General features: G+C 39.8%; 8 protein-coding genes across 10 annotated transcripts in view; 4 read left to right on the top strand and 4 right to left on the bottom strand.

The window, feature by feature from the left end:
* Positions 1-2,655: 2,655 nt before the first annotated feature.
* Positions 2,656-3,774, top strand: LOC108598177 (protein terminus). Its single transcript, XM_017984793.1, has one exon. The coding sequence runs from the start codon at positions 2,674-2,676 to the stop codon at positions 3,772-3,774; it is 1,101 nt and encodes a 366-aa protein (XP_017840282.1). The 5' UTR covers positions 2,656-2,673.
* Positions 3,775-4,252: 478 nt separating this feature from the next.
* On the top strand, positions 4,253-4,944 carry LOC108598767 (mediator of RNA polymerase II transcription subunit 11). The gene is made up of 2 exons (XM_017985573.1): positions 4,253-4,362; positions 4,425-4,944. Exons 1-2 carry the CDS (start codon positions 4,290-4,292, stop codon positions 4,901-4,903), a joined length of 552 nt encoding a protein of 183 aa, XP_017841062.1. The 5' UTR covers positions 4,253-4,289; the 3' UTR covers positions 4,904-4,944.
* On the bottom strand, positions 4,919-6,335 carry LOC108598766 (nuclear fragile X mental retardation-interacting protein 1). The gene is made up of 3 exons (XM_033293704.1): positions 6,258-6,335; positions 5,875-6,158; positions 4,919-5,817 (listed from the first exon to the last, which is right to left on the bottom strand). The coding sequence occupies exons 1-3, from the start codon at positions 6,333-6,335 to the stop codon at positions 4,956-4,958; spliced, it is 1,224 nt and encodes a 407-aa protein (XP_033149595.1). The 3' UTR covers positions 4,919-4,955.
* Positions 6,336-8,027: 1,692 nt separating this feature from the next.
* Positions 8,028-9,101, top strand: LOC108598508 (ubiquitin-like-conjugating enzyme ATG3). The gene has a single exon (XM_033293625.1). It carries the CDS (start codon positions 8,046-8,048, stop codon positions 8,634-8,636), a length of 591 nt encoding a protein of 196 aa, XP_033149516.1. The 5' UTR covers positions 8,028-8,045; the 3' UTR covers positions 8,637-9,101.
* Positions 9,102-11,030: 1,929 nt separating this feature from the next.
* Positions 11,031-45,901, bottom strand: LOC108601013 (nuclear hormone receptor FTZ-F1). Of its 2 annotated transcripts, XM_017987640.2 has the most exons (10): positions 44,166-45,899; positions 42,329-43,481; positions 21,371-21,895; positions 14,190-14,407; positions 13,776-14,134; positions 13,145-13,201; positions 12,859-13,057; positions 11,802-12,060; positions 11,632-11,732; positions 11,033-11,565 (listed from the first exon to the last, which is right to left on the bottom strand). In XM_017987640.2, the coding sequence occupies exons 2-10, from the start codon at positions 43,332-43,334 to the stop codon at positions 11,416-11,418; spliced, it is 2,874 nt and encodes a 957-aa protein (XP_017843129.2). In that variant the 5' UTR covers positions 43,335-43,481; positions 44,166-45,899; the 3' UTR covers positions 11,033-11,415. The 2 variants fall into 2 exon arrangements, with proteins under 2 accessions (XP_033149737.1, XP_017843129.2); XM_033293846.1 differs by having other exon boundaries at positions 11,031-11,565; positions 11,632-12,060; positions 44,166-45,901.
* A 713-nt stretch (positions 45,902-46,614) lies between these two features.
* Positions 46,615-52,590, bottom strand: LOC108600504 (serine/arginine repetitive matrix protein 2). Its single transcript, XM_033293705.1, has 9 exons — positions 52,559-52,590; positions 52,154-52,505; positions 50,161-52,083; positions 49,582-50,092; positions 48,353-49,390; positions 48,159-48,287; positions 47,826-48,101; positions 47,411-47,787; positions 46,615-47,344 (listed from the first exon to the last, which is right to left on the bottom strand). Exons 1-9 carry the CDS (start codon positions 52,588-52,590, stop codon positions 47,132-47,134), a joined length of 4,851 nt encoding a protein of 1,616 aa, XP_033149596.1. The 3' UTR covers positions 46,615-47,131.
* Positions 52,591-61,545: 8,955 nt separating this feature from the next.
* On the top strand, positions 61,546-65,476 carry LOC108600202 (catalase). The gene is made up of 2 exons (XM_017987618.2): positions 61,546-61,712; positions 63,944-65,476. The coding sequence occupies exons 1-2, from the start codon at positions 61,656-61,658 to the stop codon at positions 65,405-65,407; spliced, it is 1,521 nt and encodes a 506-aa protein (XP_017843107.1). The 5' UTR covers positions 61,546-61,655; the 3' UTR covers positions 65,408-65,476.
* Positions 65,477-66,850: 1,374 nt separating this feature from the next.
* Positions 66,851-70,487, bottom strand: part of LOC108600201 (protein I'm not dead yet) — an 11,744-nt gene continuing 8,107 nt past the window's right edge. Inside the window, exons 2-10 of one of the 2 annotated variants that reach the window (XM_017987615.2) lie at positions 69,670-69,695; positions 69,477-69,603; positions 69,292-69,408; positions 69,088-69,236; positions 68,917-69,031; positions 68,782-68,858; positions 68,264-68,722; positions 67,834-68,209; positions 66,851-67,770 (exon numbers count right to left, since the gene is read on the bottom strand). In XM_017987615.2, the coding sequence (XP_017843104.1) occupies positions 67,303-67,770; positions 67,834-68,209; positions 68,264-68,722; positions 68,782-68,858; positions 68,917-69,031; positions 69,088-69,236; positions 69,292-69,408; positions 69,477-69,603; positions 69,670-69,695 (1,914 nt within the window). In that variant the 3' untranslated portion in view covers positions 66,851-67,302. The remainder of the gene's footprint in view (positions 67,771-67,833; positions 68,210-68,263; positions 68,723-68,781; positions 68,859-68,916; positions 69,032-69,087; positions 69,237-69,291; positions 69,409-69,476; positions 69,604-69,669; positions 69,696-70,487) is intronic. The other variant, XM_017987616.2, reaches the window with a different exon arrangement.

A 70,487-nucleotide genomic window follows, 5' to 3' on the forward strand; every position in this document is an offset into this window, starting at 1 on the left:
ACCAAATCCTCCACGGTCATATTGCCACAACTAGAAAAGCATAATATTATTTACTTGGTGGCATGCAAAACCTCTTTTTCAGATAAACTACATCTACAATATACTTACATTTTGCTTTCTATCGATGCCATTATTTATAAAGTAAACTGTCAAGTTACTGAAGCACAATATTATTATTAACCATTTAAACACAAAGTTTGCCAAATTGCCAAAACTTGAAGAGTGAGATAGAGATAGCCTCATTTTCAATTCATATCGATTAGTATGTACATTAAAAGCTGAGTTTTTAATTAATCGCATCACTATTTTATTATGTTTAAATGTTTGCTATAAATTAATGATTTGATTTGATGCCTTCAAATAAAGACTGTCAGACGACCTAATTTGATTTTTAATTATGATTTTAACATCATCAGTCTTATGTACGGTGGCCAAATGCAGATAGTTCAGAGTAGCAGTAGCTTAAAGTAACGACGATCGTCGACGCATCATTATCCACTAGTGATGGAGGAAAATAATAACAATCGTTAGTAATCGATTTGTTGAGACAATATTCTGATATTTTGACACATTGTGAAATAGCTATCAAGTGTACTGAATTTTACGGAAATGGAAAAATAAATTACAAAAACTAAAAGACGAAAATGAAAAAGCTGCGTGCTATTTTGCAACAGCAAAATATGCAGCACCAATTGGAGCTGGAGCGGTTTGAACACAAATTGCAATTAGAACAACTCAACAATCAGTTGGTACAAGAGCAGCTTCGGCACGCCGCTGCAGCAGTAACAACATCAGCATCAATGGCTGCAACAGCCACAACAACAACAGCTACCGGAGCATACGGAGGTCATTAAACAGCTGCATCGGCAGGAGGAGCTGCTGTTAAACCTGCAGCGAGGCCAACAGCAGCTGCCTTTGCAGCAACTGCCCGTGGAGGAGTCAGACCAGGAAGGTGGGAGCTGGAGAGAGAAAGAGAAGCTACCTGTGGAGGAGTCGGACCAGGAGCCTGAAGATTTTGATTCCGATCCAATGCCAGATGCGCCTGGCGTAAATTATGATTGGGATTTGCCATTGGCGGAGGATCCCGGTGAAGATGCAGACCTACAGAATGAGATCGAACACATTCTCCAGCAGCAGCATGGGGAGGATAGTTATTTAGAGAGTATGAATATGGAGGAGGATATGGAGAACGAAAAGGCGCTGGGTTCGACGGAAGGTGAGGTCGAAAATAATTCAAAAATGATTATTCTTGGGTGCAAAAAAAAGCGCCAGTGCCTGCGGTGCCACCGCTTTTTTAATCCAAGCATAATTGTTAACCAACCCACGTGCTAAAGATAGAAAAATGCAAAACAAAAAGTTTTGTTAGAAACTAAAAAAAAAGAAATTGAGGCTGCTCGAGAAAAATTACAAATTAACAAAATTTTCAATAAGCCAAAAAAAAAAAAGAAATAAAAAACAGCAGCAGGTGATGCAAAAAAAAAATAAAAAAACAATTTGTGCTGGTGTCCGGCGACAAATACATACATGTTTTACTAAATCAGTTAATAAAATTTGTAAGTTAAACAGAAAAAAAATGGCGGCGATATGGCGTTTGCACTGAGACGTGTTTTGCTGGAAGGCCTCCGCAGCACAAGTGGAGTAAATTTGGACTTGCGGGAAAAAAATATATGTTAATCGAGATAAGTAAAGCTATAGAATGAAAATATTGTAGCACAAATTAGCAGTTTGGTGGGCCCACAAGATCTTTGGCGGGTCCAAAGATACGCTTCTGTTGGCCGAGCGGAGGCAATCTTTTGGTCAGTTTGGCGGTAGGCGGTTGAGCGAGAGAGCGGGTTAGATTTCCTCCAACGTGAGGCACAGTTGTAAAATAAACCACCAACACAATTTAAATGTTTAGTTTAATTGACATTTATTTTTAAGATGATTCCAAGTTTAGAAGATTTAAGTGTTGCTGATTAATTCTAATACGCGTCTGTTCGGCGCGATGCCCGGAAGGAAAGAGAGTTGAGCCAGGGACAGGAAGCGCCCAGGACGAAAAAGAACTCAGGGCTGGTCCTCTAAGTGCCGATCGATACAGGAGCTTTCGGTGGTTGTAGGCTGATCCCACCGAAAGCTCAGCTTACCGGCCCAGCTGATCTGTGGGTCCAGCTGATTTCGTTACAATATTCAGTTTTGTACTTTTAACGACTTTTTTACAGCAAAAAGTCAAAATTAGGGTAGTTTTCGTCAATTAAAAATCAACCAATTAGGTTATCAAAAAATCAGTACGACATTCTCTGCGTATTTACGTTCTTAACATGTGGTCAACATTTTAAACGAAAATATTGAAAATTGTTCGAGATATGCTGCGTGCCAATTTCAAAAACCGTGTTTTGGAATAAAACGCGTTCAAAGTTTGGCGGTCCCTCTGGGCTGGCCTGACGCTCCCTCATTAAAATCGTAATGAGGGTCAACAAAAACTTTTTTTGCCCAAATTTTTTTTCCCGTATTTTTTTGATTTTTTGAAAATCCAGGAGTCTTGTTATCCCTTAAGCGCTCCCAGGTAAGTGTGTTCAAATGACAGCTGCTTAATCCTTTACTACCTGCAGGTCAGCTTACAATGGTTTTACCTACATGGATTTCATATATAAATCCAAATTCTCTCAACAACTGCAACAGTAGACTTTCATCATCATGCCACGCCGCCCGAAATCTCGCTACGTTTTTGATATAGCAGCTTATCAAAGGATCTTTCGCCATCAGCGCCTAACCAACGATCTGAGTGTGGAATGCCTGACTTGCCGCAGCCCTGTTGGCGTACATGAGCCTTATAGTCATCATTGGTTGGAGGGAGTGGATGCGCAGCATCTGAAACTGGGTCTGCAGGAGAAGCTGTTACTCAAGCGCATTGAACGCGAGGGAATTGACACCTTCATCTTATGCGATGAGAGCGCTGTGAGCCGCACAAAAGATTTTCTTCTGGAGGCGGGCATGCACGCTGTGCCTCGGCTACTGCGATTTCTCAACTATGAGGCCAACCGACTGCAGGTGACAATTGGTTTCTATGTGAACGTCACCAAGCAACGCATGTACTATGAAAGTAGTCCCATTGCCATTGCGCATCATTTGGATATAGAGGAGACAGTGGATATGGTATTTTCCCTTTTGCTAGAGAAGATTAGCAGCTATGTGTTGATGCATCAGCGTGTGCCCCTCGAGGCATGCACAATCAAGCGCTTGAAGGTGATTGTAAAGCGTGAGTGGAATGGAAAATTGTCACTACCCTTGCAATATCGGGTCAAGTGCGACGGACCTGCTCCAGGCAGCATAAAAGAATCTGTTGATTTGGCACTGCTTACCCAAAGTTTTATAAATTATCATGGGCAGCGTTTTGGTCATTTTCCCATTTCCCTTCGGGTGAATTTGTTTAGCCTGCGCGTCTGTGCCACTACAAAGGAACTCTATGTAGTGCCATATCTGCTCAGAAGTGAGGACTGGACCAATACGCCCACATTTCTTATACAAACCAATGTGACTGGAGAGTTTCAGGGCCTGCACGAAATACACAATGTACACAAATTTCTGAAGGAAGATTCGAGAGATCATGTCTTTGAATGTCGTCTGTGTAAATCACATTTTGCAGATCGCACTCAGTTTGCGCTGCACAAGCAAATAAGTTGTGGGAGTGGCTTTGGGGTCTGGCATATGGATGGAGATTCTATAGAATTGTATGAAAATTGTATGCAGTTGTCACGCGATTTTTTACACTTTCCCTGGGTTGGCATAAGGATTTAAATTATTGTATGTATGTACATGTTTTTTAATATTAAGAAAAAATTAAAGTAAATTTGTGAAATTTAAAAAAATAAATATATGCAATAATAAACAAATACAAAAACAATAATAACCAAATACTGAGTTACGGAGTTCTTTTTACTTGGTATTCTTAACAAACTTATAATAATTTATATAGCGCGCCTCAGCAGACAGTGTTGCTATTTTAGCAGTATTATAGCTATACTTAGCTATTTTTTAATTACAAAAACTAATTTCTGCCCAAATTGTGGTGGCTGAGCGATACGCATACGTAACTTAACTAAGTTTGTTTACGCTTCGTCCTGTTTGTACATATATAATGTAAGTTAAAAGTAAGTAAAATAAATCCAATCCGGGTATTTTCATTTTTTTTTTTGACCACAACGATTAACGATTGTAATTTAAAACTAAACATCGATATTAACAAAACATCTGAAAATATCGGTGGTTTTTTACAAGCCGCAATCGGTGAATAAACTATTTTTGTTTACAAAATGAATCCATTAGACAAGATACAAGCTTTAGAAGCTATTGAGAAAGAAATAATACTTTGTATGCAAAGTGCAGGTAAGCAGCAACTTCTATAAACTAATTTGTACTTAATTAAAATTCGTTTATTTCCCACAAAGGGCAAGCACTGCAAGAGCTCGGTCGAGAAAAATCATCACAGAAGAGCGCGGAAACGCAGTCTCAGCAATTCCTAAAGAGTTTGAACATAGTCGAAACGAAACTCTCAGAACAAATCAACTACCTGACGCAAGTGTCCACCGGACAGCCACATGAAGGCTCTGGTTATGCGTCAGCCAAAGTGCTTCAAATGGCCTGGCATCGCATACAACACGCGCGCTCAAGAGTACGTGAACTGGAAGAGACCAAAGCGAAACACTCGCATGCGGCTAGGCAGCAACAGAAGCGACAGGCAGAACATGCTGCTGCACAACAACAACAAGCACAAGCTGCTGCGGCGGCAGCCCAACAACAACAACAGCAGCAACAGACCGCTGGTGGAGGAACTAATACCGGAGAAGCCAGCTCTACAGCGGGTAATGCGGCAGCAGGCGGTGCTCCCATGGGTGGGGATGGCGGTGGTGGTATGTCCACCAATTAAAAGCTTAGGTTGCAAAATAAACAAACATTTTTATTTTAAGTAGTCAAAAAAGCTATATTGTTTCCTTAACACTAGTAGTACCAATACCAAAAAAGTTCTGCTCACATACATAGCGCACACACTGCAAGAGTACATTCCGTTCATGGCGTATATCCTTTTCAAGCAGCTTTGACAGCATGGTGGTTTGTTTGCTAATTTGTCGCGCTCGCTTAAAGTTCAGGCCATAATGACGTTTTTTAACTGCAGGACGCTGAGCAATTTTGCTGGACGTGGGCTTATCAGCAATATGAGTACTTGATGTGGGTGTGTCTGTAGTTACTATTGGTGTGTCTGTAGTTGCTGCAGTTTTCTCCGCTGGAGAATGATTAGCAGAAGAAGCTACATCTTTAATTCGAACAATGGGCTGTTCGTCGGGCGCTTCATCTGACGAACTGGATACTTTTGATTGCTCCATAGCTTCCAGTATATTTGTAGGTTGATCCTCACAATCCTTATTACTAGCATCGTCATCCATTGATTCGTCCTGTTCCTCTTCTTCGCTATCTGTACCGTACATGCCCAACATGTTGCTTAGCGCATTTGAATCTGCCTTCGATTTTATATGCTTGTAGTTACTCATTTGGCTTGTGCCCCTAAACATAGGCACGCCTGTGGAACTAACTTTTATTTCTTCTTCTTGTTTCGTCGCTTCAGTCTCCACTTTTTTAGTATGTTTAGTTGCTGGCGTTTGTTTAGTATTATTTCTTCGCTTTTTGGTTTGCTTGCTTCGCTCTTTGCTGTTAGTCTGTGGTCGCGTTCGTTGCCGATCCTCACGCTTACCAAAACGTTCCCTAGAGGCCTCCAAGCGTTCACCACGCTTTTGACGCTGCTCCTTAGCGCGCTTGGCTGTCTCCACATTAGCAGCTGTTGGAAACCTAAATAGTATAAATTGCTATTAGCCTGCAAGTCACACAATTAATTTGTTTAATTACTTCTTGCGACGTTCAGCACGCCAGGCAGCAATATCTTCTGGCGTCCATACTTTCTTTACTTTTGTATATATCCCCGTTATGTGATTTGCTTCAACATGCCGCTCTAAGATATTTGCGAGGGCAGCAAAATTACACCCTTCCGAAGGACACGTTTCATGCTGCTCCAAATGTCGCTTCATGTCCTGTGCAGTTGCTAGTCCCATTCCACAGTTGGAACAATATTCGGGACGTGCAGGTTCATTATATATTGGTGTGGTATTCGTCACTGTTCTTGGGATGTTGTCCTGCATTTAAGGCTATAATAGGTTATTCTTTATCTCGCGCTTAGCAAATTCTACTTTCTTTCACTATCAGTGGACTTCTCCGTGCCTTATCTGTATTACTTTCTGCTCGTCTGTCTGTGATATATTCTCAAGATTATTTTCGCGAGCAACAGTGTGCCCTCGATCTACGGTCTCCATAGTCGAGTGTGTATCTGCAGAGCGCACACCTGAACGTTGGCTCACAAATTTAACCCGGGCAGCCAATTGCTCCTCCAGTCGCGATGCGCTCCGGCTCAAGCTATAGTGAGCCAAAAATAGCGTGATTTGCTTACGTCGCTGTTGCAATATGAGCGTGCTTGAATTCTCATAGATTTAATTGAATTTGGGAGACGAGGGCAACAAAACAAGCTCTTGGACTCCATAATATCTGTGTGAGATAACAAACTTCGTCATCAGACATGTGCTAGTATGTGTAATATAATTCGTAAGAGTGTCGGGGCTCGGGAGCCCCAACGCTATTGTTTTATACTAACGGATGTGATTTTGAGTCAACTAATTGAAGTTCGTTATGTCGTCTTAAGTTAAATCGACTGCTCTTTGAAGACAGGATATATTTTGAAAAGTCCCACTAGATTGGGCGATCAGCAAGATAAAATTATAGTGTGCTGATGATGTTGTTATGGATATGAATAGAAGTATATCTTATATGTAGTCAGTACCTTAGAATTTAGATGTTGGTATAATAAAGAAGGTATGGACAGTTTGTCACAGTCTCGTTTATTGCTTCTCTCGAAAGCAAAATAATACATATGCTTCCTCCTGACTCACCACGAAATTGCGTAAACAACCTCGATGGTTTAAAACTATTCTGATAGTTGATCCAGCCCTATCAGTGCACACCAATAACGCAGCAAGTACCTGATAATAGTTATGATTATAAGCAAGAAATAATATAAGTGAGCTTACAATAGACGTCATATTGATCAGAGCTATATTTAATAAACATTGTGTGGTTGCTATAGAACAAAGATTAAATTTAATACGTCACATGTGAGTGCACACATATCGTGCACTGATCTCGTCCTTAATTGTCAATACAGTGAGTTAATGCACTTGCACAACTTTTCCTCTTATTAATAATGTGTATGGTGTTTCTACAACTATATACCTCTCAGCGTGCGTATGGCTCCGCTCTCACTTCTGCTGATGTGATATATAAATAATAATTATAAAATCTGATTGTATTAAGGAATTCCATAATCTTCAGAACTGGGTATCCTCGTAGGACGAGCTCTGGATATAAAATTTTGTGTTTGGCGTGAAATTCACAGGATCATATATATAGGGGTGATTCCAACTTATGAGTCATAGCTGCTAATCCATAGCAAGTATATGAGGACTCGTGGCTCGGAGTCGATACGACATAAGTTATCTCACCATATCACAGTTGCCAATAAGTTGGTAAAACAATCTTATTTATAAAATAACTCTCTAACAGAAAAGTGTTGTCTAGTGAACTAAATACGCGATCTCATAAACAAGGTATACACACAGCTCTCTCTGAAAGTGAGCGCATATACTGTTTGCAAGCACATAGGATCATATCCTTATGTTTCATCGTGTCGTCTGCACAGATGCTGTGTGATTAGCTGTCACTGTGCACACAGCCAAAAACGTTGTGGTGCTGAGAGAATGTGTATATTTTCTGGTGATGCGTGGGTGGCGTGGAGACACACCAGATTCAAACATGACGCTCACTTAGACACATCAACGTCTGTATGAGAGAAAATCGATGCGATATAATATGAACGTCTAAGAACACGAAAGCGTGGTGGTCGTGTCAGAATTTTAACACACCAACCCTTATTAAATTTCATTAATTAACTGAAATTGTTTGCCTAGGATGAAATGCATACACCCGAAAGCGACAAGTCGTCGCCAATTGTCGTAGCAACTGAAGAGGATGAAGACGATGACGAAGCCATTGATATGGACGATTTTGAGGAGAGTGGTATGCTGGAGCTCGTTGACCCCGCTGTGGCAACAACAACACGCAAACTAGATGCAGATCCACAGCCAGCAGCAGCAACTAATGCGGGTGACGAAGGTGCCAGTGCCAGCGGAGATTCAGTATTGCACACGCGCACTTATGATCTCCACATCACATACGATAAGTACTATCAAACGCCACGACTCTGGGTTGTGGGCTATGACGAGCAACGCAAGCCATTGACTGTGGAGCAAATGTATGAAGATGTTTCACAAGATCATGCCAAAAAGACTGTTACGATGGAATCGCATCCGCATTTGCCAGGCCCAAACATGGCATCTGTGCATCCATGCCGTCATGCTGATATTATGAAGAAGATCATACAAACAGTGGAAGAGGGAGGCGGGCAACTGGGCGTGCATTTATATTTAATCATATTCTTAAAGTTTGTGCAGACAGTTATTCCCACGATAGAGTACGATTTTACCCAAAACTTTAACATGTCCTAAGCAAACGGAGCTAACAAAAGACAAGGACCCGTCTCACACTTTGTCGGCAATTAACGTAAAATAATTAATGCATTATTTATACAATTATAAAGCGTAAATTTAAATTATATAAAATAAAAGCTAATTGCAGACATCACAAGAAGCAACGCAATTTTTAAACTGCTTAAAAATATACAATACTCGATGGGTTATTTTTTCTGATTATAATTACTTTTTATTACATTGTTGGTTGGTTTGCTTGTTTTGAAACATCTCTGAGATGACATTTATATGTTAACGTAATAATAAACAATAAATCAATTATTAATTACTCGTAATTATGCATGTGGTTTTTGTTGTTTTTAGGTAGTTTTGTTTTTATGTTTGTTGCTAGTTAAATCATTTTTCTTATACTCTTGTTGCTTTTCAACAATTTCAAAACGTAAAGTGTGTGTCTGTGTGTGTATGTGTTGTTTGCATTTGCATTATACTCTTTAAACTTTAATGTATATATAACTTGGATGTACTTTTTTTGTTGTTTTTAAATTTTTATATATATAGATTTTTCCTTAAAAATTAAAATCACTTTTCATTTGCAATAACAGGTTCACATCGTAATCAATTTTACAATAAACATACCTAACGCCTTGCCCTATACATATATTTGTATATGGATATTAAACCCATACACAATTTACTTTTTACTTCCTGCAGAACCACACATTATGCTCTATACTTTATACGCATTAAGATGTGTATATATATATAATTTTTTTTTAACGTGTTTTGAACAACATGTCGCCCGTGAAGACGCTAAACAGCATATATGTATATATACATATATGTTAGCATATATATATATATATAACGTATCGTTAATGCTGTTTATAACCCTGATCTATGCCTAACTCTTCGGCTTACTTTGCTGTTTGCCATACATTTTAAATCCATTTTGAATGATTCCATTTAGTTAATTTTATATTTTACAATACATACAGAAGTTATACCATCTAGAAATCTAAATAAATTGATACATACATATATTATACATAAACCTAGGCAACCTACAAGGATGTTTTAGTTTCTGTTTCTGTTGTTTTTGTTGCTGTTGCTGTTGTTTTTATCGCTCGGTATCTGCCACAATTCTTGCGTCTAACAATAATTTCAGAGCACTTTTAACTTTACATATTTCAAAACGAATTTCTGAACGAATTCTTGCTGCATTTTAAGTATTTGTATGTGTGTTGCTTGTGTTTATTTAGATATTTAATTTTATAAGGTACATTTTGTTTAAGCGCAATGCAAAGCCAAATATTGAGGGCTTCATAAAAAGTTTAAGTAGACAATGCATTAAAATATTAATTTTCGTAAACAATTTGATGATTAATTTACAGCAACTTTAAAGCCAAACACAAGTAGTCGATTCAATTTAATTTAAGGCAGTTATTATTTTAATTGTCCCCCAATTTTTGGCTGCGCATCCAGTTTAAGTTTGAATATTATTTCGATTTTTTATTAATTTGGTATTTTTTTGACCATCAACTGTTTTTTGCACTTTGAATTTTGTAAATTGGAAAAAATATGTTGTGTTTATGAATTTGACAAATTAGAAGCTTTACAAGTTTAAAATTTAAACAATATAATTACAAACATTTTGAAACTTTTGCAGCTAAGTATAATTAAATACATATGCATATGTATATTTAAATGTGTATTTAAGTCTAAGCTATTTATAATATTTCAACATTGTTTTCTTTTTTTATTTATATTTTTTTTGTAAGAGAAAAGTTTACTCTTGTTTTCGTTTAGTTTTTCTTGATGTTGTTATTGTAGGTAGTTGTTTGCATTGTTTTTTAAACGCTACACTTAAACACAAAAATTAAAATAATTATTTTACAATACAGGCGTACACGTTAAAATTTTATTTTATGCATTTCTATATAATGAACACCTAAAATTTGCTTTGTTTTTTATATTCTTTGTATGCAACTTGTTGCTGTTGTTGTTTTAGTTTAAAGTAGACGCAAATACTATGCAAGACACTTGGCGCATGAAATTTACAGTTAACACAATTCAGACGAAAACAATAAAATATGTAGTTGGAAATATATAAAACAAATTTTTGAAGACAATTACTAGATTATTCAAATTGTCGGAGTGAGGGTTGGACGCTTATAATTACGCCAATTTAGTTACGTAAAAATATATATATATATATATACATATATATATAGTATATACTATGTGTGTGTATATATAGATTTATATAAAAATAAAATTTGTTATTTTCTTTGTTATATTCTAAATGAAAGTTGGGCTACCACTTTCCATATTTACGCTTGGATAGTTTAGTGTTGTTTTTTGTTTGTTTTTTTTTTAGGTTTTTCCTCATTTTTTGTTGTTGTTTAAATTGCTTTATCCGAGGACACGACTAAAAATTAACACAATTTAATTTAAGACAAATTAATTAATTAGTTAAACATAGGCTAAACTCTAGGCTTTAACATAATAATAATTAACATTGAATCAACAAATGTGTGTGTATGTGTGTGTTGTGTGTGTATACGTGAGAGTGAAGTAGTAGTATGTTTTGTTGGTGGTAGTGATGATCTTTCTTGCTTATACATATACATATATGTATAACAATATTATATTCTTCGCATAGCAATTAAAACTTATGTTGCTTTCCACTCCTTTCCGTTTCCTCCTTTTCCATCGGCTATTTACACATATTGTAATGAGTTTTAAGTATTATGTTGTTGTTGTTGCTGCTGCTGCTGCTGCCACCTTTTGGCGCTCCTTACACCTTCCGCTTGGCATGCAGCATCTCCATGAGCAGCGTCTGTGTGGGCGCACTGCCGGCACAGTGCTTTGAATACAGATGCTCCTCGCCGCGAGCGGCCATGGCGTGAATTTCTGGTAGTATGTTCAATAGCCTCCTGAACTTCTCCTGTTCAACAAAAAAATACACAGCTTAGTAGAGTTCATTTAAGGTTTGTTTAGTCTCTCGACTTACATTAACTGAGGGATAACACGTCAGCGTATAATCTAGCAGCGCTGCCTGCACATTCTCATGGCCCTCCAGCACGGTCTTCTTGTTGACAATGCCGCGCACATCTGCAATAATTTGAAAAACAGCCCGATTGGCGGCGCAACTTCTGACTGGTATATACACTCGATACTCACCTGGATTAAGCAGTATTAGGAATTTCATGCACACATAGTCGCCCATGTCGAACTTCAGATCTTGCAGCTTATTCTGCAGCTCGTTGAAATAGTCGCCCAGCTGAGGCACGCCCAACAGGCCCAGGCTCATCAGATTGAATACTTGGCCGTTGTTTAGCTGCGTCTCATCGGGCAGACCGTTGTGTATGCGATGATGCAGATGATCCAGCACCAGCATGTCGGACCATGAGTGCTGCAGCAGTTTCATCTGATCGTCAACCTGAAAATTGTATTAGAAAATCAATGGATTAGCGAAAGTTCCAGCTGCGATATTCGCCTTTTGAGAGCTTAATGAATGATGCTAACTGCACTGAGAAAAATCTTTGAAAAAAGCAAAGTTAACTCGTTTAATTTTAAATTAAAATCAAGCGTAGAGTTAAATTTTTTCTCAATGCATTTTGTACGCTTACAAATATGAATTGCTTCGCTCTCTCTCTCTCTCTCTCTCTCTCTCTTTAGATGATTTTCTCTGAGTGTAACACAGGTTTGTTTCAAGCCTAGCTTTGATTACAACATGGCGCGCTCTCGCTCTCCAACGCCGCAAAGTAACGCCGCGCGCTCTCTCTCTTTAAGCTTACTCTCCGCTCTAACTGTGTGTGCTTTTTCGTTAATGTGTGCGACATTGTCGCTCAGTTGCGTCACTGACAAACGACGCATCGTCGTCTCGCTGTCAGCGTCAGCGCCAGCGTCGGCGTCGTCATCAGCGTAGTCGCAGTTGTTGTTGGTTTTGCTGTTGCTGGCTTGGCTGACTGGTTCAGCTTTGCTTGGTAAGTAGGTCAGACGCCAAATGAAATCGAAATTCAATGCAGATTTAAGTAGCCGTCATTGGCGTCGCCGTTGCAGCGCTGCCAGCGTTTGCTTGTTTTGTGCGTTGCTTTTGCTTTTGCATTTGTTGTTGTACTTAGTTTGGTTTGGATTTTTACATAACACAACGCAGACTTGGCCCCTAGCTTGAAAACTGGTTGCTTTTGGTTTTTATTTTTTTTGTTTTTAAATGGTTTTTATACATGTGGCATACCTTCAAATCCTTAAAGAAGACCGTGTTTCTTGCCCAATCCACTTGCGAGAACAAATTCTGATCGAGCACTTTGCACATTAACTCAAAGAGATCCACTTCAACCTGGTTGTACGTCTGCTTCTGCAGCAGCGCAAACAGCTGCGTCTGCCATTCCCGATCGTCAATAGATTGCACAAATTCGCGTATCATTGGAGATACTCTAAAGAAGAAGAGGAATAAAAAAGAAATACAAAACAGTTAGTTAGTAGAGTTGTCTAGCTTGGCAAAGTTGACATTTAATGCTCACCTCAGTGGCTCGATGAGCGCATCGGCTGTGCTTGATGGATGCGTACCAGAATCGAAGCTTTAATGTGAGAATAAGAGGAAAAGAGAATAGAATAATGTTGCATTGTTGGCTACGTTGTTGTTGTTGTTGTTGTAGCAGTCGGACTAACTTGCGAAATTTGAAATACTTGGAAAAGGTTTCTGCTTCAATTAGTTGAAAAGCTTATACAATAAACAAATGCTAAAGTTTCTCGAATAGTAGTTCATATTACATTTTCTATTCAAATTTGAAAGAAGCCTCACAATATTTTATCAATTTAGTTATTATAAACCAATTCATCCAGCTCTATGCTATACAATATACAATTTAATAAATTAAATTAATAGTTTGTAATAGTAATTTCTCAATCTGTTCTCTTCTATAAATATTTGATGCCTCCGCAATTTAGTTAATATAAAATTAGATTCTTCTAGCTATGCAATATTTTATAGAACAAGCGATCTCTTCGCTTTGCCTACACTTAAAACAAAGGCTTGAGATTCAACCAATTACTCCCATTAACATATAGATAACCCTCCACCTCCACCAGCGTCTATTGCGATATTGCAGCTGTAATTCGGTTCGATTTGATTCTTTTGTTTGGGCTAAATACCACAATTTCGATTCGGCTGTGTTCTGCAGAGATCCGTTGCCGCTTTCATGGCAGCTGCTGTTGCTGTTGCCATTGCTGCCGTTGCGTTGCAGGCCGTCAGCGCTGTTGTTGTGTCCGCCGCCGCCGCCACCGGCGTTGTTGCCACCGCCTCCGCCTACGCCGCTGCCCGTACTGCTGCTGTTGTTGCTATTGCTGTTGCTGCTGCTGTTGTTGCCCAGCGAGGAGCTGCCGTTGCCGCCGCTGACATTGCCCGCATTCATGGGCGTGGCTATCACACCGCCGCCGCTGGCATTCACCTGACCCAAGGCAATGGCAATGGGGCTGGGCGACGAGTCGGGCGATTGCGTGAGTGAGGATACCTAAAGAATAAAAGTTGCATTAGCTCGAGAGCTTCGTTCTGTTGGTTGGACTTACCTGAGGTATTTGTATTTCTTGCTTAATGTTCATATTTGGATATGCTTGCTGATAGCCCGGCGAGAGCGGCGTCGGCTTAATATCGGAGCCCATTGAAGTGCGCAGCGCCTGCAGCGCCAATTGCCGCTGGCGCATCACCTGCAGCTTTCGCGCCCGATCCCGCTTGTACATGGGACCGAACTTGTTGCGACCACCGCGCATGCGATCCGCACGAACCGCTGCAAGGAAGAAGAAGCATTCAATAAGCGATGCTCAGACTGTATATAAGACTTAAAGTAAAAGTAAAAATATCTAGCAGAGTAGCTGCGATGTTATTGACAGTTGCTAACGCTATTTATGTATAAATTTCAAGAGAACTCTGCTGTTGACATGGAAGGACGTTGAAAGTTTAATATAGATACGAGGGACCTCGAGTAATCCTGCCATGCATAATGCAAACAAGGCAATAACAAAGCGCAGCTAACACACAAAAATAAAACTTTAGCACAGAACCCAACACAACGCAGAATATGTTTGTATATAAAACTAGAATACAGTGGTAAACTATAACACAAACTGAAACGCAATAAAAAATGCGAGTCTTATGGCAAATGCAGAAATGTTAATGCGGGCAGGGGGAGGAGGCTTGCATACATATATGCGTGTGTATATGTGTGTGTGTGTGTGTGTGTGTGGGGGTTGCGGTTGTTTTTATGGGTTAAACCAAAAGTATGACACACATACAGAGGCAGACACCGGCAGCGGCAGCGGCAGCGGACACAGCAGCACAGCAGCAGCAGCAGTGGCGGCGGCGGCGGCAGCGAAGCGCTGTTGATTAGAAGACGCAATAGACATGCATAAAGTGCGAAGAATAACAACATAGAGTGATGGTCTCTACAACTGCAGCCGACAGGTGCTGCTGCTGCTGCTGCTGCTGCTGCTGACACACACACAGACACACGCACACACGCTAGACCATAAAATATGCATTTCAAATGCAGTGCAGTCAACAGCAACAACAAAATTGCAAAGTTCGTTTTTGTTTCGCTGCGAAACAAGTAACTGTAATTTAGGTCAAGCGTATTGTTTACAAATAATCAACGCGCTTGTATGTTTGTCTCCATGTCTCGTCTGTGTGTGTGTGTGCAAAGACAAAAATAACAACAAATTTTGAGTTGCGCTCTCTCAAACGCAAAAGCAATGAGCAGCACTCTCTCTCGCTCTCTATGTCTTTGGCGCTCTCATTCACTTTGCTGGCTGGCATGGCAACTCGAAAAGCTTTCTATTACGACATTTCGCTCAGCAAACTCTTTTACAACACACACACACATATAGAGAGAGAGAGAGGGAAGCACACTCTGCGGCATTAGACAACTTTATTGAGTGGAGTAGGTCAAGGACAGTATTTGAAAACTGGGACAACATGCGCGTTGTTGTTGCCGCCGTCGCCGTCGCTCTCTTTTCTGCTTTTGCACTCTCACTCTCTGTCGCCAACTCTCACTCTCACTCTCTCTCTGTGGCTCTAGTTTGCGTCTTTGTTTTTGTCTGTGGGCGCTCTGCTCTGGCTCTGCTTGTAATGGTTTTTCCGGTTGTGCCATCTTAGGGCCAAGTCAATTTATGTTGAGTTGATGCGGGCTTAAGTGCCGCTGTGTGTGTGCGTTTTTGCTTGTGGGTGTTGCTATTGCGTAGGTGTGTTGTCTATTATTTTTTTCTGCTTTTTGGTAATATTTATAGTCACATAAATCGCAGGCTAATACGCTGCTGCTTCGCTGCTGCTGCGTTGAAACATTGCCTAAGCTTAGCTTAGCCAAACTCTGGGCAAAAACAAAAGCACTCGAAATTGCTTTTAAGTGCTGCGAAGATTTGTGCAAATTCACTTACATAATTTTACTTTTAGCTGCGCTTTTGGTTTTTGCAAGTTTGCATTTTTTATATAGTTCGAGACTAAGTAATAGATTTTTAGTTTATTGCCTGCGTTCGGCGCCACACGCCTGACCAGGAAATCAATAAGTGACCGACCTGTCATGCTATGTTCTTGTGGGCGCTGCCCCCACTGTTGTTATAATTTTTTTAGGGCCCGTCAAAGGCAACAACTAAATTTGGGTCACTAGTGCGTTTGAGTAATATTTTTCTAACAGTCCCCCCCGTTGCTGTTAACCCAATTAATTTCGATTCAATCAAGCGCAAAGGCATTAAAGAGTCCTGAAAGTTCTTTCTGCATATCTAAGGACGAGCCTTATGTAGGATATTTTGAAAGTTGGTTCATAGTCTTCTTGCCAAACCATTTTAAACTTGTGTCTGACATAATGTAAAGTAAATAAAGCTCACAAAGTGCACGTTAATAATTGATTGTTTGCGTCCACCATTGCGTATGATTTATTTAGGCCGTATTGCGTATACGCCACGTCAGGCATGCTAAATCGGCTAACACAGCAAAGAGCGTTGGAAGTAAACCATTCGACCTAAGATGTTTATTTTAATTATATTCATAACTCTTGGTACTTCATTTGTTCTCACTTTAAAAAATTCAGTAACACAAGATGTAATAAATAATAAATAATTAAGTTAAATAAAACAAAAATAAAATAGAGTAAAACAGATTTTGAAAAATATTTGTTTTAATAATAAAGATATAATTTAAAAAAAATAAAAATAAATAAAAAAAACTAAATAAAATAAAACAGCAAACTTTAAAAAATATATTATGAATTATTATTATTAACAACAATTTACAAATTGTCAAAGCCGACTTAGTCGCATTATTCCCTTACCCACATAATCAATAAACATTTCAACATATTTGTTGAACAAATCGCATGTGTAATGCGCTTAACGCAATTTAACATTTTGCCATTCAAGAGCCAATTGTACAAAACTGAAAATCAAGCACGTAATCCCAAAACTCACAGAAGTAGCTACAACATATATAGTGTGCGTGTGCCGATATTCTATATTTGAGCAATAATGTAACTAATACAACAATACCATGTGGCTTGATGTGTACAACATGTGGTCGGACAGACGATATATGAGTCATATTTTGTCTGAGGCCCAAAAGGCGCGCATTATATGTATTTCCAGCAGCTGATTTCCAAAGTTTTGAATTTGAGACTAAGCCACGCTCTGCTCGCTCTCTGTCTCATTTACGAGTTGCAAGTAAAAAAAAAAAAAAAGAATGCCGCAATTATAAAAACGTTGCGCTTGGCAAAGAGCGCAACGAAGGCGCTGACGAAAGCGTCAAGAGATTACAACAGAGTTGACAACAACAACAACAACAAGAGCTGTAAAACGGAAGGACGGAACGAGCAGCAGCAGCAACAACAACGGCCAAATATCGTTCAAAATAATTCAGTGAGTATTAAAAATAAAAGCATTGTCGACTACAACTACAAATATAGCTTTGCCTCTCTCACTCGCTCCCTCTCCCACTTGCGCTACATGTTGCATTGATTACAAACTCACACACACACACACACAACACACATAAACACTAATAACGACACGCTTGTATTTATATATCACGTGCACGCACACACAAACACTGTGGAATCTAGGTCATGAGCGCAAGAGATGGCACGATGGGCCAAGTGCGCCTAAGCGGAAATAAGATGGCAATACGACAAGGCACACACACACTCAAGCGCATATATGTGTGTGTGTTTGCTTGCTTGCGAGAGTAAGAGTGCGAGCGTGAGCGGGAGCGTAAGCTAGAGCGCCATGCTCTTGCCTGTGTGTGTGTGTGTGTATAGTTGTAGTTGTATTTGTATTTGCATTGGAGCTGCGAACAAAGCAACAACAAGAACAACAACAGCAGCAGCAAAGAGGCAAAGGCTACGCCAGCAACAAAGCAAAGCAAAAAAACGAATTTGGGGGCTACAGCGAAACGAGGCGGGGAGTGTAAAGCGCGCTAGGGGGACAAAGGACAAAGGCGCATGCTGTGTGTGGAAATTGTCGTAAATATGAAAGCGAATATTCGTGCATAAAAAAAGGATATAAAAATTGATATTGCTCATATGACAAATGTGCGAATGAACAATAAATACGCCATTTTACTTATTATTTCTTAAAACGATTTGCTGGCAACAAAGCAAACAATCAAAATATAATTTTAAAAATATTATTGTAATAATATATGTAAATCAACAAAGAATTGTTTAATGACTGTTTTGTAATTTCACACAACGTTTTTTGCTGTTATCGTTAATCTTTCAGTGCTCTGCACTCAGATTTCACCAACTCGGCTTACAAATGGTAAATAATATTACATACGCATACATGTATGTGTGTGTGAGGCCTGCCATGTAATTTTCACACTTTTCCACACTCTCGATATTAACAGCACTTTGCATAATAATTTACGGCTGTTTGTTGTCAATGGCCATGCCGCCACCCCCTCAGTTGCTCCATATGTGAGACTGCCTTATGGCCCATTTAGGCCACACACACACACGTGATAAATGTAAGCCACAATCAAAGCTTTGCTGCTTGATTTAAAGCACAAAACTGAAACCATAAGCAGCGCACCAACAAAAAAAAATTATTACAAAATACAAACAATGTTAAGAGCGTATGTACGGGCACACACACTAACACACTCACACCAATATGGAGAGAAACAACTCACATGGCTCGCTTTGCCATTTCAAAACCTGAGCGTAAAGCTAAGCTCTCAGCGCTGAGCTGAAGTCAACACACAGCTGCTTTGCTTGTATTTCTCTGTGTCTCTGTGTGTGTGTGTAGCTTACAGCAGCCGCTCTCAGCTTGGCCCTTTTTTGTGTTTGTGTGTGCTTAAGTATGTTGGCATGTATGTATTTTATTTTGAGCTTGCGTTTGCGGCGACGGCGGCGGCGGCGTCGAGCGGCTGTCAGCACCAGCCAAATGCAATGCCGACTCGACGCCCCCGCAGCGACCTCCTCTCCCATCCACCATCCAGTTGCTGCTGCTGTCGTTATGGCGTTTTTTCTTTTTTGCTTATTTTAGAGCACTGCCAACAGCGACTTGTGGGTGAGCGAGAGAAAGACAGAGAGAGAGAGGGAGAGCGTATGAGTAAGCCGCAGTGTGTGCGAGTGTAAGCGCGAGGGCAAAACTATTGGGGCCGGTGCATGCTGCACTGCCTAAGGCATTACACATAATGACTACACACAATATTTACCACATACATACAAACATACGAGCACCTACAAACACACTTAAGCACACACACACACATGGGCCTATGCACATTTGCAGATGACTGTATGCATACTAAACGAAAGCAAAAGTTGAATTCATTTTACTTTTTAGCTGCAGTAACCTGAAGCTGCGTTGCCTCACAAAAAAAAACGTGGGACAATTGAATGAAAATTATAGGGAATTTGAAAAAACTTGCAAACTATATTGACAAACTTAAAAATAAATAAATAAGAAATAGAAATTTTAAAAGTGAGCTATTCGAAAGTAAATTGCAGGGAATTTATTGAAAACTTGTAAGCATAAAAATAATAAATTTAAAATAAATAAATAAATAAATTTTAAAAACTAGGATATTTAGAAATAAATCTATTCAAATCTTTTAGGCAATTTAAAAAATAATTGATTTAATTTAATTGAGATGAGATATTGAAAGAAGAATTAAAAAAACTAATAAACAATGTTAACAAATCTCCAAATAAATAAATTCAAATTGAAAGAAAATTAAATGCAATCGATTAAGAGCTTGTAAACAATTTTAATAATTTTTTTAAAGAAGTTTATGTAAGGCAGAAATAAAAATATTAAAGCAAAATTGTTTATAACAAGAGAGTGTCCTTTATTATAACTAGCTTGGTCATAATCAATTCTGCTTTACGTTAGCTTAAAGTCCTAAATTACGTATACGCAGCTAAGCTGAGTTTACATCCTATTCTACTTTAGATAAAGAATATGAAGAGAGTCGAGGCTATATCTTACTTTACTTCACATATAAAATGTTCTTATATATTTTTCATTATAAAAATTGCTCTACCTGTAGCTGAATCTTTGATTGGAAGCACAAAAACAATATTTGCCAGGTATTCAATTGTAAATAAAACAAACGACAGCTAAACGAGGCAAATGAAGAAAGCCAACAACAACTTGATACGCTTGTTGTCGTCATTGAGAATCGTCAGGCGAGAGGTGTGAAGCAACAATAACAAGCAAGCCAAAGTCTTCACTGTGTCGAGGGCACAAACAAATACGAAATTCAGCATTTAAAATTTTTATTTATTTTGCTATTTTGTTGTTGTTGTCGTTGTGTTCCCTTTGTTTTTTGTTTTGCTCTGTTTTGCTCTGTTGTTGTTCTCTGTTTACATGTTTGCTTAAAAAAAAACTTGGGATAGGTCTGGAATACGCTGATTCAGATACGAAATTTAAATACAATATGTAAATGAGAATTCCATGCTGTGTCATGCGCCCAATGGAGCGCAGCAAATTGAGCCCAAAAAGCGCCTGCCAGACTCTTTAATTATTTACATTTGCATTTGCATAATGTCTGTTTAATTGTGAATCCTTTTCATGCATACTATATAGATATATATATATATTGTAACGCTTGGAAAAATAAACAAAATTTCCCTAGAGCGCTGCACAGCGAGTTTTCTTTTTTGGTGTTTCTTTTTTTTTCGTAGGCCCATTTATAAATAATAAGGAATATCGATTTAATTTCTTTTGGGGCGTTCTCTTACACTCGCTGACGCTGTCATATTGCCTATATATAGTATTTAGTATATGTAGACATCGTTAGAACAACGTATGTCTGCATGAAATTTTCATAGTGTGTGTGTGTGAGCAAAAAAAGGGGTTTCTATAAATTGTTTGACTGGCTTGAGTCAGCTGCAAATTACGCATACGCCGTGTGAAACAAAGCGCCTTTTTATCCAAGTGCACTAACAATTGTTGAATTGAAACTGAGACTACCAATTGCTTCATTAGCATTTTAACAAAGTCAGTGCGAGAGCGTCAAGGTTACAAACATATCACTCATACGCAATGTGGTAAACAATTTTGAGGGTCAATAGGAAATGCTTGCGACGTGTCTGCCTTGTGCCTGTTTTTGTAAATAACAAAAGCCAGGGGCACATCTAGAAAACTCGCAGAGCGAGGCAGCAACAGATTTTGCAATATTCTCGAAACTGGTTTGGGGTTTGCCCAACTAATTACTAATTACAAAGAGTTAAAAACAAATAAAATTGGCAGTTACTCACCCTCTAGTTTCATGCCCACCTCGAGGCATTTCTGGAATCGACAGTATGGACAACGCTTGCGCTGGGTCTTGTCTATGTGGCAGGAGCGTTCCGCCACACAGGTGTAGACCTTTTTGTTCTGCACGGTGCGCTTGAAGAAGCCTTTGCAGGACTCGCAGGTGAGCAGGCCGTAGTGGTAGCCGCTGACTTTGTCGCCGCACACGGGGCAGAGCTCCTCGAACAGATGCTTGAAATCGATGGCCTCGCCGTTGGCGCCAGATGAGGCGCTGGTGCCGCCATGACCACCATGGCCACCAGCTGCAGCACCCGCGGCACCCGTGCCGGAGCCCACACCACCCGATTGGCCAGCTACATTGTTGGACATGTGCGCGGCAGAGTTGGAGCTGCCGCCGCCGCCGCCCGCATTGGGTGGCAGCAACATGTTGCCGTTGTAGCCATTGGCGGCCACATTGAGCAGCTGCGTGGAGCTGCTGCCACCGCCGTTGCCGCTCTGCTGCGAGTGCGATGAATTAGTTTCCTGATAGCCTGTCGGAAATATATACGGTGAATCGAAATTGTATATATACGAATAGGAGGAGGCATTGAATTGATTAGCTGCTGCATTTGAAGAAAAAATGAATATAATGTTGCTGATGTTGCTGGCTGCTGTTGTTGCAGTTTTTAATGTTGCAGCTGTTTGCTGCGATGGTGGTGGCGTATGATGTTGCTGCTGCTGCTGCTGCTGTATGGTTGCTCAACTGCAGCGTGTAGGCGCTGTAATCGTTATCGGAATTGCTCAATGCATTGCTATCATTATCATTGTTATTGCTGCTGCTATTGTTGTTATTGTTGTTGTTGTTGGTTGTATTGCTGTGCGCTGGACTCGCTGGCTGCTGCTGCTCGAGCTGCATGCTAAACGGCGAGAGATTCAGCGACGATATAAACTGTACAGTCGCCTGTTGTTGATCCATTTCTAATAACATTTCATTTACTGTTTGGGCTACAACTGCGATATAATTAATATTTTCTTGCTGGACGGTTGTTGTTGTTTTTTTCGTAAGTTAAAACTTGATTACTTGCGCTTTGAATATTTGTTTATTAGCTTGTTTACACAATTATGTGTTGCTTGTTTTTATTTTGTTTTTGTTTATTTGTAGCTTGGAATAATTTGATTAGTGTACGGTGGTTTGTCCTTTGCACTTAACGCTTGCTGATTGATTTTTATTAACAACATTTTCAACGCAACTATTAAACATTTGAACAAATTGTGTATAACGTGTAGTTGCGATTATAACATATTTCAAAATTTGTGTTTAGTGAAACTTTTGAAATTCGTTTGATTTGACAAGAATTTTCTTATTTATTAATATTTTTAACTGATGTGCTTTTATTTAAAAAATTGTTTTGCAGGTACTTTGACGGGTGAGTGAGAAGATTTGTTGTTTATATATAGAACTATGTTTATATATATATATATTGCAAGATTTGTATTTGTTGCCTTGGTTAAGAGGTAGGGCTTTACTATTAACTGTATAACAATTTAAACGTTGATTGTTTGCAGAGAGAATTGAAAACACTTTGTAAGATTTATGTGAAGCGCTTGTTTTGGTCACCACGAGTTGTATTTATATTTTTATTTTTGATTCGTTGTATTGCACTTATTGCATTGCTTTGCTTTGCTTTGCTATTCGCAGTTGTTGACAAGGCACACGCCAAAGCAAGAGAACATAATCCTTGGGCTGTTGTTCCTGCAGTGGGTGCACAATTGCCACAGAATAAAGCGAATGCAATTCTCTCGAGACGAGGAAAGCAGCGAATGCAATTTGTTGAGTTATTGTTGTTGTTAAATTGTTGCCTAAAGCTGCGGGATTTATAACTTTTGTTTTATTGTGTTTTGTTGCGTATATTTTATTGTATTGCTTGTGCTTTGGTTATTTAGGCCAAAAGCGAGCGCACAAATTTGTAATTTTTTATAAACACTCACACACTCTCACACACACACACTCACATTTGTTGGTAAGCACTAAAAATTATGTTGTTGTTGTTATTGTTGTTGTTATTGTTGTTTTTATTGTTGTTGTTGTTGTTTGGCATATGTATTATATACTATGTTGATTTATATACATATATAATGTATATTGTTGTGTTGCTTTTGTTGTTGTTGTTGTTGTTGTTTGTATTTTTGGTTAATTGGAAAAAAACACGACCAACATCAACCACGTATCTCGATTGACTAACCAAGCAAGCAAACGAGGATACCCGCATACACTAGAGCGTGCTGCGCTGCTGCCGCCAACTGCTGCCAGCAGCGACGACAGCAGCGACGTTAGCGTAGGCAGCGCCGCAGCGCTTTACTCTCGCTCTCGCACGACGGCAATGTCGCCATATTACGTATGCGCCACACTTGTGTGCTTGCGCTCGTTTTTCGTCGTCGGCAGCGTTCGTTCGTTGGTTCGTTCGTTCGGTCGGTCTGTCTGTCTGTCCGTTTGCGCGCTTGTGTTAGTGAGCGGCAGTTTCACTTTCAATGCGCGCTCACGCTCTCAATTTACTGAGCGCTTACGCTGGCTTTGGCTTTGCTTTTTGCTTTTGCTTTTGGTTTTTGCTTTTGCCTTGCTTGGCTTGACTTAGTGGCCCCCTTTTTGTTGCTGTTGCTGCCGCTGCGCTGCCGCTGCATTGAAATTCAAACTGCGCTGAAAGCGAAAGTGAAACTTTTTGGCATAGCTTTTGAGCCAAGAGCCCCCGCTGCTGGTGACGCGACTCATTCTTTTGGACCCGTTAAAGCCGCTGCCGTTGCCGCCGCCACCGCCGCAGCATATTATGAAAGCGTTTTCGAGCTTAACTTTAAAGCAGCAGCAGCAAGCAGCAGCAGTTCGGCTATTTGGTAATTGGTACTCACTTTTTCAACTTTATTCCACTTGAAATTAATTTTGTTGCTTTTGTTTTTTAAAGTGCGGTCTTCTCTTCGTTTTTTTTTTAGTTTTTGGTTACTATTATTGTTGCTGTTGTTTCTGCGTCTCTTTGGTCTCAATTAGTTGTGGGTTTTTGTTGATGTTTCTGTTGTTTTTGTTGCATTTGTTCATGACACGGTTTCCATGTGGCGTGTTTTCGTTTCCTATTTCTGTTGTACATTGGTTTTGTTTTTTTTTTTTTGTTTTTTGGGCTCTCAATTTCAGAGCTTATTGTCAGTATTTAAATTTGTGACTAAAAGCATTTTGGTCTTTTTATGATTATTTTATGGTTGTCAGTTGTGTTTTGAAAAAGTTTTTAAAATATGTGCATCGATTAGATAGTATTGAATTAAAAGTGTGCATTGGTTTATATAAAAACAATAAGAGCAGCTTTAAATCAATATTTTTTGAATGCTTAATTATTATTTAATTATTTGTTGTAATATTGTGAAATACATAATTTAATTTAATGCATTTTTTATAATTTTGCACTACACAAATTTGATAAGCTACCTAGACGCTGTTCTAAGCTCATATTTATAACTATTTTGGTTATTGCCGTCACCAGCTGCTGCTTTCTGCTGTTGCTGTTGCATTCTGACCCCATTAACACGGCGTATACGTAACGTAACGCGTCTGCCGCCAAAGTCATTAAATAAAAACAAAAAAAAAACTATAAAATACCAAAGAAGGATGTGCCCTGCATGAGTTACAACAAATTACATAAGTGCTTTCGGCTGTTTGCCGAACCCAAAAGGAGCATAAAAAAAGGCACGCAAACAAACTTTCACTCAATGCAATTCCCAATTCCTTAAGCAGAGACGCAGCAGCTACAACACAATGCCCATTAAAATGCAACGTTTTTTTTTTTTGGACAGTTCATGAATCACAAAAAAAAGGCAACGAATTTTAAAGAAATAATAATATTAATACGAAAAAAAAGAGACTGCAAGTATTGCCACATTGAGTGTGTTTTTATTTTGGGCAACGGAACGAAAAGGGAAAAACCCCGCACAACGGAACAAAATGCAGTTTAAACGAGCGAGCAAATAACGAACTTTAAATACGCTTTGCTAACAAATTAAGTCTGAGCAGTATGCAAATCGTAAACCGCAACAGCTTGGAGAGACTCGAGTCCGTTCGCTCCATGCGGAAATACCTGAAATGTAACTGCTGCTGCTGCATTCTCTACGCATTGAGCGAAGACGAAGACAGTTGCCTGCCACTGTTACTAAAATGTATTGATGAGTGGCTGCTTACGAAACTTGCAACGCACTTAAACTACGAAATACGTTTAAGCAAATGGATAGCTCCCCCATATGTACAAAGGTAATTTTCATTTCCTTTGGCGGAATGGCATGGGGCATGGGAATGGGAATGGGTGGTGGGGTCTGATGTGGAGTCTGCCCAAAATGCCGCTGGCCAAGTAATGACAAGTCACAATGCGTTGTATTTATCACATCTGTGTGGCAATCACCCTAACACACACAACACACACAGCTACGAATTTCACTCTCACTCTCAGTTGTTGTCTTTTAATCATGCACAAGAAACAGAAACAGGTTTTGCCACAGACACCAGATACTCAAGTAAACTACAAGCAACAAGCTATAAAGATACAAGATACGAGACCTACTTCTGTGCCTGCCTCGCTTGCAGCTTCCACTTCGCTACTCCATTTAAATGGCTGTATAACTGTTGCCCAGATCCGCAGTAACCCAAACTTTGGCAGCAGCATACCAAACTGCGAACCCCCCACCCCACCCCACTCCAGCCATCCGCCGTTAACTGCTACGGCTACGTTGCTTGTTCTCGTTTTGTTTTTGTTTTTGTTGCCGTTGCCTTTGACTTGTGCGCATGCGCAATGACTTTTTCGACAGTTGTTTGTCAATCGCAAGTTGGCAGCTCTGGCAGGCAGCAGTGACGCCAAAAAGCAAATTATTGGCGGTACAGGCGACAAAATAAGCATTAACATTAAGCATATTGTACATTACTTATCAAAAAATAAAGCATTTTAACGCCATTTAATATATTGCAAATATTACGTATACGTTAGATATAAATGTTTGATCAAACCATTAGCGACACTTTTGCTGCCAGTCGCGCACTGGAACTGCCAAAAAACTTAAGGAAAAAACTAAGCTAAATGAATGAACAGCGACTCACTCACTACACACCCCCAACCCTCCACCATTCGCTAGTAGCCAGCATTGCATGCGTTTTGTTTTGTTTTGTTGCTGCTGCTGCTGCTGGTGGCACAAATGTTAATGTCGTGTGGTACCCCAAAAAGACAGCCAACTATTATTTGTTGTTTTATTTCTCAGTTGAATCTTTTTGTTGCTGCTTTTTTTTTGTTCGATTGCTGCCGCTGCTGGAGCCCATTTTGGGGCAAGGGGTCTCTGAGTGGACGCGACCTGTGCGAGACTTCAACTTTAACTTGGACTTCGACTGCGACTGCGACTTGTGCTCAACTTGCGCTTTTTTTTTATTTTTTGTTTTGTGTATGTTGCCAATGCTTAATTTCATAATAAAACATTAAACGTATAAAATTTTGCCATGGAACGTGCGCAGAATTCAATTCAAAATCTCAATTGCTTTTGGTTGTTTTTTTTTTGTATTTTGTATTTTTTTAATTTTATTTTATTGGTCATTTTGGTTGACCAATGCAGGCTGTGTGGTCATTGAGTTTTCTGGCTCTGGCTATAACAAAGGTTTCTACTTTATTTATTTGGCTAAATTACGGCGCTTTTCGATATGTTGCTGTTATTGTTGTTGCTACGCTTTACGCAATCAACAGTTAATTTTTGGGGCCGCTGAGTTCTGAAAAGCTTTGTGGGCTGTTCACTGAGTGGGTGGAGGGGCATACAAATTTAATTTATGTGTGTATTGCTAAATGTAGCGGGACATTTAGGTACAATAGTCGTATATTTCGAAATAGTTTTACTTTTTTTTTTGGTGAACACATGTTTAAGTTTGTAGGTTTTGTTTTTGGGCTTTTGTTGCTTTGGAGCCAACGCCATGTGGTCAGAGCTTGTAAGAGGGACGGCAAATTAATTGTTGCTTGTCAAGCCTCTGAAGATACTTGGAAAATGCTGAAGACTGTGTTTTGTATGTTAAATATGAGAAAACTAATTAATACATGCGCCAAGTTAATCTGCCAACAGTTGCTGCTCTTTCATATGGCTCGCAATCCGTTTGGCGCATCCCGTTTAGAGTCGCCCACAAACATTTTTCAAATGAGGCAGGTCACTTATTCGCTGAGGGGACGCGTCGCACATCGAACGTCATCATCATCATCATCATTATAAATATAATCATTGTCCCCACTGTAAAGCGAAGCAAACACACTTAAGCGCCCGCAACAACAACAAACATAAGCGGTAGCTAAATTTAGAAAACGAATTATACATAAATACATACATACAAATACATTAGCCACACACACACACACATATGCGGCGCTCGAAAGCCAAACCACAGCAAAAGCAAAAACAAAACGCAGCACTGACAACAAATGGCAACAAGAAACCCAAAAAATAAATAAATAAAACACAAACAACAAAACAAAAAAAAAACCAAACTCGTCTTAACCTGAAACGAAACCTTGTAACATTTTTCCCCAGCTTGGCGACGCTGCTGCTGCGCTGCTTCTCAAGCTTAATTGACGTGCCGGTTTACACACGCTGGCTGGCTGGCTTGGCAACGCGCTAGACGGCGGGGAGCGGAAGCGGGGTCAGGCGGGCGGTACACATGCTGCAACAACCAAATGCAGCAGCGAGAGCGCTTTAAATTGCGCTCTTTGGCGCTCTCTCGCTGTGATCACTTTTGCTTTCAGTATGAAATAATCGACAGCGACGTTGGCAGCGGCAGCAACGTCAGCAGCGCCAGAGAGTTTTTGAAACGAGAGCGCACGAACAAGTTTTCGCCCACATGCTTCGCCCTAATGTCGGAAACGACGACAGAGCGCGCTCTCGCTCTCTTTGCGCTGTGTGTTGCGCTCGCGCTCTTTTGCTCTTGCTCTTGCTGCTGGGTGTGCGTTTTATTTGGGGCCCGCTGCTGCTGCTGCTGCTGGGCATGGCATCACATCATTGAATAATGTAATAAGTGAAAGTGTGACGCTGTATGTGTGAGAGAGCGGGAGAGCGATTGTGGCGACTGAGGCGTCGCAGTCGCTGCCGGCGTTTGCTGCTTCGCTTGACCTACTTTTGTTGCTGTACAGATTCAGGTCTATGTTAGAGAGATTAATTTCGATTTCGTTTCGTTACGTTTCGGTTTTTTTTTTCTTTTTTTTTATGCCTAGGCCTATGCACACAGTTGGGGAGTTGATGGTGAAGGAGGGGGAGGGGCGGGACGGGCGCAACTTATGCTGAGCATTGTAATGTAAAACTGTTGCCATGTTGGTGTAGGTTGTTCATGTCTGAAGAACTCCAACTGCGTGTGCGTATGCGTGTGTGTGAGTGTGGCAACAACAAAAGCCTTAGGATAGGTTCGAGACTTTGACTCTATTTATATGAGACACAGCAAAGTTGCCGCTGCCACTGGCTCTGCCTTTGCTTTTAATGTTAATGGGTCAATGGGAAATTTAGTGGGGCGCGTGTGGCACGCTTGATATTTGAAGTGTGTGTGTGCGTGTGTGTATTTGAGAAAATTAATATGCCTCAGGGTGTGTACACACATATGTTTCAGGGTAGGCATATTTTATGCTGGTTATACTAAATTCTTTTGCCTGGCTTTGGACAGAAACTAGCGCACATAAATAATCAGGTTAGCAAACAGCTGGTGGGGCTGCTTAATTTACAGCACGTGTGCCATGGAAATAGACAAGTGCAGTCATAAATTAGGCAAAGCAATTGCAGTAAGTATGCTATGGAAATAGAGTTTTGATAGATAAATTTACGCTACGCTTTAGCAAAACCTACCTCACTTCAATTTTGTTGCTAATCGTTACTTTGTGCTGATTTGCGTTTTTTTTTTAATTGTGCACAACCCATTAACACAATTATGCTTATCAGACTTGCACAGACGCTGCACTTTGGCAACAATGCGCTGCAGCAGCAACAATAATAATATAATTAAGCATATTACGCTTCATTGGCTTTGTGTATAAAAAATAAATTAAATGGAAAATGCAAAATTTCAATTAAATTAAATCAAAATGTTGCATTTTTTATTAAGGCCATTAACATGCCTGAAGCCGCCGCCCCCAGCAATCTAAAAGAGCGCAACAAAGCAAAATCCACTATGAGAGCCAAGTGAGCAGCGCGCGCGTTGGCGGTGAGAACAAAAGAGAGCGAAGCGCATCCAGTCGACAACGGCGACGTCGACGACGACGACGACGACGATTACAAATCAAAAGCTTCAGAAAACGTAACGAGCGCGGGAGGCGTCAGCGGCGAGTTGAGCTGTCGACGTTGACGCTGCTGCGGCGTTGCTGCTGCTGCGGTACGTAAACGTTAACGCTGCACAAAATATTATTCAAAAAACCTTGACACACTTTTGTGCGCGCGACGCACACACACACACACAGAGACAGAAAGACTCACATGCTTACATATAATACAAACATGTATATAAATATATATACTTAAATATACATGCACATATAACGAGAGATACTCGCCAGGGACAGTTTCGACCGCAATTCAACGTCGTCGCCGTTGCGAGGAGGTCAGTTTCTATGCTTGTATATATATTATATATATATATATAGAGTGCAATTCTGAGTGATGCGCAATAAATTGCATTTAGACTCACAAAACAAAGTGCGCTCCCCTCTTCGCTTACAATTTGTTTGGACTTTTGTTTGCAGCTAATTAAATTAATTAACGCATACAAATTATATTATTATTAATAGATGCAGTTAGCTGCTTATTGCAATTGAGGTCAGGCCATAAAATAATAAAAATCTTTGCAGTTCGAGCGTCTATATCAACAATCATCGAACGCTGACGTTTTCGATAAGCATCTACATAAATGCATGTGTGTGTGTGTCTTTCAATTGAAATCGAAACAGGTGCGGCCTCCATTTTCTGCAACATTTGCAGTTTTTATTTTTAGTTTGGTCGCGTGCTCGTCTTTAATTAACTTTGAGTTTCATTCAAAGTTGAAAGCGCTGGATTTTATGATATTTTTTTAATATTAATAAGGAAATTCTTAGCTTTTATATCAACATCTTGTTATCCTTTGTCAATTGTCTGCCTTTTAGTTACTTGTGCTTTGTTCTAACTAATCCCTCATTAAAATTTCATTTTCCATAAATCCTTCACTGCTTCTGTGTGGATTTTTAAGCGCAATATTATTTTTATATATGCACGCAAGTAAACAAACAATCGCTCCGACTGCAATGCAATTCATTTGAACGTCTCACGCGCAAGCAGCAGCAAAAGAGAGGAGCGACCACAACGCCACCCGCTCTGCCACCCGCTCTGCCACCCACTCCCACTGCCACTAGCCTCCCTTATATGCTTGCTCACCAACCACCACCCGCCGCGTTGCCGCCCGTCGTTGCAGTTGACGAAGCTCGAAACTGGGTCACGAGGCCACAAAAACAATTGCAGCAGCGTTGGCGGCAATATTGCAGGGGCGCAGCGGCGGAGGGGGGCCTTAGAAGGGGTTGCCTAAAGGGGAGGCGACGCCGACTGCTTAAAATGCAATGCGTGTTTCAATAGCGCGCGCGGTTTGAAGTGTAGCGTAGTGGGTGGTGGGTGGGTGGGTGGTAGGTGGTTGTTCGCAGCTTGGGGAGTGGCCAGTGCGTTTAGACAAATGAGCTGGCGCTAAGGCAACAACAGCAAGGAGAACTTGGCTTTTTATGGAAACGCTGTTGGTCAGGATTTGGGTCGCCAATGCAAAGCGCTTAATTAAAAATATTCTTGTCTGTATGCAAAGCATATATTTTAATTAAAAATATTATATATAGCTTAGAGACCCCTCTCTCAAAATGTCTATGCAGCTTCTTACAGTTCCGATTCATATTCATTTGCATTAACATATAAATCCATTTGGTTTGACGCTTTATCATTGGAATTTCAATAATTTGCGGCTGTGCCAAAAACCCAAAAATCAAAATCGTACACAAACAACAAACGACAAAAAACGCAGCGTAAACCAAAGCAAAGAAACATAAACACACACACAATCAAGCAAATTGAATACATGTGTGTCTGCCTGACTGTGTGTGAATTAAAAACATAAAACACAATTTGTGTTTATTTAATTATTGTTTAAGGCCCAAGGTGCCTGCAACAACAACAACTAAAATCGCTTGTCAGCCTAATTGGGCATATGCATAAATTCTCGAATATTTTTTTTTTCATTTGTTGTATTTATAATAATTAGCATTCAATGTATTTATAAATGTGCAACAAAGTGCTGTAGACACTTGAATTGATTTAAACTTTTATTTAAAATAAGCCATAGAAAAGTTGTTTTTAAATTAATTGATGTTTAAACTTTTATTTGTGCGCTCTAATAAATTATTCTTTAACTTTTTTATGGCATCTGGCATTTGCTCCAGTTAATATATCAGAGCATATTATTAAATACTGCGTTTTCGCTTAATCAGCAACAAAATCAGACAACAAAATATTAAAAGAACATTTAGGCGTTCACACAACTTGAAAAGCAAGCACAATAAAAATAGTTTTTTGTTTTTGTTTGCTTTCGTATAAATATAAATAAAATAAATAAAAATTTTGCTTCGTCTGACTTGCTGACGAAGCCAAGACGCTGACGCTGACGCCGCTGCCAACGTAGCTGAAATGTTCATCAGTTGCTGCTGCTGTTGTTGTTGCCGCTGCCCCGTTGTTAGATATGGTGACCCACTAACCTACTTTTTTCAAAACGTTGAAGCTTTTTACATACACACAAACACACACAGATAGACCGACAGACACACACACACACACACACACACACAGATGCATGTGTATAGCTTCTTTAAACTTTTTTTGTTTTTGATTAAAATTATATAAACAAAATATTCAACAACGCAATCGACACAAAAAAAAATGAAAAAGAAATAATGAAAATAAAACAAAAATATAAGCAAAAGAAGCAAATAATATATATATATAGCGCGTTGTCTCGCTCTTGCTTTGGTGTGTGTGTGTGCATTGCGTAGCCGCTGCGTAAGCCAGGCGAGGGCAGCGGCGGGGTACGGGGCGTAAGCGTGTGCTGTACATGAAGCTTTTGCTTATTGTTATTGTTGTAATTGCTGCTGCTGTTGTTACTCTTTGCCTTGAGCAATGTACAAACCGCAGCAACGTGAGATTCCCACATGGCGACGCTTCACTGAACGCACACACACACACAGACACAGAGAGCACACGCAATAGGCAATAACAATAACAATTCACGCCTAGTCCGTCCGCACGCTTTACTACGGCCACGCCCCCCGCTGCTCCCTTTACCTTTAACACCAGCCAAGCAGCTGGTTTCATTAAACAATCGCTCACACACACACACACACACAACCAATACATGCACAATATTGAACCTAACCCAACAAAAAACGCTACGCACACAAAAGCAGAAACAAAAAAAAGCTTACGCACTTTTCTCTCAATTCTGAAACTTTGTGCTTGTTATTTTTGGCAGCTTTTTTTTTTTATTTTTTAGTGCGTAAAAAAACAACAACAACAATGACAACAAAAGAGCCTCAAATATTCACGATCGTTTGCGCAATTTTATTCATTCAACGCACGCACTTTCGTTTTCGTTTTCGTTTTTCTGTATTTTCTGTTTTTATTATTGTGACAAATTTCTGCTGAGTATGCATTATTTATTTATTTAAATTGCTGCAAATAATTGCTAAAAATTTACTGTATTTTGTGGATTTTATTGTGGGGTATTAACATTGAATTTAATTAACAGACTAGCCATGCCCCTAATTAAAGCACCAACAACAATTTCAGTTTCAGTTTGCAAGAAATTAACTTAAACTTTAATGTCATTGTCACTATTATTGTTTGCTTAAAACATTCCGTGGAATTTTTTGATAATGACTTGGCCAAACGAGTCTCAAGCGCTTTGCATAAATTAGTTGAACATAAATATGTAAACTAATAAGAGTCTAAGCTCTGCTTTGTTGTTGTTGTTCTGATCTCAAAGGACACGCGGCGTTGCAGTCAAGTGGGCGGTGTGCGGCGCTCGCTGCCTTGCTAACTGGGTCAAATGCAATTTGGGTCACCTAGATTCGATTGCCAAACACAGCAGCAGCAGCAGCAGCGGCAGTAACAACAACAAGAGCGCTTCACTCAGCCAAAAGCAGTGAGTCAAACCCCCAAGCCGAGTCACGACGACAGCAAAAAAAAAACCAAAACGAGACATGACAAAAAACGCGGCATGGTTAGTATAACTTTTGATAATGAAAACATAAATTAAATATGAATAACTATATAACATTATAAGAAAACTTCAGAGTGTCGAAATGCGTTCAACGAATTTTAAAATTAGTCGACACACAAAATTCAATTGAAGCAGCAATTATTTATTTTAATAATCAATATGAATTAGCAGAACTTCACACTATAGAATTACGTTAAACGTTAATTTTAGCACTAAACAATTATTTATGTGAACACATTTCCATTCGCACATTTCCACACGCATAAATTATATCAGCAATTGTTTAAATATTAATAATTATATTTTTTTTTATAAAAAGAACTTCACTAATTATTAATTTTGGAGTTTTCCATTCACATTAGCAAATATTTATTTGAATAATCAATACAACAAACTTTTTTTCATTTTGGAATAACTGCAAAGCATAAAAACGTTAAAAACTATTAACTTTAACATTTAAAAATAATTCGCACAAAAAATTCAATTTAATAACTTAACAATTACTTTTTTTTTGTAAATCAATTAGCTACAAACAAGTTTGCACGACATTTGCACAATAAACAAATTGAGTGCCAAACAATTATTAACAAATAGGCCCAAACAAAAAGCCAATTTTACTTGTAGTTGTTGTTGTGATTTCAAAATTGAACGCACAGCAACAAAAACAAAAAAACTCAGACAAAATTAATATACACACACACACATACAGCTAAACAAAATGTATTTACGCAATATTTGTACACGAACAATGATTATGCAAGTGAACAATACAATATTAACAATAAAACGCAGTAATATAATAATACGCATATAAACAAACTATTAAAAGCAGCATTTGTTTTTTTTTAAATAATAAAAGTGTTTCGAATATTATTTGCTTAGCTGCCAGTGTTGTCAGTATTTGAAATTATTATTGTTACAGTGTTTTTAATGGCTGCCATGATCTAAATTTCTTAACTAAATTAGTATGTGTGTGTGTGTGTGTGTTGTGCAAATTAAATGTTTCATTTTTACAGCGCACGTTGCGTATGAGTAATTATTATCTGTGCTGCTTCTACTTCATTTTTTTTTTCTTTTCTTTTTTTTCGTGCGCTTATCAAGCAGCTAAACGAAACAAAAACAGTTTTTTTTTATTTACATACATACATACAGTTTTATTATTTGTTTTATTAACACACAAACGCTCGTTCGTTCGTTCATTCGCTTGCTCGCTCGCACTTTGGCGCAAACGATCTGTGCGTATTTTTTGGACAGGTGCTAGAGCGAGACAAAAACTTGGCCAAGTGCAGTAGGCCATGCAAATGGCAAAGTGGGTCAGCTATCAACTCGACTACGTATATCAGCAGCCAACAACAATGGCCGACACACACACACACATACGCGAAGCACAACACGATTAACTCGACAATCGAAAACTGACAGCAACCAGCAACAACAACAGCAGCAGCAACAGTAGCTGTATCAGTGGAAAAGCAACAACCAAACGACATTGTAAGCAAATTTTAAATATAAAAAAATATTATAAATAAACTGAATATAATTTTAATATGTGTCGATCAAAACCGACTGCAGATACACTGCAAAAATTAATTAGCAATTGCTGCCAATTCATTTATCCTGTTCAGTTTTAATTGCTTAGCTACTGACCATACGATTTTGACAAGTGTATGGCCAAAAGTTACAACACACAAGTGGCAAACAATGTACAGAGTGCTGCGCTGCCGGCGTCGACTCTCACGCATTGGTCATTGAGCAAACGGTGTAAATTATTTTATTATTTGTCGTAATAATTTCATTTTGTTAAGGTCTTTCGGTAGCTAAGTATATCTACTTTATAGACATATAAACATACATATAAACATATTTATAAACATTTACGTTGCCGTTGTCTACTTATGTGTATTTGATTGTGAAATATGCACATGATTTTTATTTAAATAAAATGTACATATTAAATTTCATTTAAAATGGCAACAACCTTGAGTGCTTTTTGGAAATTTTTATATTCCAAATGACACACACGACGTCAATTGCCTATCACATTAGTCTGAGTTAATCCAATTTGAACTTGGATTGAAATATTAAACTATATGTTGTTAATTTGATAAGTTGATTGGAATTTTTCTATAAAAATAGCAAGAGAAATAAGAAAAAATCGATGCATGCAGTCGATTAATTATTTAAAAACAACATCGAGTGAAAAAATTAAATTAGGCAGTTTATAATGTGAATTTTGTATTTGTATTATCATTGAAGAATATTAATATGCACCTTTAAAATCGAAGCAGACCATTCTATATAGTATATAGTGTATTATATAGTAGTCATAAGTCGATGCTGCTTACTCTTAATTCATATTTGATTACTCACATATGTAAAATAAAAATATTTACACATGTTTGTTTAACCAACTGTCGCTTAATTAACCAAGTGTAAACTTTAACTCTTACCTAACCTACGCACACCCCAAAAAAAAAAAAAAAAACAACAACAATTGTTCAACTTCCTCTGCCACATATTTCTTATTAAACAAAAAACTATGTACATATTACAAAATTTGAAAGCGTTTAAATCTGCCACTGCCACTAAGAGGCATAAATAATTATAATTGCGGCATAAATAATGTAAGCGCGACAAAAGCAAAAGAAAGGTGAGAAGCCCAGACAGTTTCACATAAATATCTGAACATATATACAGACGGCCAAGTAAATATCCAGACCTGCCGCAACAAAATTTTGTAAACAGTTGCGCCCTCAACAAAATGAAATTTTCGGAAACAATTTACAAACAAAATGTGAAACACGCCAGAGACAATTAAAATGCAAGCTGACTGGGAATTTCGTATGACATTTGTATTGTGATAAGAGCAAGACGACGCTCCACCCCACACACTTTTGACTTCTCTCTCTTCTCTTCTCTCTCGCGACGCTCTCACAGAATCAGTGCGTGCAACGCTGGCAGCGCTGCTGGCGTCGCTGTCGCTGTCGCAGTCGACCTATTTTACCTAAACTGCAAGTTGCGTTGAGCTTTTTCTCTTAGCCCCATGTGCTGCTGCTTGTTGCCTTTAGCAAATATTGAAAAGCTTCTCACATGCGTTTATATTTGTATAGTTTGCACTGCAATGTGTCACACACACACACACAGGCACGCGAAAGTGTCTCTGTGTGCGTGTAAAAATAGCTTTGCAAGCTATTTTGTTGCTGTAGCTCTCTGCTTTGTATCTCTGGCGCAGTTCGATTCTCTCTGCTTGTGTGCCAAAGGTGAGGATCGCAACAGTTTTTCGTCGCTTTGTTTTACTTTTGCTTCTCCTTTCGCATTTTACTTTTGCAGCAGCGACGCCCAACTATGCACACAGACAAAGCAAACACACACACACACACACGCATAGTATAACGCACACGCATGCAGCTGCAAAAGCTCAAGAAAAAGCTCGCGCTCTGTGCTCTGCTTGTGTGTGTGTGTGGCTGTGTGAACGCGCAGCATTTAAACTTTTTGTTCAGTTAAGAAGAAAAAAAACTACAAAACAGTGAATGGGCGAACAAAATGTGAGTAGACTGAAGAGGGTAAACTACGGTGATTGCTGTATGCGCTGCAAATATTTCTATGACCAAAGTAGAGCGCAGGAATTTTTTTATTTTGCTAAATGTTCTTATAATAGAATAATCAAAACTTTTAAATATTTTTATTAAAATTTAATTATAAGCCAACTAAAAGTTACTCAATCTATAATATAAGTTTTTATTATTCACTCTACATATTTTATTTTAATATAAGAAGTAAGCTCAATAGAGCAACTAAAAATTAAATCAAAATTTAGTAGAAATTATTAGCTTTTCTTATCTTTCTTTTTTCTACAAATTTTATAGCCACACATTGAAATATTTTTTTGATAATATTAAAGCCATATTAATCTTAATTACTATACACTTAAATTTACTATAAGTTGACTTGTATTAGAGCCGTTTTTACTGCTTGTGAACCACATGACGTATGCGTTATAAAAGGTTTCACCAAACTCTGCATTACGTATACGCAGCGATAAGCAAAGATAGCGAAAGAACGACAATGTTTGCTGCAGAATGTGTGCAACGCAGTTACACACACACACACACCACACACACACACACACACACCCACACACCACACACACACACACACACATGTGTATGTATATGAAATCATATGATGCAGTACAGCTGCTCGCCATAGTCTGAACATAATTGGCTCCCGGAAGGCGTCATTTCAATTAAATTGCAAAAAATAGAAATAATAAATCAAATGAAGAGAAACAAACTGGCAAGCCGATTGACTGGGACTGAATACTGGGACTGCAGCACAAATAAAAAGATAACAATGTAATTCAATTAAAAAAAACTCATTAAAATAGCGATCGGCTTTTATGTTTGTAAGCTCTGGCAGTAAATCAAATTGCATTCAAAAAGAATGCGCTAGTAGTATAATCGAGAATATATATAAATTAATAAATAAATTCAAGAAATATAATGCACGAGAATTTAAGTAGGTCAGGGTGCAAACACCACACAAGCACTCACGAGTGAGGGAGAGGGACAGACAGAGAGAGAGAAGCGCACGAGTGACCAATGCATGTAAAACAAATAAGGCGAAGCGATAGCAAAAATCAATGCAATACAAGCGCACTCTCTCCCACTCACACACACACACACACACACACACACACATACATACACCTGCAGTCACCCGCTCAGTCATAAATGTTTGCAAATTGCAAATTAGTGCAAGCAGCGCAGCTGACGTAGACTTAGCCGTCGCTGTCGCGTCGCCGACGTCTCTGTTGTTGCCTGAAATGTGGCACAGGGTCAACTGGCGACCCATTAGCACACTTTTCCATAGAGAGGCCAAGAGCGCATATATGCAATGCACATAAGTTGCCACCCCTTACCTATGACCCCAACTTTGCATTGAGACGCCGCACGCCGGACGCCGTACGCCGGACACTTGGCCAAAAATAAAAACACTCGAAATCCAAATTGCGGCTGAAGGTCAACAGCGCAATAAACAAAGCAATTGCAAAGGTTAAATGCAGGGAGGCGCAACTTTAAGTTTTGCCTTAGAATTAAATAAATTCCTTTGCTATTATTAAACAAAAGTGTAATTTCAAATGCATTTAATCAAGTACACTTAATTCCCATGCTTGATTAACTATTTATAATATGCTAAAGCCAAGCGCAATTAAATACCAATTAAGCCGACTTCAACTAACTTTGGCTCTCAAGTCGAAAAATCCTCCACTCTGGTCATTCACTTCGGACTAAGCGTTATGGCTTTAGCTCTACTCATATAATGTGTAAAAACCTCAAAACTAAACCGCAGTGTGGCTAATTGCGAATACAATTGCCGTTAGTCAAGCGATCAGTAATCTTGTAAACATAATCAAGGATGCAACATTGAAACTATAAAGTTATATATATGCTATAAACTGGGTAATTAACGCTGTGGCTTAAATGCAAAAATAACTGCGACGCGTTGAATTGCAAATATAAAATAAATAATATGGATTATGCGACTTAATGAGCTAGTTAGAGAATTTGTTGAAACTAATCGATTAATTAAAAAGTTCGATAACAGTAATTAACGCTGTGGCTTAAATGCAAAAATTCCTGCGACTCATTAAATTTCACATATAAATTAAATATTTGGATTATGAAACTTAATGAGTTAGTTAGAGAATTTGTTGAAATTAATCGATTAATTAAAAAGTTCTTAGTTTAATCGATAACAGTAATTAACGTTGTGGCTTAAATGCAAAAATTCCTGCGACTTATTCAATTGCACATATAAATTTAATGAGTTAGTAAGGAAAATGTGTTGAAATTAATCGATAAATTGAAAAGTTCGATAACAGTAATTAGCGTTAATTATGCAGCTCAAATATATTTTAAAGCGCTTGGCCAAATCCTTTTCCAAAGTCAAATCAATCTTTAATGTTGCGCCGCACGTGGCACGTGGCAAGACTATGTGGCAGACATAATTCACAACAACACAGTCCTGACCTTGCCACACATTTCGCCACATACAGCAGACGGCAAGGACATGCAACAATGTCCTTCAGCCACGTGGCTACGTTGCAGCCTTCGCTATAAATTAGAACCTTGTAATGCATTTTACAAACAATATATGCGCAAGTATATGCTGTCTGTGTGTGTGTGTCTGTGTATGCGCATGCAACAGCAGCAGCCTAGTCAATGTCATGCCCCAATTTGCGTCGTTGCCGGCCTCGTTAGCTATTTCCAAACTGCAGCAGCAACAAGCTGCTGACTTTGACCCATTTAAATCCTTTGAGGTGAGCAATAGACAGCGACGGCAGCGGCAACGACAACGACAACAACAACAACAGCGTCGGCAGCGGCATCGGCGTCGCGTCGCAAACATTGCAATAATCTGTGTCAATGTCAGCCGGCGTTGCAGTGGGCGGCGACGCGGCGTTAAATCAACTGAGGCAGAACATAAGCGTCGACAGCGAGAGCGAGAGAGCGAGACTGCATACAAATCCGAATACACACACACACATACACGAACAAACAAACGTGACCTTCAATTTCTATGCAATTTTCTGTCTGTGTGTGCGTTTGTTTGTGCATCCTTGTGCCCAATCTCCAATATTAGAAAACGAGCAATAAATAAGAAGAGAACAAAATACGCGGCGCTGCGCTTGACCCAAATTCTAATGAGCGACCTTGCTCCATTTTAAAGGATTGCGCCCCCTTAACACTTGTGGGTATTCCAAAAGCCGCTACGCATGCACTCACACACACACACACAGACACACATACATACATACACACATACAGCAACAGCATGCTGTGTGCATATAAAGTGCGTTGAAGGTCATGCAAGTGGGCGACGCGACGACTGACATTGCTGAATGTCAGCCCACAAAATAAAATGAAAACAACAACTAGTTGCATATCAGTTGTGCGTTTGCTGACGCAGCCACAATTGCAACAACAACAACTGCAACAAGAGCAGCAACAATGAATGCTTAGACATGTCTCCGCCTTGCCTCCTACAGAGCTCAACGCATTGAGCACTCAAAGCTGCTCTGATGGAAAGATGGAATGCAGTCGCACTTAAGATTTATGTGCATTGCTTATTCCCCCACTTTACAGGGTAAATAGAACATAGATATATATAAATCCAGTAAGTGCACGCATATGAGAATGCTGTAGTAATTAGTTTTGGAATAATTCCAATTATTAAGGTTCTGGAAATGTCAAAAATAAAGCATTAAAGTTTAGTTTGGACTATTAAGTTTCTGGAAATGTCTAAAATAAAGCATTGAAGTATAAAGTTATAATCCGAATATATGTTGCTCACATATAAGCTAGTAAGTTTTCAGGAATTTCTTTTACCAATAAAACCAGAGTCGATTTAGAATTTAGAGTAATCTCAGTTTAAGGTATGATTTAGTTTTAATTTTGAAATAACTCAATACTTCGGACAGAGAAATATAAAATAAACATATAGTTAAAGATTATTTGTCATGCAAATCCGGAAATAATTTTAATTTAAACATTAGTACACCTTTGAAATAAAAATAATAACTAATCATTATTTGAAACGTATAATTTAAACATGTTTGAATTTTGATAGTTATAATCAAAATATATGATTGCCAAAAGTATTTCAACTAGTTGCTTCCCAGGCTATGCTCTCAATGTCGAATTAAAACAAAAGGGCTCTTTTGTATATGGAACAAACTAGAATTTCGAATATATAGAAATATTCAAACATTTTAATTGAAGTTCGGATTTCCTCATTAGCAAATGCACACTGTATTCAACAACTCAAACTCTTTGATATAGAAAATGTCTCCCAGCATAAAGTTCTAGAACTTTAGACTATATATACATGTATACATCGGCCATTTTGCGCGTATTATATTTAGCATTTCGCATTTTGCATTTGCCATGTTACTCAGCGCCATAAAAGTGGGTTAGTTACTTTGAAATGGACTTTTTTATGTGTGCTGCGCCGCTGCAGTTGCCGCTTCAAGTTTCACAACAACAGCAGCAACACACACATGTGTGCGACTAACAACGGCGAGTGCTCATTTTATGAGTTTTGCGAAGGGTACCAAAAGCATTGAATGCGCTATAAAACTTAACATTGCACTTGGCAAACAGTTGATGGCGATCAAGACAGCTAAATTTTTAAAATATACAATACTAGAACTACAAAAGTCAAGGGCACATTGCTTGGGGCCTTTGTGGTAACTGTACTTGCAAGTGGAAATTTAAATAAAGTATTTTGCTTTATTGCTTAATGATTTTTAAGTTGTTTAGAATTTCATCGTTATTTTTCACATATTTTGCACTTTGTGTATTGTTTTTTATTATTTAAATCAATCAACTATCTTTTTCTTGCATAATTATTAATTTGATATTTTTATTAAATATATAGATATTTGTCATAGATTATTTTGTTGTATTTTATATATGTTGCATTTCTTATTGGTTTTATCATTTTCAATTCATATTTGAAAGTATTTGTCATTATTCATTTATGTAGATTCATTATTTTCCTTGAATATCCTTTGATTTTGTATTCTCTATGATAGCAACCAACAGAATATTGCCAATATGTTTCTAAAATGCCTGCAGTATCAAGAAGAGAAAATATTTTAATACTTTTTATATTCACTCACCTCCATGATCATCGATTTCCAAGCCAAATTCATCCTCCGACATAGACTCATCCTCCGAGCTCATATTAGAGCCGCTTAGATTGCCGCCTTGCTGCTGTTGATTTGCATGTTGCTGCAGTTGTGTTGCACTTGCAGTGTTGCTGCTGTTGTTTAGCTTTGAGCTGGCAGCCAGCTCTTCGATGCTGTGCAATGATCGACGTTGGGCAGTGTTTGTTGCAGTTGTTGTGGTTGCAGTTGCAATAGCAACTGTTGTTGTATCAGCCAGTTCCTTGTTGTTGTTGTTATTGTTGCTGCTGCTGGGCACAACCTCAAAGTCGAGCAACTGCGCTGTGGTGGAGCCCAGAAAGCTCGAGGTGCTCACTGCAGTGACAGTGACCGCATTGCCATTGTCCAGCTCCAGTGGCTTGAGTTGATGATATTCCACTGTATTGGATTTCTGCAGCAGCGCAGGATCAATGCTGTTGAGTGTGGAGTCCTGCTGGCTATTTGAGTTGTTGTTGTTGCTGCTGCTGCGATTGTTAAACACAAAGTTGGAAAATTCCAGCAGCGCTGGCGTCTCGTTGCCGTCAGCGGACGCTTTGCCATCCACATTGTTGTTGTTGTTATTGTGATTGCTATTGCTGTGTGGATTGGGACTAGCAAAGATGCGATCGCAGAGTCCGCTCAAGGAGACGCCACCATCCAATTGACTGCCATCGATGGTCTGCAATGTGCTGAAGCTGTCCACACTTGTTGCAGTTGCATTCACATTCGGCTGTGTGTCCTTTTGCAAGTGCGCATAGTTGATAAACGATATGATGGGTGTGCTGCCGGCGGCCAGCATTTGATCCTTGTGATGATTTGGCAACAATTGTTGCTGCTGCAGTTGCTGTTGCTGGTGTTGATTGAGCTGGTGATGGTTGTGTTGCTGCTGTGTGTTGTTGTCGTTGTTGTTATTGCTATTGCTTGTGGCATAGCTAATAATGCTGCTGCTCTCCGCTAGCAAAGGTACATTAAAGGTATCCATAGTTCTAGTATTATTTTGTTATTTGTTGCTTTGTACGTTTGTGATGTACTTTGTGTTGTTGCTTTTTAGGTGATGTATTGTTTGTTGCTGTTGTTGCAGCTTGGCAGGTCACAGTAGTAGCTAAAATTAGTTGTCGATTCCTAATCGCTGCAACGAGAAAAAAGATACATTTGTATTTAGTAAATACTCTAAATCTGGAAGCTTTCTCTGCGAAGAAGCTTTTAAGTAAAAGTCACAACAAGCATGTTGTAATCTAGGTCAAGGTCAAACTGTCATAAGTGCGCATCTATAGAAAAGCTTTTTCGTTGGCTCTAATTTTATTTTAGAGCGAATCTGTTAGAATTAGATACATTTGTAGCTTAAGTCACACAAGTCTTTTATTCATAAATATATGACTACTATAACTATAAAATTCACATACGTCTACTATCACTACAACTTAATAACTTTAACAACTCTCCAATTACTCAAATACGCACATGTAACTTTTTAACAATTCCGGTTCACAGTTAATCCAATTAGACCCTTCACTTCTTCCAGCAACATTCCTATGCCTTACTCAACTTCAACTACAACTTTAACTGGGCACGCTGCTGCCAATTTGTGTTTATCAAACCAACTGGAAAGCCCCTCTCTAGTAACTTCCACACAGCCTGTTGAGCAGGAACTTAATTAACTCCATTCAACTTCTGTCTTGTCATTCTCCTTTTTCTCTCCAAAAAGCTCACCCCAACTAGACAAAAGCATGCTGACTGTCTGTCTGTCTGACGGTCTGGCTACGGGACAGCCTTAAAGTGTAAGAGGCAGAGAAGAGATGAAACTAGAACTTACCTTTCCATGCAAAAAATCAAATTGTAAAATTCGTAGCAGCAGCTGGCTGTGACGTTGACGTCCGCCGAGAGCGAAACTGAGCGCGAGCGAGCGAGAGTGAGAGAGGTTGGCGCGGCTTTAGCGCATGCGCCGCTACCCCAACAACGGCGAGATCACGACAAAGAATATGATCACAGCAGACGCAAAGTAGTAGAATAAGAAGAAGAAGAAGAAGACAGCAGCACAGCAGCAATAACAACAGATGAAGCTACTACTACTGCTACGGCTACTTTTTGGGGCGCTTGGCTAAAAACTTTGCGATCGGAGAGGCTCTTTTGTCGTTCTTCGTTGAAAACCAGTTGGGACACAACACCACCGAAAGCAAAAGTGCTATTATTATTTTTATTATTGTTGTTGTGGTTGTTGCTTCGCCTTCTCTATTTGTTTGTGCACTTCACACGGCTCTTCGAACTTGCGTGATTCATGTTGCTCTCACCCCGCTGCGTTGTTCTCGCGCCGATCAATGCAGTTTCCGCCTGCGTTGTTGTCGACTGCGTTGTTGTTATTGCTGTTGTTGCCAAAAGCTTTTTCAGCATATTTTTTTTGCTCCGCTCACACACATTTGCGCGATCACTGTTTTTAGTTGTTGTTCTCTCGCGTTCGCGCTAGTGTGACTGTATACGTGTGGTATTGTGTGTGATGTATGTTCTTATTATTTGCGCTTGCTATTTCGTTCTTTTTTTGCGTTTTTGCTTTGCCTATTCGCTATTCGCTTTTACTGTTGTCTTTCGCGTATGGAATTTGTTTTTGTACGGCAGTGGCGGCGGCGGCGGCGTTGGCGTCAGCTTCGGCGTTTTGTTGCTTCCTTTTATGTATTAAAAACAGCAAATTTATTGCAATTATACTGAGAGACTGAGAGACCGAGAGCCCCAGACGATGGCGACAACTTCTTGCACAACGACAAAACGGCAAAGGCTAGCTAAAGGCGCTAGAAGGCGGTGGGGGCGCGAACGAAAACGAGGCGAGGCGAGACGAGACGAGCACGCGCAACAAGCGAAAAGCTCTTCCTACAAAAACAACAAATTGCAATTCCCTATTACACACACACACACATGCAAATGCTGCTCTGCTCTGCTCCAATTCTATGACACAACAACAACAAAACAGCGTTGTATATAGCACACATGTACATACATATTCCACTTATGATAATTTCACAAAACTTGCACTACCGTTAATGGCACTACATATTATACAGAACAAACATATACATATACATATAGTACATACATGCACGCACACATGTGTAAATATGTATTCATTTCATATTGCTTATTTAATTTTTTGCTCAGTTTTAGCTGGCTCTTGCTTGTATTGCTGCTTCTGCTGCTGCTGTTGTTCTTGAAATTGCATTGCGCGTTCCGTATTCGCATTCGCATTCGTTTTTCTTTTTATTTAATTTCACTTTCCTTTCACAGCACCGACAGACACGCTACAAAGCTGGGTTTTTACTTTTAATGCCTTAACATTGTTTATTCCGTTTTTTATTTCGGGAAAATCTATGCACGGGCGCGGGACAGACACACAACACAAGCGAAAATTAGGTCTGTAGGCCAAAACGAACGGGAACACAGTAAGAGTAGCAAAGTTGTTGGCGTAGGTAGAAGAAGAAGGAAAGCACACACGCACAGACACAGACGCTGACACACACACACATGCGCAACGAAGTTCGATCGAGTGCGGTGCGGGGCCAAGGACGCATAGAAGGCAAAACAGCATTTGAAGAACAAGGACGGCAATCATCTGGTGTGCTTGCTAAGCTTTTTTGCACCAATGCGCCCACTAGCGGTAAGCATTAGAACACATTTATGCCTGCTATCGATAGCAAAAGCGAAAAGCAACTCTGTTAAGATTAGAATCGAGTTAAAATGCATAAATAATAATAAAGCAATAAATTTATCTTAAATAAACAAATTAAGTATACATGAAAATATACACAAAGCAATTGCAACTAATTTATGTGCTCTATAAGCATTGTGACAACGCCATCTTCCGGGCTTAAAAGTAACTATGACTTTTGATTTCAACAGTTGAATTTAAACCACATATTTGAGACTTGATTTTGCTGTTATGAAAATAGTTTGCTTTTCCGTTTATTTTTAAATATTACAAATTAAGGTTTTCTTTTCATTTATATATAAATACAATCATTGAACTTTTGCCGTACACCTACATATATATATAATATATAAATTGCCAAAAAGTAATTAAATAATTTTCGTTTTAGTTGCACAAAACTTACGCACAATATTACATCGACAAGTTACAAACATATATTCAAAATTTATTTATTTTATATATATATATAGATTGACTTAATATTAATATTACACACTTGAGAGTGCTGTTTACAATCATATATTGTATATATGTATATAATTATATAGATTTATTTATTTGTTATGCCTAATAATTTCATTTAAAAATACATAATACATAAATACGCCTTTGTTGCTTTACTTAGAATTAGACTTTACAAATTGTTGTATGATTTTTGTTTGTTGCTAATTTGTTGTTTCGTTTAAAACCATAGATTACATTATACAATTATGTCTAAAATATAGTATTTAGATTAGCTTATTTAGCTGGCTTTATCGGGTGCTCAACCGATGCGCGTTGCTCGTACCTCTTTATAAACATTATGCAGTTTTTCTTTTCATTTTCATCAATGTTGAGTGTGTGTGTGTGTGTGTGTATAGCACCTTTGTATCACTTTGTCTTAGCTCTAAATTGTTTTATATAAAAGAAAGACTTTGCCTTTTGCAAAGACAAAGACCTCAAGCTGACGCACTAAAATTAATAGCTACAGTACACATATTCTTCATATAGTTATAAGATACATATCGTATATAAATATAGTATGTGTATGCATATTTACGCTTGCTAAAACATATTTGCTAGTGCAGTAAAATTCTTGTTGTTTCGTACTAAAATTTCATTAAAATGGCCTTAACGCCCAATAGATTTCTGACGCTCTCATTGTATCTGATGAGCACAACCTTGGAGGAGCTAAGTATATTCAGCTTCTCGCCGGCGCACAGCAGCTGCAGACAGGTGGCCTGCTCCAGAAAGTCATCGAATTTGAATTCCCGCAGCAGTTGCTTCTGTGTAGTCGCCAGCGTCTGGTTGTTGGGGCAGATCTGCAAGCAGAAACAAATAAGTTATTAAATTGTAATGATAACTTGGCTTATGCGACTGGTACGCACCTTATTGAGCAGCGTGTCCTTGGATTTGACTTTAAGTAAATTGCACAAATCATTTAAGAGTACCCATTTATCACTGCCCTCATCTTTGAGCAAGTACAGTGGCGGCAAGGGCACATCGGCCTCTTCAAATTCAAAAATATCACCATTCAATTCGTTACTCAACGCATCGTCATCATGCTCCTCGTTATTATCATATTGCTCCTCGTTGTCCTGCTCCTGCTCCTGCTCATGATCCTGCGTTAGCTCGTCAATCTCCTGCGGTTCTAGTTTAACCTCATTCTTGACATTCACAACACTCGTTACATTATGCTCAATGCTTATTTCATCGTTGTTTTTGTTATTATTGCTATCCTCAGCGCCTGGCTCAACCTTAACCAGGGCCACCAATGTGGTTTCTGTTGCTGATTCTGTTGTGTTGTTGTTGCTCCTGTTGTAGTTGCAGTCTTTGCACTCGTCTCCCCATTTTGTTTGATTGTAGTTGCAAGCAACAAGCCATTTGTTGCACTATTGTGATTGTTATTGTTGTTGTTGCTATTGCTATTATTGTTATTGTTGCTATTACTTATGGGCTTTGTTGCATTGCTCGCATTGCTGCGCCTTCGATTAATCCTTTCTCTACGTAGAGCTCGGCTCTTATCACAAGCTGTATGCGGTACATTATCGAATATATCAAAACCATTTTCCTTTGCATCTGCAATAGCAATGGGTGAGTAAAATAACAAAAATATGTATATTCGATTGCGCTTACCAAATAACTCCCAGGGTCCTGGAAATCTTATGGGCTTAATATCAGCGGCGGCACTTTGTGCATCGCTGAGATATGTGCGCAATATGCTGCGCATCAAAGAGCTTGAAGCTAATGCCAGTGGAGTTTGACCTGGAGACAAAAGCAGCCGAAGATTAATACAAAACTGGAAGTGAGTAGTGATGTTGGCAACTCACCTGAGTACGTTGCCAGCAACGGATCGGCGCCATATGCCAACAGCAGACGCACCACCTCCTCGTGATCGTTCTCGATGGCGCCATGCAGTGGCCGAATGCCCGACTGGGCTGCCTCCGAGTGATTGGCACCAAACTGTAGCAAGATGCGTGCGATCTCCAGCCAGCCTTGGGTGCAGGCCTCATGCAGCGGCGTATAGCCAGCATTATCCTTCTGATCGGGATTCATGCCCATGCGGTCCAGGCAGTAGACCACCACATCGATGAGACCTTGACGCGCCGCCTTGTGCATCGTGCTCTGGCCCACGCCCTTGTTCAGCACCCACTTCTGTATCTCACGGCAGACATCGTGCTCGGTTTTGATCTTGAGCGGCGCATGTAGGGCGGAGCTGCTGCCCGCTATGGTGCTGTCGGTGTCCTCATCCATCAAAGCAGCAGCGGCAGCGGCAGCATCAGCTGCAGCCACAGCTGCAAGGCAGGTTTGCTCACTGGCGTTGCTGTGGTTGTTGTTGTTGTTCGTGGAGTTGCTGCTCTGCTGGGCGGCGGGACGTTTCTTCTTGCGTATGTAATCGAAGCCGGAGCTGCCTTTGCGACGCAGATATTTGCGCTTGTGCGCGCAGTGCGTGCTGGCGGTCGTGGTGGGCGTGGCGGCGTCTGGACTATTTGTGGCGGGCAGACTATGACGCGTTAGCTTGTTGTTGTTGGCGCTGACAATGCGATTCATTTGCTCCAGAAACTCTTCGTATTGTTGGTAGCTAAGTGCGGAGCCCTCGTCGTCATCATCAACAACCGTCGACTGCTGCTCCTTGGCGCATTCTGGCGGCGCTGAGGCGGGACGCTCGCTGCCCACAAATATCTCGCGTATGATTTCGCGACGCTGCTGCAGCTTGGACTCGTGGCGCGTTTTGCTTTGCAGCACTTTGGTGTCGAAGATGCTGAAATGCCGCTTGGCATCATCAGGCAGCACAACATTGCTCTGGTGCTTCAAACCGACGTTGCGGCCGCGCTCTTCCAGGCCCTCAGCTCTCCTGCCTGGCGACGCTCCAAGTCTGCAGCCGACCACAGGGCCACTTATTCAGTTTATATTGATAGACGCTGCGTATTTTCAACGCCAGCTAACATATTCCTCCAGGAACAGCGTTGCTTCTGCTCGTATTCATTTTGCTGTCTCTTATTGTGCTGCTCTGTTTTAGTTTGTTCTAGCTTCACCATTCAACTGCGCCAAAGTCGACCCCTGCCGGCTTTTGCCAGTCTGTCACCAATCATCTCCTTCTTGCTATCAGGTACTAACTTACGCACATATTTCCGCTTAATCTTCGTCGTTGAGTTGCGTATGATTTTGTCATTGCGCAACACTTTGCTGTTGGCCAACTGCAGCTCGAGCTCCTTCTTGCGCTTCGAGCGTGTCATGGTATTCAAAGCGATGCGATTCTTAAGCTGCGCTCCTTTTGGTTTGCTCTTGACTCTTTGCTCCTCAGCTGCATCTTCGCTGCTGCTGCTGGTGCTTTGGCTGCTGCTATTGCTGCTGCTGCTGCTACTGCTGCTGCTGCTCTCACTGGGCAGCTGCTTGCTCGCTTTCTCCTTCTCTTGCGCCTTTGTCAGCTGCTTGCCCTTGCGCTTCAGTTTGCTCTTTTGGTTGCTGCTGCTGTTGGCCTCATCCTGCTCTTGCTCCTCATCGCTGCTCAGCTGCTGGGTCCTCACCCTTCCCTTGCCCTTGACTAGCAGGCTCTTCGCCTCTCTTGCCTATCAGCCCGTGTCGCTCTCGAGCTCTGCTTTCCCACCGTGGCCCAGCGAGCAGCAATCCGCTCCACCTTGCTGAGCTTCTTCTGGCCCAAGCCATTGTTCGTATTATTGGTGGTGGTCGTCAGCTGCGTTGTCGTGGACTCCGCATCCACAGCTTGTATAACAGGCTGACGCTTGAGTATGCGCGCCACAGGTAAATCGTCCTCACTTAGTTCCAACTTGACGCTGCTGCTGATGGGCAAGACAATTGCTGCTGCTGCTGCTGGTGCTGCTGTTGCTGCCACTGCTTGTGGTGGCGTTTTGGGCGGCAGCACCTTGTGCATCAGCTGCTCCACTAGATTGTTGCAGGCATTGCCCCAGTCGAGCAGATTGTGACTATTGAAGTTGGGCTGCTCCATGTCCAGCTCTGGCTCCAGCTTGATTTGTATGGGCGGCTTCACCGCTGGTGTCTCCACAGCGCTGACTGTTGTTGTGGAACTGGCGGGCGCTAGCACGGGCGGCGTAAACGTAAATCCTTTGAGCTCCGCTTTGGTGCGTATGCGTGGCTCCAGCTTGGGCTGCACTGCAGCCTCCGCCTTGGACGGCGCACAGACTATGACGGGCACAGTCAATGCAGCGGCGGCGGCGGCGGCGATGCTGCTGCTGCTGCTGGACTCCTCCGATAGTCGCGTCTGTTTGGCCGCCGCTGCAGCCAAATAGTTCTCCAGATAACGCTTGCGTCCCAAGTGATTGGGTGCAGCTGCTGCTGCTGCTGTTGTGTTGGCAACAATTGTTGCTGTTGCTGCTGCTGCTGTTGTTGTTGTTGCAGGCGCTGGGCAGCAATTGTTGCTCAGGCTTGTCTCGGCGGGCAGTTGGCGCTTGGCAAAGGGATTGGTCTCCAGCACACTGGGACGTTGTTGCTGGGCGGCTTTGATTATCAGCGGCGAGGCAGCGACAACACTCGATGGTGCCTGGCGGATGACAGCGGTGGCAGCGCTGCTGCTGCCGTTGCCGTTGCTGCTGCGCGCAAAGTTCGGCGTAATGTCGAAGCGAGGTAGACCCAAGCCCGTGGCTAGGCTTTGGTTGGAGCTCGAGAGCGACGGCGGCGGCGGCGCTTGGTACTTGTAGTCCGTGGAGTCGGCGGTCTGCTTGACCGTGCGCATAGACAGATCCAGTGGCGAGTGTGCGGCGGGCGGCGTTGGCATTGGGCGTGACAGCTGCTGTATAACGGGCGCTGGCATGGGAACGGGAGCGGGCGCGGGTGCGGACACAATCGCAGCTGCAGGCGCGGGCGCTTCCATTTTGAGCGCACGCTCGATAATCTGCCGATTGAGCTCCTCCTCGTTGGCCGTGCTGCGTTGAAAGGATTTGATCAGTTCGCGATAATTTGGCTTGGCTGTGGGCGTGCTCTTTTTACTGCTGCTGAGGGGCGTGGCCACGGGCAGCGTGGCCTTGATGCTTGACGCTGCTGCGGGCTGGCAGCAAATGTCCGGACCATGCGCATAAACCTGGAGCGTTGAGTAATTGTTGCTGCTGCTGCTGCTGCTGGCGGCGGCGGCGGCTCCTGCTGAGGAGCAGGCGGAAGCGCTGGGGGCAGTGGGCGGTGGCGTATGATTGTAGAGCTGTTGGGCGGGCGTGGGCGAGGCCACTTGGGCGGCAGCTGGCGAGGGCGCGCCATGGTGATAATATGTGGCATAACTAGAGGAACTGCGTGCTGATTGTTGTGGCTGTGGTGGCAGCAACTTGCCATACTTGGTGGGATAACCATGTGGCGCTGCAGCTTGAGTTGCTGCTGCTGGCGGCGGCGGTGGCGCTACCGCTGACATCTGCTGCTGTTTCTCAGTGGCTGCTGCTGCATTGTAGGGATTATTATAGAGCGAGGCGCGTGGCAAGGCGGGCGGCTGCTCTGCCAGCGTTTTGCCATAGTAACTGCTGCTGCTGCTGTTTGTGCCATAGCCTGACGCACTGCGTCTGTAGTCCAAGCTACCGCTGTCCCGTCTCACCACATCATTTCTCAATGCACTGCACATTGCTTAATTCTCAGCGCTAACTTGTGCATGCAATAAAGCTTATATTGTCTACTGCGCTTCTCAACTGTTGCTGTTGACTGTGCGTGGGCGTGGCAGTTGTGGCAGCGCTGCGCTGCTCTGTGGGCGGCTCATAGTGCTGCGGACACTTGCGCGCATAGTTGGGACTTGGCTGCTGCTCGCTGAGCAATGCATTGCTGGGATTCACCACATGCTCCACCACATGCACGCCAGCAACAGTTGCTGAGGGAGCAGCGCTATACGCCAGCTGCTTGCTGTAGTATTTGCTGCTGTCCTCATAGTAACGCTGATTGCTGCTGCTGATTGCACTCGGACGTGTTGCTGTCAGCTGAGGCTTGCTGTAGCCATAACGCTGTTGCTGCTGCTCCTTGTTGTCTTCTCTTTGCCTGCGTCGATCCAACTTGCGCTGTACATCTGCCCTTAGACGTGTTCTTTCTACCTTTGTGCTGCCTTGATTTTATTCAGCTGCATCTTTCACACTCCGTTGCCGCTTCTTGCTGACACCAGCATATCCGATTGAGCCGTCAACTGTAAATGCATTCGCCCACCAGCAAGCGAGCACGCAGCACAGCACCCTCTGAAACACAGATGCTCTGTCTCTCCCCATACGCACTGGGCTGACGATCGCCTCCTACCCACTGATACGCCGGATGACTGAGACGGAGGCGCATGCGTGCTGTAGCTGTAACGTGGCTGCTGCTGCTGCTGTTGCTGCTGCTGTGGTTGTTGCTGTAGTGGCAGGTGATGTTGTTGTACTGCGTGTTGCGGATGTGCATGCGTCAGCTGATGCTGCTGCACTTGTTGTAACTGATAATGGTGGGCTGGATGATATTCGTGATGTCTGTTGGGTTCCATGGTGACTGTAAAATTAAAGAGAATTTATTATAAAATTTATATTTTTAAAATATTAGTAAATAAACTATAATAAGCATAAGTTAAATGAGAAAAGTAATTACTAATTACAATTGATATTAAGATTTTGATTTGATATATTCAAACTTTCACTCGATCGCACTTTTTATGCTTTTTAGAACTTTTTAGCATTACTTGATTTCCTTTTGCTATTTATTTCATTCATCTACTCCATTAAAATAAAACTTATAATCTTATCAATTGTTAAAATGACGCTTAGCATTACATTCATTAATAATTTATATTTTTCTCGCTTAAAGCAGTGACTTTAGCTTTAATTCAATTCATTTTTGTTATGGTTTTTAATCAAAACATAAATCATTTTAAATTTCAATTACTTTCAGCAAACTAAAGCAATAATCTAATCAGCGTCCAGTGAACAAAGAAAGGTCTGGTTATCTAATTAGTGATGAAATAATGCTAAACTTCGTCAACAATAATTAGCCGCACAATAAAAACAATCAAAGTTCAATGCTCTTAAAGGCACCAAAGTAGTCACAAGTCTGGGCCATGAATCATAAATATACAAAAATAAACGTATACTCGTTAAGCTTTTGGCAAATACACATTTTTGTTGATGTATAAATTTTCTAAAAATGCATTAAATTTTGCTGCTAACGACACGTGTTTGGTTCAATGTCGAAAGCAACTCAAGCAACCCCCATAATAATAATAATATGAAATTGTTTCTTACACGTAACTGATTAATTTGAAGTATATGGAAAATATACAGAGCTTTTATTTTTGCAGATAAGCAGCTCGTGTTTGGTTTTGAAATTTCAAACGATAAAAATATGTTAAATTGCTGCCTGTTTAGTTTCATTTGTTGTCATTTAATATTGTACGGCGAATAGTTGATAAACAGCTGCAAACGACTACAGTGTGCCCTCGCAACGCGAACAAAAACACAAAAGTAAACAAAAAAAGACAATAAATATAAAAACTTGAAAAGAACACACACAGACACACACACACCAATACAAATTGTATTTAGATAAAAACATTTGCGTGGCGACCTCGCAATCATTTAGCAAAATATGTAAACAAACTATAAATGTTTGAAAATAGACAAAACTATTTCTCTGAAACGCATGCTATGCGCAAATTCAACTACAAAATTGTTGTTGTTTTTGTGCATTTCAATGTAAATTTGTTTATATTATTTCAACTGTGTGTGTGTGTGTGTATAAATAGAGAATGTGGGCGTGTTTGGCATTACGAAATTGTCATATGAATAACAAATCGAAATTTATGTCATGCAATCATATTTTATAGTGGAAATAAAGCAAACAACACACACTGACTGAATATAAACAAATTAGCATGCAGCACATTATTCTGATTAAAACACATTTAATAGCTCTGGCTTAGATAAAATGCTTTGCATATACAACAGTTATAAACGAGCTATAAAACGCTGTTAAATAATTTACGCTTATCTCAAATTTAAACACACACCAAAATAAATACTAAACAAATTAACGCGCAACGCAACGACAACGACAACGAAATGAAGACAACAAACAATTGCGAATTGCTGAGGTCAAGGCAACATATATTTTGTATAATGCTAGCAAAAAATAAAATGACGCATTTTTAGATTTTGTTTATGCCACATGTACTTTAAAACAGATACATACACACACATAATAAACATTTGAACTTGCAATATTTGAACGACAGTGTGGAATGCTTGCAATTGAAACGAAACGAATCGAAACATTTGTTGTTGTAAACAACAGCAACAGTCGACGTAAGAGCACAACGAACTTTTGCAAAATGTGAAATTATAAAACAAAGGCAACAACAAATGCCAAATTAAAATGCTATAAAAAAAAATTAAATGCAAAAGCAAAGAAAAAAAGCTTTCAATCGCTCTTGTTTCTGTTGTCGCAAGTTAGTTGTTGGTTTGCTTGTTTGCACTTCAATTGGCATTGTGAAGTCCCAAGGCCAATTGGAATGCACATGTTAATGCATATGCAAACATATGCGTATATATTTACATAGATACAGACACATATGAAAATATTGCATATAAAAAGTGAAAACTCTAGCATAGAACGAATCTTATAATAAATGAATATGCATATAAATTGTTGCTAACATTATGTTTTAATTTTAAATTTGCTAAATATGAAAAAGTTTCTTGAATTTCGCTTGAAAAGTGAGATCATCGAAAAAGTTGTCCAAAACAGAAACGAGAAGAGAAGCTATGCGAAAGTAGGCTTAAGATGATATTTGAAAATTATGAAATGAAATGAGAGCAAGGCCATAGAAAGTATTTCAATTCGGTATAGCAAAAGTTTCAAATATAAAAGAATTTTGCCCTAAATATCTATATAGCAAATAACAATATAGTGAACAGCCCTTTGTCTTTCATTCCATTGAGTTGAGTTGGGTATCTAATGAGGCCACTATAATAAATACATATTACATGTTTATCATTAATTAAATGAATGCACGTAAAAAGTAAAAGTTAAAAGACCTTATCATATGCTTTAGTACAAATGTAGAACACTCACTTCACAACTATTGTAATTAGTGAAAACGATAACGATAACAGTAGATAATACTATTTACACAACAATTTATATGTGTGGGGCTACTGTAAAACTCAAGCATAAATAAAATTCATTTAGTTTATAAATTTGTGAGTAAGAACATGCCTAAAAATATTTTGTAATTCACGCGAAATGAAGCGAAACAATTTATTGGCTACAGAATGACGACGACGACGACGACGACAACGATCAACAAACGAAGCTGTTTCTGTTGTTGTTGTTGTTGCTCGATTTGCGTTTTTGGGGGCCAACGGCATACGAACATGAGCGGAACAACAAAACGAAACGAAACGTTGTAGAATTTATGTCGCCATTGAACGCCCGCAAAATGTTGTAATACACAAGGTAATGGGCGTGGGGGTTGGGGGGCGAACGATAAGCACGCAGGGAAGCAGCAATCAGTAAGTAACGAACAGAACAGAACAGCGGCAAGCAAATTTACAGTTGTTCATAATTCTTGTGTTTCTGTTTGTCACACGCTTTGCTTTCTTAAGCTCGCTGCTCTCACTCCACTTGCTAAAAGAGCGCATCGAAAGAGAGAGAGATGGCGAGAGTGAGAGTATGCTGACTATGCAAATGTATGTGTAACAGATTTTAACAAAAGCCCCAAACGTAGCGTATTTAATTTTCTATTGTATTCTTGCGCCTTTCTATTGACGTTGTTTGCTTTAAGCGTGTAAAGCTGATGACAAAATTAAATAGCCACCACACATTAGCGAACAAGCTGAACGAGATAATTTAAGATAACAATGTCAACGACTGTTGCGGTTCTTTGCCTCTCACTCTCGCTCTTTATGCTCTTCCCACACACGCACACACAAACACACACTCAACTTAATCGCAATTGTACACACACACGTTGTCGATCAATACATAAGACCGAAAGAGATGGCAATTATAAGAGAGCATTACATTATTATTACTGTTGTGTGTATTTCAATTCAAATTTATTAGCATTTCACTTGATTTTGATTTCTTTAATTGCCAATAATTTGTCATAAAATGCTTTAATTGCTAAATTATGAGCATACACAAAGAGTTGACAATTAACTTTACCATTTAGTTGCGCAATAAATAGTAAACAACAAAATTTAACGCTTAATTTTACACACTTGCTTTACATCCCCGTTTTATCCAATACAATAACGAATCTATTACAACATCTCAAGCATGAGATATTATGACACAAATACCATTCTGCATTTGTCATTTACCATTCAAGCGAGTCTTCATAGTATGACCACACACACACACACAGACATACACATACATGTGTTTATTCCCGTAAACTGTGTTTTGTATTATTATTACTGTGTTCATTTTCCGTTCTGATTTCAACATTGCATATCTACATACCTACAAGTGTGTGTGTGTGTGTGTGTGTGTGCCACAATGCTAATGATGGTAAATGTTGAAATTGTTGTAGATATTCTATAGAAATGTATTATAAGCTGACTAAGAAATTTCCCAAGTGGAACGAGTTTCAGATGAGTTTATACCTTTTATTAAATACTAATTAAATCTTAAACAAAGAGGCAGGCCAGGTATTTAAATGCTCAATAATAGTAACTTCAAGTCAGCACAATTTAATTTAGAAATTGTAAGCTATATTGTTTAAATTTCATTCAAATTTCACCTACGCAACAAGTTGAATTGTTTATATTTCATGTTTTTGTTCTATTATCAGCAGTATGTTGGAAAATCATTAAAATGAACCCAAACTGCAAAAAGGGCAGTGACAATGTAGGCAAAAGTAATTTCAAATAGACGTCAAACAAATTGTCGGTGCCTGCTTATTTGCATATTAAGAGTTTATTTGCATTATTTAAACACATTTCATTTATTGCAAAATTCAACTTCTCGGCATGCAATGAGAAAAAGTATCTTTGTATCTTATTTTCAGTGGCAAATTACGTGTATTCTGCAGAAAGTCAACGCTAAAGTTATAAATTTGTTGCCAACTCGCGCGCTACAATAACTAAAACAAATTGTTGGCTCTTATATTGTTTCGAAACAAACCGGTTACCTTTAACGAGTCGGTCGAAAGAAGAAAATGGAAACACAAGCGAACTGCAGAAACCGTTTAACCGCACACAATAGAACAACAAAGCTAAAGTATCTATATATACATTTTTAGGTTTATCAACACACGAATATATACAAACATCTGTATATGCAATAAAAAACTCACTAATTATTAACCTCAACGCATTGCACACAGCTGTACAGCAATAAAAATATTATATGTATGAATACTATATAGACAGCTAACTGAATAGCTTGACAAACATTGTCAGCTTTTTTGATTACCGTATTTGTTATAGTGCTCTTATCTGTTTTTAAATGTTTGCTGATTAGTGAAATAAAACTAATGCCTTTTCGTTTCTGTTTACAGTTTGCATTGAGTAATTTATGAATAAGAACAACAAATAGGAAAGTGTGGAAATTCTTGCTGATAAGCAATTCAACACAAAAACGTGACTTTGCAAATAGATATTCAGGCTAGAAATGCTTTGCTTAAATAGCCATAAAATACGCTACTACGGCTGTTGCTTAAGAATGAAAGCAAATTAAACAAATAAATGCACACGTAATGCAAATTTAGTTAAGCGAATTCTTCACGCAACGCAAAGTGAAAGTGCAAATGAAACTAAACCTTTTGGTATTGGCAAGGCTGCTAATTTAGTTATAACATTATTTATGTGATTGCTCATAAAACCGGCGACTAATGATTTATGGTTGCTATGCTGGCTTTAAAGCTAAACAATTAAGTAAAGTTGAGTACGAATATGTAAATATTAATTCAAATATTCTAACTTAACAGAATTATTTCTGATAAACAAAGTTTCTTGTATAAAATTGTTATTCATTCCTAATTTAAATTAGTTTTGTATGCTCAAATATTGCTTTTAAAATGCAACCCTCTAATTTTATATTGTGTTATATTATTTCACAATTTTCACAGTGAAATGCATTTTACTTCTTAATCATTTGTCTTAATTACCTTTTTAAATTAATACTCTAAATATAAGAATAGCATATCAAGCTCAAGTAACGGTAAATAAAGCCACCTGTGGCCGTGTTTATCTCTCACACACACGCGCATTCTATCACGCTCTCGCAATGCTCTTTCTCTTTCTCTTTTCTGGCTGGCCAATAGCCAAAGCCAAACAGCTTAATTAAAGCTCGCCCTCAATAGATTTTTGCACAGAGACAAAAACACGAAATTTATGTACGTACGAAATTCACTTTAAAAGCAATTTAGCAAAAGCACATGGAGACGGAGACTGGTGAAGAGAAAAGTCTTTGCCAACTTACCTTCAAACAAAATTTAAATAAAAAGCGCAGCGTGCGTCGTCTGCTGCTTTGGGAGAGCCCTTGAAAATATGTTGATTCGCTTGTTTGTTGTATTTGGGTGAAATTGCTATCTCAAATTCAATCCCCCCTCAACGAACTCTCCTCCCTTCCCACTTGCTCCTTCCTTACTACCAAAACGCATCCACTATACGGTAATAAAAGCCACCCTGTGCGTTTTATCTCTCTCGCACTACAGACAATCTCACTATTCAAAGCAATTTAGCAAAAGCTAAATGCGAGCACCACGGAGACCTGGTGCACAAAGCATAAACCTTCTTTGCTCTATACTTTTACTCCTTCAATACATTAAACCTGAGAATACTAAAAGGCCGAAGACAGCTGAGTCGCCTCATCACCGCCTCTTAAGCACGAGCCTTAAAATAACGTTGCATTGCCTAGATTTCTTGAATTGTTGTGATTAGCGCGTGATGTGTGGAGTGTGTGTGTAGAGTGACAGACTGGAGAGCCGCATGGTGACTCCATTCTACTCGTATCGCCTCACCACTTATTCCTCTCTAGTCCTTTTTGGAATTGTTGCTGCGGTGACCGTCTTAGCAGCACGACACACACACCGCCCGTGCCAGCAGAGCGCGACTGTGACAGACTATCATACTGTAATTCACGTCTACTCTTTACGCCTTACGTTGTATAAGTAACTGACTGTGGCCACCGTCTGCCGGCACTGCAACGGACTGTTGTTTGTTGCATCGATTGTAAGTCCTTCTAGCATTGCTTATTTCACTGTATGTTTTTACTTACTTTTTTCTCACACACACATTGTTTGCAAGAGACCACGAAATAAACAGATACACGTAAAAATTTCTCGCGCAGCAACTTTTTAGTTGTTGTTTTTGTATCTTTCACATTCAACACACATGTGTTTGTATGTTTAAGTGTGTGTGTGTGTGTATTAAAAACCAGTATTTGCCTTCTTCTTTCACTTATTTCAAGAAATTGTTGAATAACGGTTTTGAATTGGTATTGCGTGCTTTACGTCTTGTTGTTGTTGCTTTAATAAATTTCACTTTGCTTTCTCGTGGTGCTTTGCCACAGATTGTTGTTGTTGTTGTTGCTGCAGCTACCGTTGTTGTTAATATTATTGCACGCATTGTTGTTGCATTATTACACACACAAGCACACACAGCATGCATGTATGCGTGTGACTTGCTTTTTTTTTGTAGTATTTTCTTTAATTTTTTTGTTGTTGTCTGTGAAATTTTTGCCCTGATATAAACCTGTCCTGGTGCAGCGTCAACGCCGCCGCCTCTTCTTCTTCCACATTTGCTTCACTTATGCATAACTAGAGATAGATAGATAGAGCGAGATAGATATAGATAGAGCGGCTACACTTGATGTACAACGTATATTTTATTTAAATTTATTTATTATTTTTGCATTTCGTAAATCGTCATGATCATAAGCAGCCTCATCAACGTGATGATCATTAGCTGCAGGCGTGTGTATATTATAATTAACGACAAGGCAAATATTCCAAAAAGTATGTTGCTTTGTTGTTATTTTTGTTGTTTTAAGCAACGTTCATTGCCACTCACACAGATACAGACACACGCACACACACAGACAAACCGATACACAAACAATGAGAGAGCAAACACACACACACACAAGCACAGGCACAGACACAACGAGACAACAGTGCTCTTCAGGCCGTTATGTAGCAACGCTAGCGTTGCAGGGGGTTTGGGGGCGTCGCGAGACGAGGGCAACGACGTTTCGTTTCAAGGGAACTTCATTTCTATACTTTAAGCGCCCGCGGCCCCCTCGTTTTTGTCAGAAACAAAGAAAATTTCACTTGTCTCGCCAAATATACGCCGCCATAAACCCACGCACACATAGGCACCGACACAGACAGAGATACGCTGCGCTTTTGAATGTCAAAATTCAAATTGTTTGTAAAGACATTTGATTTAAATCATTTACACGCACACATTCTCATGCATAACTAGGCTGACACAATTACAAATTGTCGGTCGCCAAGTTTCTTTTATTTATTTTATTTTTTTAGACGCACACAGTCGCATGAGTAGTCAGGTATACATATATATTATTATTATTTTTATTATAATACACTACACTACACAATGTTTCTTGTTGTTGTTGGCCTACTTAGTTGAGGAGCTGCTGCTGCTGCTGTTGCTGCTACGTCGTTGTTGAAAAAATTTCACACGCGCCGTTTTTTTTTTGTGTCTCTTTACGTAAAAAAGAAACTTTACTATAAAAACGCCATTGAATTGAATTCGCACTTGCACTTTAATTTGTTACTCTATTTATTTATTTTATTTGTGTATATGTTACTTAAGCTTATCTACATTTGTATATATATTCTTTAGCTATTTATATTTATGTCTTGTTAAAAAAGAAATCACTACCAGTGTAACCAAATAGTGAAATGAACTAAAACACCACAAGCAGTGTGACCAGCTATCCAACGGTCAGCTTCCAATGCTCACTTTCCATCAGCTGCTCAGTTTCCAATGCTCGATAGCTCGATAACAGGTAAAAGATGTGGCAACTCTCTGTCCGGTATTGTTGTTGTTGCACGATTTAGCTATAAAAACGAAGCGCACAAAGTTTTACTTGTTTTAATTGTAAAAAAAATTAGCCGCAAAGCAGCGACAGCGCGTGAGATATAAAAGTGCAAAACATTCTCTAAATTTCTAGTTAACAACAAGAAAAGCAACAAAAATGGCAGGACGCGATGCCGCTTCTAATCAACTACTCGACTACAAGAATTGTCAAAAGGTAAGTGCAATAAAAACAACAAATAACAAGTAACCAAGTACTTTAAACAACAAAATGGCGCAAAAAGAATTGCGAATAATATAAACGGTGTTTACGTTTTAGAGAAAAAAAAATGGTGCTTGCTAAGTGCAGGCAGCCAAAGTTCAAATAACGTATTGTTATTGTTGTTGTTTTGCAGCTCGTTGATAACGGTGCTGCTCTTAAGCGCTCTCTTAAATAAACGCTCTTTGCAAATATATTGTGATAATCCTCTTATAATCTAATCGCGCTGATAGTGTTTATCAAATGCAAAGAACTTTAGCTTTAGCCTACTTGGGCTTTAAATGTAAATTGAATTCAATGCACTTAAAATTAAGCAATAAATGAACTGGGCTAGCACGTTTGCGCTCTTTGCACCTAATTGTTAATAATTTGTATATTTTATTGTGCAATATCAGGCTTTGCCAAGTATTACAAAAAATGTATGCTAATTGAGTGGAACAGAAACAAACAAAATACATATAAATTTATAAACAAGTACTTTAGATATGTATTGTAGATAAAGAATTTATCAGCTCAATCACAATGCTATTTAATTTAGTAAATGCATTAATTGATATAACCCAACCTTGAATTAATATTTAGTATATCCACTCTTGACGCAGTGCAATTAATAAATAGTAAAACTTTCCGCTTGATTAAGTGCACAAGCGCTCCACAAAGCCGGGACCGGGGCCTTCGTTTATATAATAGTTGCAACTTGAAAGTCAACGTACTTTCAAGTTGCACAAACTGGTTCCCAAGTCATTGAACTCGCTACGCATGCGCCGCCTCCTAACATGTTCAATGAGGGCGTGGCTAACGATTCCCCCCAATAGGCAAAATCTCAAACAAAACCAAAACGCAAACTAGACTAAAACAATTAAACACATTTTGGATTATGCAATGCAGTTGGCACTCGCTTTGTCTGTATGTGAGAATATGTTGGGGAAATCGCATTGTATGGAAAACTGACCCACAAATGTGTTCGTGTTGATTTTGACCTTCTAGAACTAAACTATTGAAACTAACTAGAAACTGCATTTTGTCAGGCATTTTGTTCCACATGCCTTGCCACACTTTGTTTGCCAATACACGCTTCCGTTAATAGAGATTCTTTTGTTTTGTAAAAAGGAATGCCCAAAATACAAATTTTGAATAGTTGTGTGCCAAGATTTTAATTATTTATAGCGCGTTTGTAATAATATTACCAGCCAGCCCAACTTGCTTAGATCAAATTGTGTGTTTCGTTACTGGCTGACAAATTTCGTCAGCATATAATTAGCATAAATATCAGTCGAACACATCTATATAGCTTCATTAAACTTGTTGCTTGAACTGCAACAACTTTCAATTAAGAGCTCTTATTTACATTGCTTATCAATATGCGCTATATAAATGATACGCCCTGTTTGCCGGTCTTTATTATCTATTCGATGTGGCCCCACCAAAGTCGAATACATAAAGCAATTGTTGTTGCTGCTGCTGCTGCTTTTGTCACAAAGTGCAAAACATTTTGATTGCAAATAGAGTGCAGAAGACAAGTCGCATTTAGTTGGAGAATTTAGAATTTCTAGAAATTCTCTAGAGCCCAACTAAAAGAATTAAAAATGCGTTAAGCTTTCGCTTAATATTCAGCTGACGTAACAGCGCGATGTATGTATAATTAAATGTATGTAGGTGTAGCTGATAAACACAACGTATATTTTAAATTGCATGTCATTTATATTGCGAGCTTGTAAATGCATTGTTAGCTTTGAATATATGGATGGATATATATATAGTATGTATAAATATATTAAAGATAAGCTGTTTTAGAGGAGCGCCAGCTGTCGCAATGCAAAGCATCTGTAATGAAATTGTTATCTGTGATGAAATGTCTGTGCTCTAAGATGAAATATCTGTCGACTTTCAAATGTGTCTTTAATTCTATAAACAAGCAATACTATTTAAATTTTAAAGCGACTCTACTATGAATTTAGATAAGCTTTAATCTTTATGTTTATGTTTGACTTGGAAGAGAAATGCTTCTTGATTAGATAAGATTATTAAGTATAGAGAGCGAGCAGTACTCTGAACTTTGGCTTAAACTCAAAGCGAAACTGATTTATCGTAAATTCTGCATGATTTCCATTAGTTTATAGATTAGATAAGTTGGCCAAACTTATATAACAATTTTAATTCAATTATTCCACTTTTGTTTTTTTTTCCAGGAAAGTCCTGGTGTCGTCACCACTGGCAGTGGTGCACCCATAGGCATTAAGGATGCCACCCAATCGGTGGGTCCACGTGGCCCTCTGCTGCTGCAGGATGTCAACTTCCTGGACGAGATGGCACACTTTGATCGCGAGCGCATTCCAGAGCGTGTGGTGCACGCCAAGGGCGCTGGAGCCTTTGGTTACTTTGAAGTTACCCATGATATAACCAAGTACTGTGCGGCCAAGATCTTCGAAAAGGTCAAGAAGCGCACTCCTCTGGCTGTGCGCTTCTCCACGGTGGGCGGCGAGAGCGGCTCTGCGGACACGGCTCGTGATCCACGTGGCTTTGCCGTCAAGTTCTACACGGATGATGGTGTTTGGGATTTGGTGGGCAACAACACACCCATCTTCTTTATCCGCGATCCCATACTGTTCCCCAGCTTTATACACACCCAGAAGCGCAATCCGCAGACACATCTGAAGGACGCAGACATGTTCTGGGATTTCCTCACCCTGCGCCCAGAGTCTACACATCAGGTGGCCTTCTTGTTCGGCGATCGTGGCACTCCCGATGGTTACACCCATATGAATGGCTATGGCTCGCACACCTTTAAGCTGGTGAACGCCAAGGGCGAGCCCATCTATGCCAAGTTCCATTTCAAGACGGATCAGGGCATTAAGAACTTGGATGTGAAGACTGCTGCCGATCTGGCCTCAAGCGATCCCGACTATAGCATTCGCGATCTATACAATCGCATCAAGAACTGCAAGTTCCCCAGCTGGACTGTCATGATACAGGTGATGACTTTCGAGGAGGCCAAGAAGTACAAGTACAATCCGTTCGATGTGACCAAGGTCTGGTCCCACAAGGAGTTCCCGCTTATTCCAGTGGGCAAAATGGTGCTGGATCGCAATCCCAAGAACTACTTTGCTGAGGTCGAGCAGATCGCCTTCAGTCCAGCGCACTTGGTGCCTGGCATTGAGCCCTCTCCGGACAAGATGTTGCAGGGACGTCTCTTCTCCTACTCGGACACGCATCGCCATCGTCTGGGTCCCAACTACCTGCAGATTCCCGTCAATTGCCCGTATCGCGTCAAGGTCAACAATTACCAGCGCGACGGCTTCATGAACGTCACCGACAACCAGGACGGCGCACCCAATTATTTCCCCAACTCCTTCAACGGCCCACAGGAGGATCCACGTGCACGTGCGCTCTCCACCTGTTGCCCCGTGACCGGCGATGTCTATCGCTATAGCAGCGGCGACACAGAGGACAACTTCGGCCAGGTTACCGATTTCTGGGTGCATGTGCTCGACAACTGCGCCAAGAAGCGTCTCGTCCAGAACATTGCCGACAATCTGAGCGGTGCCAGTCAGTTCTTGCAGGAACGTGCAATCAAGAATTTCACACAGGTCCATGCCGACTTTGGACGCATGCTTACTGAGGCCCTTAACCTGGCCAAATCGTCCAAGTTCTAAATTAATAAGTTGCTATGGCACAATAAACACAAAAATCCCACTTTCCATTCAAGAAAAGCGTTTGGCTTTTTTGGGCATGTGCCTTTGTTCTAAAATGCTATTAATGTAACTGCAAATTAACATTTATATTACTCAACATACACATATATGTATATGCAATGTGCAACATTATACAATAAATGCTAATATTTTTTGATAAAATATGGATGATTCATTTAATGCTTAGAGCAGAAACATGAATTATGGACTAACTGAGGAAAATATTTATTTTTGTTTGATTAGTCAAAAATGTATGTCCCCTTATATTAATTTGTTAATAAAGTTAGAAAAATTTGTATTATACATTTTTTTATAACTTTTCCAGTGCTACTGTTATTTTATTCAGGATTTGACTGCTTTCGACTAAAATCTGCAATGCAGCGGAAAAAATCTACATAACTTTTTATTGGCTTAACTTATTTCTTATCGAATTTGCTGCATACTCAAAAATTGACTAATTTAAAAATTATTAGGCCTTCAAAATAATGCAAATAAACGTTTTTTTTGTAATGGAGGTGCTCCTGGGAGCTATACTGTGAAACGTGTCGTCACACAGTGCGAAACAGTGCCAAGCTTTAGGGATGCTCCAATATTAAAAACACTGAAAGAAAATTAGGGAGAAGTATTTATAATTTTTGAATTTCCAGTCACATCCTGAAAGTATGCAGTATTTTTTTTAGCATGGCCACTGTTTCACTGCGAACAGACGAATGACTTGTTGACTTTATGCGACCGTGATCGAGAGCAATGTAATTCTATTTTTGCCAGATTTGGCACATTTCGATAAGAAGCAACTGACAACTAAAAAATTGTTGAGAAAAACAAGCAAAGGAATGTAAGAGAAGGCCCTAGTTTAGATGACTCTGCAGTGCTTACCAAGTAAATAGTAGTAGTAATAGTAATAAAGTATTTTCTAACTTTTTAAACATTTTCGCATCAACGATCTCTACATAAATGTTTACTACTTAACTTATAGCATGAGTTGTCGAGAGCGTATCTTAATAATGCTTACAATGATTCCTTTATAACGATTACTGAACATTTTTTTGTCACTTTTTGTTTACAATATAAGAAACTTTAGTTGTTGTTTAGTTACTTTCCAAACTGCACATAAAACATCACTTTATTACATTAGCTAACAAATTTTGAGCTTTCTTTTATTTAAATTTGACTTTTACAACTACATAAAACATAAATTGTTAGAAAATGTACACAATCTTATATCAAGTATTAAAGTTAAACTAAATGCTATATATGGTGCTCCATCATCTTTAACATAATGCTTGCAAATATTGAGTAATTTTCATTTTTCATTTTTGTTAATTTGTTTTTCATTTGTTCCCTCAGTCTAGTTGGTAAAAAAAATCTAAAATATAAAGTGTATAGAAAAATACAAATTTTGATTTTGATATAAAAAAAAATAAAATTTCGCTAAATGCAACAATTAAGTAACATTTGAAGGCATTTAGTTGAACATGTAGAGTTAGTTCTAGTAACTGTTGTAGATTTCCGAAAGGCTTTTGCGTAAATGCATTTTGGCTGCCCCTCCTCCTACTCCTACTCCTACTCCTACTCCTACTCCTTAATCCGCAATCCTCAATGATCCGATCCTGTTAACTGTTTGACAATAAAGAGTGACGCTGCAGTTTATACTGTACTTGTAGATAAATAAATTGTAAATTCGCGTAATTTTCAACAACAATATGCTACTTAGTTAACTACACATATACATATATAAACATATCAGCAAAAGGCACTTAGTTTTCTCTTGTGTGTGTGTGTGTTTGTTTGTTTTATACAGATTTTTGCTAAAGCGCTGTGGGTTCTCTTCCTTTAAGACTAGACAGCTTAATTAACTAAGAGAGAGTTTTGTTAAAGGCCATGTCGCTGAGCAGGCGCGTGCCGTTAACGGCCAATTGAGCCAAGGGCTGCGAGTTGTTGGCCATCAGATTGCCCAGGACATTTGTGCTGTTGGCAGCTACGTCAGTTATCAATTCAGTGTTGTTGGCCACCATTTGCAGCGTCTTGGCGGCCAGCATGCGTGTCTTGTTGGCAGCCTCTTCGGCGGCGATTTGCGCCCACTCGGGGAACGTGTCGAGATTGGGATAGATGACCATAGCCCAGGTTTGGCAGAATATAAACAGCGTTATAATAGTAATGATCGTTGGACCAATTCCCGCCACGGCCATGTCCTTGCTGCGTATATGGGCATAGCCAGCGACCAAGGCATTCGGCGGTGTGCTCACGGGCAAATGGAAGGCCATGCTGCAGGCCAGGCCAGCGGGAAAGACCAAATACAATGGATGTATCTTCAATGCCAGCGACTGCAAGTAAAAATCAAAATGTTAGCGTGCGAAAATAAAAACATTATAAAGTTGCTGGCTCACCATTTCATTGAGCACGGGTATGAGAATGTTGGCCACAGCCACATTCGAGCTGAACGCAGTTAGGAACACAGCTACCAATATGACCACCAGCAGCAGCGCCGAGTTGGGCAGCACTTTCAATGGACTGAGCGAGGTGCCAATCATGCTGGCCATGCCGCTTTGCTTGCTGCCAGCAGCCAAGGCGAAACCGCCGCCCAGCAGGAACACCAGACCCCAAGGCACGCGCGTCTGAATGAACTTCCAGGTGATGAGTGAGGGAGTTGGACCGGGGGGCACTGTGCCGCGACGCGTGCAGTAGCGCAGGAATGCGTAGTTGGCGGGCAATATGAAGCACATGATGACCACAAATATTGTGGGCATGGAGTTCTTGATGACCCTACAAGACAAATGGTTATAACAATTGCATTGAATTAACAAATGCACTACTCACTTGGCTGGTAGCAGCTCTGCCCAGCCCGTGAAGATTCCAGGCTTGCGTGTGAAGTACATGAGCACCATTGTTATAAACAAAAGCATGACTTGAATCTCATGAGCGTTCATGGGTCCCAGCTCCTTGTAGCGCTGATCAATAACCTTCTTGGCCACATGCGCATTGTCCTTGCCCACTTGCACCTCCTGTGCCTCCTTGCTCTTGGGACGCCACAGACCCATGAAATGCCATTGCAGGAAGACATAGGTCAGCAGCGTATAGACCAGCATAGACGGCACCGAGTAGAACATAAAGGTGGGGAAATCCATTTTCTCCGTGGCATTGGGGAAAGCCGTGTCGTAGATGCCCTTGAAAGTCAAATTGGTGGCAGTGCCAATGATGGTGCCGCAGCCGCCCAAAGAGGAGGCATAGGCAATGCCCAAATAGTAGCACTGAGTGACCTTCGTGGGATAAGGCAAGCTGCAAGCGAAAGTTCAAGTTGAAATTCAGTTGTGCAGCGAAGTTGAAGTTGAACTTACTCATCCTCACTCTTCTTTTTGTTCTTGCCGCCCACCACTTGGTATTCGGGCTCATGATAGATCTTGCAGACACCTTGCTGTAAGTAAAATTAATAATTAATAAAAAGTTATAACAAGTTGAGCGCAGGCACTAACCGCTTGCAGCTCCTCCAGCACAGCTTGGATAATGGGACACATCATGGCGGTGCAGGCGGCGTTTGAGATCCACATGGATATAAACATCGTGACCATGATCAAGCCAAAGTGTAAACTGCAAATGATAATATTTAGCTAACTGCAGCTGGTTGTTAACGAGATTTTAAATACCGGCGAGGACTGCAGCCCACCATTTGAATGACACGCAAGGCCAGACGCTTATGCAGACCGCTGTATTCCACGGCCAAAGCCACCATAATGCCGCCCATAAACATCACGAGCGTATCCTTAAAGTATGTCATACAAGTCTCTTCGGAGCCCTGCACATAATTAAGCGTTAATTGAGACATCTGGGTAGGACTGGGTCGGACTTACCATAATGCCCATCGTGGGAAATGCTACAATGGGAATCATCGAGGTCACATACAGCGGCAGTGCCTCCGTCACCCAGAATACAGCCATGATCAACAGAATGTACATACAACGATATTCCTGGAAGCAAGTAATCAATTAAAATCTAAAATAAAACAAACTCTATAAATATTTTTATATTTACTTACAGGTGTATTGTTTAGCAGAATAATGGGCAGACAGACAATGGGCATGAGAAAGACGAGGAGGCCTTTCCAGTGATTGGCAAAGAAGGCGCCGCAGCCGGGGCGCGGCTCCACAGGTTCGCCTGCTTCCCTGAAAGAATAACAAACAAAACATTAGTCTAAATATTTGCGTTAAATATCAGCTAAAAATACTTACAGTTCCATTTTAAAATCCGGATAAATCTGCAATGAAAGCGAAAGAGTGAACACATATGAGTATTGAAAAGTATTTCAAGGCAAGTTTGTCTAGCTATGGAACAAGCCTCCAAAATAGTCAAATTAACATCGTTTATGCTTCGTTAAAAATACATTCATCAATATTGTGGCAAATGAAAACCCAATTCCGAATTCAAGCTTAATTGATTTGAACTTAATAGTGAAAAAAGAGGTATATACACTTTTCGAACAAACAACTAAATGAAAATTAAATTTTAGCACATACATTTATGTAAATAAGTTTACATGTGTGTGTGTGCTAGAAATATTGTCCACTGTCTGCTTGGTTCACATCAGATCAGATCGGTTCAGTTCCATGCTGTGTGCTGGTTTATAAATATTTCATAAGCGCATATTCATGACGATGGCGTTGGCCTCCATTCTTATGTACGTCATTGCCCCGGCTGAGAGTGTTAGGTAATCAATTTGCAAAAACTCTCTCCAATACAAATAGAACTGTGTGTGTTGCCTCTAGTGTGTATATAGAAATCGAATATAATGTTGTATAGATTTTCCGAACAGGGAGCCACGTCTATTACTTAATCAAACAATAAATGCACTTTAAGCTTCTACACTGGCAAATCGGCGAGTTACGTCTAAACAAAGTAAATTTAACTTTGTCTATTGTAGTTCAGCCCGCAAATTGAAAGCTAAGAACAGAGACTACTAATTATAAATAGACGCCCACAAACAGAACAACACGGCGCCAATGTCAATGTCAATACTTTGAAAAAACTAAGCAAAGAGAACAGACAGAGA

The sequence above is a fragment of the Drosophila busckii genome, chromosome 3L (assembly GCF_011750605.1).
Source record: "Drosophila busckii strain San Diego stock center, stock number 13000-0081.31 chromosome 3L, ASM1175060v1, whole genome shotgun sequence".
Taxonomy (NCBI): Eukaryota; Metazoa; Arthropoda; class Insecta; order Diptera; family Drosophilidae; genus Drosophila; species Drosophila busckii.

Bases quoted from the DNA above. Each gene is read 5' to 3' on its own strand.
- LOC108600504 (XM_033293705.1), bottom strand. From the start codon at position 52,590: ATGCAGCTGAATAAAATCAAGGCAGCACAAAG. The intron at 50,093-50,160 runs GTGGAGCGGATT...ACGGGCTGATAG, and splicing joins GCCAGAAGAAGCTCAGCAAG to GCAAGAGAGGCGAAGAGCCT. The intron at 47,788-47,825 runs CACAACAGAATC...CATTGGTGGCCC, and splicing joins TACAACAGGAGCAACAACAA to TGGTTAAGGTTGAGCCAGGC.
- LOC108598767 (XM_017985573.1), top strand. From the start codon at position 4,290: ATGAATCCATTAGACAAGATACAAGCTTTAGAAGCTATTGAGAAAGAA. The intron at 4,363-4,424 runs GTAAGCAGCAAC...TTTCCCACAAAG, and splicing joins ACTTTGTATGCAAAGTGCAG to GGCAAGCACTGCAAGAGCTC.
- LOC108600202 (XM_017987618.2), top strand. From the start codon at position 61,656: ATGGCAGGACGCGATGCCGCTTCTAATCAACTACTCGACTACAAGAAT. The intron at 61,713-63,943 runs GTAAGTGCAATA...TTTTTTTTCCAG, and splicing joins ACTACAAGAATTGTCAAAAG to GAAAGTCCTGGTGTCGTCAC.
- LOC108598508 (XM_033293625.1), top strand. From the start codon at position 8,046: ATGCATACACCCGAAAGCGACAAGTCGTCGCCAATTGTCGTAGCAACT.
- LOC108598766 (XM_033293704.1), bottom strand. From the start codon at position 6,335: ATGGAGACCGTAGATCGAGGGCACACTGTTGCTCGCGAAAATAATCTT. The intron at 6,159-6,257 runs GTAATACAGATA...CCTTAAATGCAG, and splicing joins CACAGACAGACGAGCAGAAA to GACAACATCCCAAGAACAGT. The intron at 5,818-5,874 runs GTAATTAAACAA...TATACTATTTAG, and splicing joins CGTGCTGAACGTCGCAAGAA to GTTTCCAACAGCTGCTAATG.
- LOC108601013 (XM_033293846.1), bottom strand. From the start codon at position 43,334: ATGGATACCTTTAATGTACCTTTGCTAGCGGAGAGCAGCAGCATTATT. The intron at 14,135-14,189 runs GTAAGTCCAACC...TTTATTCTTTAG, and splicing joins AAGAAATACAAATACCTCAG to GTATCCTCACTCACGCAATC. The intron at 13,058-13,144 runs GTGAGCATTAAA...CTTCTTCTTTAG, and splicing joins GCGCTCATCGAGCCACTGAG to AGTATCTCCAATGATACGCG.
- LOC108598177 (XM_017984793.1), top strand. From the start codon at position 2,674: ATGCCACGCCGCCCGAAATCTCGCTACGTTTTTGATATAGCAGCTTAT.